At 34.4% G+C, this 72,089-nt stretch overlaps 2 protein-coding genes, 2 long non-coding RNA genes and 1 other non-coding gene across 5 annotated transcripts; 3 read left to right on the top strand and 2 right to left on the bottom strand.

Moving 5' to 3' along the window:
- Window positions 1-8,343: 8,343 nt before the first annotated feature.
- On the bottom strand, window positions 8,344-9,782 carry LOC148211495 (uncharacterized). Its single transcript, XM_088124433.1, has 3 exons — window positions 9,639-9,782; window positions 9,051-9,302; window positions 8,344-8,883 (listed from the first exon to the last, which is right to left on the bottom strand). Exons 1-3 carry the CDS (start codon window positions 9,780-9,782, stop codon window positions 8,344-8,346), a joined length of 936 nt encoding a protein of 311 aa, XP_087980559.1.
- A 21,792-nt stretch (window positions 9,783-31,574) lies between these two features.
- On the bottom strand, window positions 31,575-32,565 carry LOC148211494 (uncharacterized). The gene is made up of 2 exons (XR_015790921.1): window positions 32,302-32,565; window positions 31,575-32,200 (listed from the first exon to the last, which is right to left on the bottom strand). It is a non-coding gene; the product is annotated as an uncharacterized LOC148211494 (long non-coding RNA).
- LOC148211493 (uncharacterized) lies at window positions 32,354-32,961 on the top strand. The gene is made up of 2 exons (XR_015790922.1): window positions 32,354-32,487; window positions 32,558-32,961. It is a non-coding gene; the product is annotated as an uncharacterized LOC148211493 (long non-coding RNA).
- A 7,872-nt stretch (window positions 32,962-40,833) lies between these two features.
- Window positions 40,834-42,487, top strand: LOC111025244 (two-component response regulator ORR3). Its single transcript, XM_022303085.2, has 5 exons — window positions 40,834-41,182; window positions 41,275-41,363; window positions 41,439-41,516; window positions 41,941-42,011; window positions 42,102-42,487. The coding sequence occupies exons 1-5, from the start codon at window positions 41,095-41,097 to the stop codon at window positions 42,364-42,366; spliced, it is 591 nt and encodes a 196-aa protein (XP_022158777.1). The 5' UTR covers window positions 40,834-41,094; the 3' UTR covers window positions 42,367-42,487.
- A 26,417-nt stretch (window positions 42,488-68,904) lies between these two features.
- LOC148211492 (small nucleolar RNA R71) lies at window positions 68,905-69,011 on the top strand. The gene has a single exon (XR_015791179.1). It is a non-coding gene; the product is annotated as a small nucleolar RNA R71 (small nucleolar RNA).
- The last annotated feature ends 3,078 nt before the right edge of the window (window positions 69,012-72,089 follow it).

Raw genomic sequence — 72,089 nt, 5'->3', positions numbered from 1 at the left:
TGTTATTTTTTTCGTTACTATATATTTTCTTTAGTACGATATATAGGGATAGGGGTTCGAACTCAGGACATTTTGATAGCAGATAGCTATCTTAAAACGTCGAGCTATATGCTCATTTTTCTGGTACCATATTGGTAGGTGGTTTTGTAAATATTTTATTTTATGTTTCAAATTTGTATAAAAATTCATTCTAGTCCATGTTAGTAAACTTTGTTATATCAGATCGTTTGAATCCTGAGTTTTATTTTATGGGTATAGATATTAAATGTGTAGGAGTTACCTCAGATTTATGAATGTTTGATGAAAATAAATTTGAAGGTTTTGTTTTTAGAATTTAAATAATATGCTTATGAATTAATCATAATTAGAAAAATGGCTAGAAAATTGGTCAAAAATCTTTATTTGAGTGGAACTAACCAATTAAACTAAAAACGACTACTGAGTACATTTTAGTCTTTTTAACTTTCAAAATATTCATTTTAGTCTTTAAAATTTATAAAAAAGTAACTACTTAGTTCTCATTGTTATTATGTCGTTTTAATTGTTTAAGAGATATATAAATGACTTTAAATGTGTTTTTTTTAAGCAGATTTTAAATGTGCTGTTAACTTGTTAACGTGGATATGTACTAAAATGTACTGTCTTATGTTCAGGATTCACCGACATGGTTGTGCTACCATTTCTATTTGAACTACTTAGAAGAGTGAAGACTGTTCTTATAGACCAACACAAGTCATTCTAGCATGTTTTGTCCTCACTCACATACTTTAAATCAACCATAAGATCACCCAATCAAGTTCTTATGATTGAGCCACCAAAAAGAGGTGCACCTTGTTATTATAGTAGTAATCATTAATTTTTTTAGGATCTCTCTCATTCAGATGTGGTACCGATTCATCCACGCGTATCCTTCTTCTCTACTCAGGTACCATATGAAGTCTCATAGGTTGACTGTGTCGGTATTGAATAGGTGAAATTTAGGTGGTAAAATAACAGTAAAAATCAAAATGATTATTATTTAAATTTAGCAATTAAAATAGACATTTTGAAACTTAACGACGAAAATGATTGCTTTATTTAAACTTAAAAACTAAAAAATATATTTTGGAAGTATGGGAAAGAAAATAGAACAATAAACTTGAATGTGTTTAAGAAAAATCAATAATAATCTATAAATTCTACAGACTGAACAATGATATTTGAAAGTCTAGAATTAAAATAGCATTTAAACTAAAAAAATATAAATAAAAGTATTATTTTCTTTCCGGAAAGATTCTCTTTATTTTTCTTAACTACCTTTAAAATATAAATAAAAGTATTACTTTCTCTCTTCGGATTCTCTTTATTTTTATTAACAAACAGGAGAAAGAAATAAAGAAAAATAAAAACTTTCTTTTTTGTTTTTCAAAACCTCAATAACTATAAAATTTTTATTTATGGTTGGTACAAAGATGAGTGTTGGTCAATAAACGCCTCATCTCCTACTATGATTCCATGTCGAGTCCTACTATGGTCCTCCAATTCTTATGATGTCGAGTCCTCCAATTCTTATGATCCCCTACTAGATTGGGAAAAGAAAATAGAGTGAAGTGTGATGAAGAAATTTGACAAAGGTATTCCATCATTATTCTTAAAAATGGCTCCCTTCGGCTCACAAATTTTGAAACAAATTCTATATATAATATAAGCTCTTTAATATAAAATCATGGTTACATTTTAATAAATATATTGAGTATGGTGTTGTGTTGAAATTGTCATAGCAAAAACGATATTAAAAATAAAATTAAGGAACCAAAATGACCACTTTTAAAAAATTAAAACTACATGGACCAAAACGAATATATAGAGAGTACATGATCTAAAATGAACCAAAATTGAAAGTACTAATACCAAAATGATATTTTGAAGGTACAAGGACCAAAATGAACCAAAACTTAAAATACATGGACAAAAATAGTATTTTAACATTATTAACATTATTAATATTATCTTCATATTAGTGATATTGTATTAATTTGTTATATATATATTTTGGCAATTGTTTTGCTAAACTATAGAATGCTAATTATTCTTACCAAAAATTAACCGGTAATCACAATAGAATCTTGAGAACACTCGTGGATTTGAACCTGCAAAAACAAGTAAGCACTCCGACGATCTAGTTAATCTCTGTGCCAAATAAATTAATTAAAGAGTATAATAACAAGTTTTCACATACCGTCTTCATTTAACCGTGTGATATTTATAGATGGGTAGTGGCCAAATGACCATTGAGGAGTTTGGCTCCCTTTTTGAATTATGCAGTTAGTTTTCCATGAAAATAGGAAACTGCATATTGAGTGGGAGAGTGGTTTGGCTGTCGTGGCGTAAAAAGAGGAGTAAGCTGTTTATCTCGACGTCTTATTCGGTTACGTGTTCAGTTCAACCATTACTCGACCTCGCGCTACATGGGTCAAAACCGGATGACGTATCCCTTAGGATTTTATGGTTAAACAATAGCCCTCTACTTTGAGAAAATTCTAACAGCCCATTCGAACTTTCTCGAAGTAGCGTTTATCATCAGACTACAAAGTGCAGTGCCGAACTCATTTTTCCCCTCTCTTCCGAGTTGATACCATCTCCCATCAAGTATTTAAAAAGGCTCAATACAAATTTCGCTTGAATTGTTTTGAAATCCCTGTTGCTGGAGACTTCAACTGCCGCAAACTCACAAGGTTAGACGTTTCTTCCACCCTTACTTTGCGTTTGTTCTGGTTGACCTCGCGTTTGTTTCAATTTTGCCCTAGCTCTTTAAGCCTCATAAATGACTAGGACTAAATCATTCGATCCTAGCTCCCATAGGGTCTCAACTTCTCGAGTCCTTTTAGAGGGTTCTCCAGTCAAAAGCAGAAAACCTCGCGGGAATAAACGTGTTGAATCGCCGGAGAATAGCGGCGATTGCTCTGACTTTTCATATTCCAACTGTCCCGAAGAACTATTGAGGATTCTTAGGTATAATTACTCGATCCCGACCGATATTGAGTTGAGAATCCCTGCGACGAGCGAAACAATCGACAAACCTTCTCTAGGGTGTGTCAGCTTCTACCCCCAAATGTTTGAGTACGGAGTTAGGTTGCCCTTACATCCTTTTGCCCAGCTTTTCCTCAATGCCATCAACCTAGCCCCTGCCCAATTAACCCCGAATGGATGAGGTACCTTAATGGGCTTCTGGTATCTGTGGTGGAGATTTTGCAAAGACAGGACTTGCATTCTATCTGTTGAATAGATGTTAGCCATCCATACCCTCAAAAAGTCGTCAAAAGCCCCAGGTCAGTACTATCTGAGTTGCTTTCCCGGTATTGCAAAACTAGTCAATGGGCATGTGATGGAAAAAGTTTTTTTCTCAATAGTGAACGACCCAACTTCCATAAAGAACTGGAAACCAAGATGGTTTTATGTCTCAGGAAACTGGTTGATGACCACTAGCGAAGGGGCCCCTTATTGTGAGATCCCTATGGAATTCGATAGATTGGGTAAGTTCAATTTTGTACTTGCTCACATTCTCGCTTTACTTTAGCTAGAGTTTTTTCCTTTAAACTGTCTCATTCATTGTTCTGCAGTTTTGATCGACCCCCTACCAGAATTGACAAAAGAGTCTCGGTCGGTTCTGGCTGGCTGTGCAACCCTTTCTGCTTGGGATCGCTATAGCCCCAATCTTCTGTCCAACAAGAACTTGAGGAACTGTGGACTCGTAGCCGAACTTTCTGAGGGTTGGTTTTCCCTACCCCTTTCTTTTGCTTTATTGAAATTTCTCTGATCTTGCTTAAGCCTTGCGCAGAGGAAATGAATCCTCGTTCAACGAAGTTTAAAAGTAGCCGCCGCTGGGAGATCCTGCTGGGAGTTGGTACCTCAGGTTTTGCAACAGAAGAAGAAGTGGCTACGAGCTCTCCCTCCAAGAGGGTACAACAAATAAGAGGCCGTGTAACACAGGTGCAATTTGTGCCTGAAGATAGGTCTGAGGAACAGTTCAAGCATCCCCAACCTCCTACGACCAAGTCACAGACTCTGAGAGATGTGTCTGGGTAGGGGCCTACCTCTCCTCTCATTGGTGCGTTAACGAATGATACCTCCTGCGAGCACTCTCCATGGGAAAGCGATGACTGGTGGTTATGCTGAACGCACGCACTAAGCGTGCTAACAATTCTATAGATGCAAGCGCACACCTGTCAGAGTAATATAAAATGGATGGAGTATCCAAGTATCGATCCTCAAGGACTTCTAAATAATTTCCAAACTCTAAAGTTTTAATGAATAGTGAACGTTGAAATGAGTGATTTTTGTAAAATGGGAAGTGGTCACAAATAATGGTTTTGGATTTGGGATTTGGTCTTATAATGGTAAAACCTAGCCCGAATTACTTCAAGTTAGCCAATAAAGAATCAAGGACACGCTAAGGACAATATGCATTTTACTTTAGGAACCAACGACTACGCTTTTCACTTGACTTATGTCTAAGCAAGTTCAAAGTCCTAAGACATTCCCTAATATGTCTATTATGAGAGATATCTTAGTTTTAGGATGGAAATAGTCGCAACCTCGGGTTAAGGTCCTATGTCTAGGCTACTTAAGTGGAACCCTTATGTCTAAGACGCTCCTCTCCTCGGTTTAACCACTCAACAATGCAAATAAGCAACCTTTTCAGTATTGACTTGTTAAGACTTACAGTGGCCTTCTCTAAATCCTAACTTTTTGGGAAAACATGTTGAGCAATGAATGGAAAGCAAAAACACTACTTCTTAGCAACCCTTTTTAGAAATAAAAGGCTAACTATCCATAACCGGGCTAGAGACGGGAATTTAGAAAGACATATTGAAGAAAATACAGCAAGTAAAATGGTTGAATGTGAATTGCATGTGTGAAAAACAAAAGTTAACTAACAGAGAGTTTTTCTCGGGATTGAGAGCTTCGCCCTTCTCTTTCAAGCAAGGGGGAGTGTCACGTGCTCTTTCCTCCAAAAACACAATTCTCTTAACTAAAAATAAAGTAAAGGAAAATGGAAGATAAGCAAAGTGCTGGATTTTTATATATTTGAATAAGTAGAAAATAACTAAGTAACAACGGAAACAAAACAAAGCTCAATAAAGGAATGTAAAGTGCTCGGGATTTAAAAACTAAAAGCAACTAATGAAAGCAACTCAAAAGTACTTAGAAAGCAACAAAGAAACACTAAAATTGATCAAGAGAAGGAAGCAAGACTTGATGATTTTGGTAGAGAAGCTGCTGGAATTTATAGCTGTGCAGAATTGGTTAGGTAGGTCCTAAAACGATGGTGGATCACCCATTTCCAACTCCTTTGACTGACTAAATCGTGCTCAAACTGATAGTGGAACACTTCTTCTACACGTATGCATCGGTTGGAACCACCAAAACGCATTGGAAGACGCGTTTCATTAAGGGCAAAGTTGGAAGAAAACCACGTTTTCTGCAGCAGCCCAGGCGCCTGGCGCCTCCTGAGGTATTTTTCCGTCTTTTTGCTTCTTTTGATTAATTTCCACTCCCAAATGGTCCTAAAATGTCATAAATATAATATAAGCCAACCACAAACCATAATATATGAATTTTTCATGAATTGGAACTCAAATGACCGAGAAAAGTCCGAAACAAAGTTAAAACATAGTAAAAACAGTATCTAAAACCTTCTTTTTACGCATGTAAACAAGCGTAATCAAGCGACACTGAGGGCTCGCCTTTGAGAAGAAAAAGGCTTCGACGTGATGAAGAATTAGCCGACCTGGTCAGCACACAGATAACTGATCCTCAGACAGAGGCTCCGCCCTCTGTTCTTCCTGAGGTCAGTATCCCTTCGTCCGGAGGTCGAAAAGAGACCGCCTCTGCACTTGAAGCCCTTGGAACTGGACCTGGGATATCCCTCCAGGAGCTCGACGAGGCTCAATCGCGCTCCCCTTTAACTGGCAATGCGGGTTTCACCACTGGGCCTTCCGATGCTAGGGAAGGCTTTTTTGAGGTTTCTGGAACTCCACTCGTCTCTGCGGATTTGGTGCCCCATTTCTTGACTTATCTATGTGCGGGTGAGACTTTATCTCTCACAGACAGGCTTTACCCTGTTTTTTCGGATGAATCGGAGAAGCATATCCGAAGTATCAACCCTTCATCATCCCATGAACTCTTCCACGAGACCACTACGTGCATTGCAAGGGTAAACCCTGACTTTCCCTCTTTTTCTTCTACTAGCTTTGCTATTTTTGACTTGTTCTCAACTTCAATTTTTTAGGCCTTAGCTCTTTCTTGTAGCGGAGTGGCTTCCATCGAAATGGAACTCTCTCACCGTGACACGGCCGGTCATAAAAATGAAATCAAGCTCACAGAGGCCACCAGAAGAGCCAATGTCTGTTCGGCTCAGCTCGCCAATTACAATATTTTGATGAAGGAGCTTCGTAAAGAACAAAAGTTTTTGGCCAAAGAGAAGGAAGAGTTTAAAACCTTGAAGTGTGAGACTCTCAATGTTGTTGCTGCCTCTGAAAAATGCATCCTTGAAAACAATAAGTTTAAAGTTGATAAGATCAAATTGGAAGAAGAAGTGTCTCGTCTACAAGTCGAAAATTCCGAGCTGAAGGCCGAGGCTGATCAAGTCGGACCTCTTGTCGCTCAACTGCGGGAGGAACTCGCTGAGCTAAAGACCTCTACAGGAAACGTTCTGAGAGCAGAGGTCGAGAAAAGGAAAACAATCGAGACCGAGCTCACCCGAACCTTGGATGCGAAGGTTGTCAGGAGAGAATCGATTGAAGCAGAATTGGTGAATACCAAATTGAAACTCAGCCAAACTGAGTCGCATCTAGCCACAATTGAGTCTAAATTTCGTGAATTTGAAAAAGTGGTTGAAGATTCTGTGTCAAAGCTTGCGGACACAGAATCCAGACTTGCGAACACTGAGGCGAAAATCAGCAATTTTGACCTTCTATACGAAATAATGTCTAACTTCCCTGAATTCAGGCAACTCGAGAAAGATCTGGAGTACTTCGATCTCGAATATGCGGTCGACTGGTTAAAAAGATTTGCTAAAGAAGTCGACCTGATCAACTCGTCTCCATGTTTGACTGCGACTAGGAACTAGCCATGAAGAGATGGCACTTTGACCCCTTTAGGAGAAGTCGAACTGGTACACCTAAATAGGACTGATAACGAGATTGGAATTAACAATGTAATAGGAATAAACAATGAAACCGTACTCGATCCCCCATCTATCGATTAGAGAGGAATCAATGGGCAATTCCAGCTACTGTACGTTCCGAACTTGAACGGTATTTTGAATCGCAACGTAATTTCCTTTTTTAATATTATTATTCTTTAAACGTAATCGCCCTTGAATCTTGGGCACGGTTTTCTGTATCAAATCTTATCTTCTCATTTATTCTTCTGCGATCTTTAATTAATTTGACTGCATGGTCGCCTTTAATTTCTTTAGACGTCGTTTAGGTTCTCCACTAACGCTTAGATTTCTTCCCTCTTCTTTATATATTCATGTCGATGGTAGTTCATTATCATCTCATTTCATTTCCCTTTTTCAAGCCTTATTACGCCATGTCTGAAGAAGTGACGGTCCTCTCATATCTTGTATAGAGATTTCCTCCGATCATTCTGGAGATTTTTCATCTTCTTCCTCCTATTCGTCTTCTGTTCCGACCTCTCCAGTTGCCCCCAATCCTTCACTGGTCAATGAAAGAGAGCCTTTGTCCACTCGCCTTCCCCGCTAAAAGGGGAAGTTATGCGACACGTAAATGAACTACAAGAGTCAACAATCACGTTTCTGAGGTACGAGTTTGAATGTCAGGCCCTGAAGCAGGAGAAGGAGAGTTGGGAGAAAGAAAAGCTGGTCCTCGAGGAGGAGAGTCGTGCCATGGAACGCCGTATTACCTTCTTGGAGCGGCAGCTGTCCATGGAGAGGAAGCACAAACGGAGCTAGTGGCCTCTTCGTTCTCCTATTTTATTTTTTAACTATTTGTTTCTATTTCCCCCCCTTTGCTGATTGTAATACGAGTATATCGATTTAATTAAAAATAGCTTGCTGCAAATGAGTGAATCTTCTTTTGTTTTTGTTTACAAAGTTCACTTGACTCAGACTCATTTACTTACAACTGTTTATTTGTAGATCGAATCACTCGTACAATGGAATCAAGATAAGAATTGATACGTACGTGCAACATCAATATAACATTAGACTAATATATAATTGATCCGTACAACACCAACATTAGATTAATCCTACTAATCTAAAAGCAATGTTACACACCTGACAGCCCCTAATTTCAAGTTAGGGTGATAAGACGCTGACTTAAATTACAGACATCACTGATAATATAATTTGAGATGTTCTGTATTCCATGGATGTGCTAGTTGTCTTTCGTTTAAATCTATCAAATGATATGTGCCGGGTCGAACGATACTTTTAATCTTAAACGGATCGGCCCAGTTTGGCTCTAAATCCCCAGCTTTCTGAAGGACTTTCTTCAACACAAGGTCTCTGGGTTTAAAGCTTCTTTGCTTAACTCCGGAGTTATAATACCTCACCATCCTATTTTGATACTCAGCATTTCTCAGTTGTGCATCTCTTCTCTTTTCCTCGAGAAGGTCCAGGCTTAAACACAATGCCTCAGAATTCTGATCTTCATCAAAGGACCACGTGGTCCGTTTTGTCGATAATCCGATCTCAACTGGAATGACCGCTTCTGTGCCGAAAGCTAGCGAATATGGTGTTTGATTCGTTGAGCCCCTCGATGTTGTTCGATAAGACCATAATACTCCTGAGAGTTCTTCGGCCCATTGACTCTTTAATTCTTCCAACCTCACTTTTAATCCTCGCTTTAAAATTTTATTGACTGCTTTCACCTGACCATTAGCTTGCGGATGGGCTGATGAAGATGTAAAGTGTTTATTTCTAGGTTCGCACAGAAGAGATTAAATTTGTCGTTATCGAATTGTTTCCCATTATCGGTTATTATAGCATTCGAAATTCTGAACCGACAAATTATGCTTCGCTAGACAAAATTTCTCACCTTAGCTTCTGTTATAGTGGCCGAAGGTTCAGCCTCAGCCCACTTAGTGAAGTAATCGACAGCAACGATGGCGAATCTCACCTGGCCTTTCCCAGTTGGTAGCAGTCCAATAAGGTCAATTCCCCATTGGGCAAAAGGCCATGGGCTTGAGATCTGTGTCAAATTTTCAGGTGGCTGCTTTATCAGATCGGCATACCGTTGACATCGGTCACACTTGCGCACGAAGGTTTTCACATCTTTATTCATACTCGGCTAGTAATATCAATGCCGGATGATTTTCGACATTAGAGTTAGAGCCCCAGCATGATCTCCACAATTTCCTTCATGCGTCTCTCGGATCATATAATCTGCTTCGCCCGGTGCAAGACACTTAGGTAGGGGTAAGGAATACCCGTGCTTGTACAACGTTTCCCCTTGAAGGATATAGTGAGTAGCCTGGAGTCGCAACTTTCTTGCCTCGCTTTGATGGTCTGGTTGAATTTCTTTATGAAATTTAATGATTGGATCCATTCAACATCGAGGTTGGACTTCTACTACACAATGTATTTCTTGCTCAATAGATGGTGAACTCAACACCTCAACCAGTACCGTGCGGGCCAGATCGGTCTCAAACGCCGCCGCCAATTTCGCGAGAGCATCCGCGTTGGAATTCTCAAACGTGAGAACTTGGTGAATCACAATGTCTCTAAATTTAGCCAAATTTTCTTTCGCTTTCCTTAGATATTTGGCCATTTTCTCATCTTTGGCTTGTAATTCTTCAATTATTTGGTTGACTATAAGCTAGGAGTCAATTAGTAAACAGTCTGCTCCCATGCTTTGAGCCAAGCGAAGGCCAGCCAGTAGTGCCTCGTATTCAGCTTCATTATTCGACGTTCTGAATTTAAATCGTAATGCGTATTCAAATCGAGTCCCCTCTAGAGACTGAAGGAGGATTCCAACTCCACATCCTTTTTCATTAGAGGATCCATCTACATAGAGTGTCCATTGTGTTGGGTGTGTTGCCCTAAACTCGTAGTTTGTATTTTGTGTAAAAACAAATGTATATTCAATAAATTTGTTGTTGAATTCATAGCATTGCATTGCCCAAAATCCAATAAACTAAACATCCGAGGTTATTTTAGTGTAACCGGGACAGTATATGTACTGGGTATATATTTGATATACTGGGTATATAATTGATATACCCCTGATATACAAGTGGATAATGTCCCGTAAATAACCTAAAGGGTCTATAGTATATGGATAAGGCTGAGTATCTTATCCTGGCAACACTATGGATACGACCCACTCTGTAAAGGTTACAGACGACTCGATCCAGGTCGTTCGTGTGGAGACATGCGAGTGAGGGTATCCTATACAATGAGTTTGTATAAGATCAGACCACGAAATAGACAATCTTTAGATGTTACACCGTTAACTAATAGATTGCTGTTTCTTAGGATGAACAGGCAACTCATTCTCAATCCTGAGTGAGTTATGGACTCCTGCCCGTGAGGGCTCGTCCTTTGATTTGTATGGGTGAGAGTGGCCCGAGTCGCCGACTCAACATTCCTACCATTTTGGGGACTAGCCGAGTGGGGAGCTGGGAACATAACTTCACAAGATGGAATTCATTTCTCCCCGACTTTAGGGGAGTAGATGAGTGTTCTCTTAAATGCTGACTCCGGGACTTGAACAAGGGGCCCCACCCTCTCATTGGCCCTAGAGGAACTTCCGGTTATTGGTCGGACCATAACCGAGTTATTCATTAGAGGAGCAGTGGTATTTAAGGAGTAAGATGTAACTCAGGGGTAAAACGGTAATTTGACCCAACTTGAGTTACGAGCACTCGTGAAGGATTGACTTGTCATTAATGGTTGTATATCCATGGACACGAAAACATTCTGCAGTGAGAAGAGTGCAACTGCGGGTCTTTAGTGGAGTGACTCGTAGTTAACGAATGTTGATTAACTCGATCAATGAGTTTGACAGATTAATCTCGCATCGTTGGAGCTTTTGATCTGTAGGTCCATTAGGTCCCCTTGCTAGCTCATAACGGGTAAAACGAGGATCAAGTTTTTTGGAAGAATTTTAACTGTTCAAATTACTTAAGGGTTTATATGTATATTGATACATTATAATATATAGTTAATTCTAAATTAAAACTATATATTATGAGAGCACTTGTTTGAATGAGATTCAAATAAAATTAATATGAATAAGATTCATATTAAAACTATAGGTTAAAAATAATGTGCATAAGATGTACATTAGAACTATCGGTTATACGAGAGAAATGCTATAGAATATGATTCTATTTATGAGATAAATAATTAAGTGTTAATTATTTAATATATATATATATATATAAATTAATTATTAATTAGATTATTAATTAATTAATATTTATTAATTAATATGATTAATTAATTATTATATATATATATTATTAATATTAATAATATTATTATTATTAATATTTAACCCTCTGCAAAATTGCAGGGGAGTGAGCAGTTAAGTGACATGGGGTAACTCCCTACGTCACTGCTTTTGTTTGTTCTTCTTTTTGCAGCTCCTAATCTCTCTCAAGCCCTCTCTGAATACTCCCTTTCGTTCCAAACGGTGCTCTTACAAGCACGATCCCGAGACCCAAGAGGATAGCAAGGAAGATTCGGTGGTGGTGTTTAAGGGGAAATTGTTGAAGAACAGTTCTTCAAAGGTAACGACTTTCCCCTGTATTTTCTTCTCAACACTTTTGATTTTGTTTCCCAAAAGTCACGAACGACGGTCCGCTTTCGCTCCGGGATTCACATCTCTTCACATTGTTGTTTTGAATCTTTCACCGGATGGTTTGGTGTCATCTCAGCTACAAAATCAGCTACATCTTATCCCTTCAAGGACATTCGTGGTTCAAAACTTATGTCATACTCACTCAACTCTAGAGCCCACTTCATCAACCTTCCCGACGTCTCTGGTTTTCGAAAAACTTATCGCAAGGGGAAATTCGTTAGAACAACAACCTGATGCGTCTGGAAATAGGGTTGTAACCGCCAAGCCGAAGTTACTAGAGCCAAAGCTAGCTTTTCGATATTCGGATATCTTGTCTCTGCATTAGTCAGTGACTTACTCGTGTAATACACTGGGGTTTGTATTCCTCCATTATTTCTTATTAAGACCGAACTGACTGCAGAATTCGAAACTGCCAAGTATAGATATAGACAATCTCCATTCTCTGGTTTTGACAATAATGGTGCCGAACTTAAATATTCTTTCAGTTTGAGAAAAGCTTGTTCACATTCACCGGTTTATTCAAGCTTCCTTTTTGTTCGTAGGATTTTAAATAATGGAAGGCACTTATCGGTTGAGCGAGATACAAACCGATTTAGTGCGGCTATTCGGCCGTTCAAGCATTGCAATTGTTTCATGCTCTTTCAAGATTGCATCTCTAGCACGACCTTAATTTTATCTGGGTTTGCTTCTATTCCTCTGCGATTGAACATAAATCCTAGGAATTTCTCTGAAGAAACCCCAAACACACACTTTGTTGGGTTTAATTTCATTTAATAGCGGTTCAATACACCAAAAGCTTCAGTCAGGTCAGCCACATGTTGGTCAGCTGTAAGGCTTTTAACCAACATATCGTCTACATTGACCTCCATATTACGAACTATCTGCTTATTGAACATCATGTTAACCAATCGTTGATATGTCGCCCCAGCATTTTTTAAACCAAAAGGGCATTACTTTATAACAGTAGGCCCTGATCTGTTACAAAGGCCGTATGTTCTTGGTCGGGTACATGCATTTTTATTTGGTTGTATCCTGAATACGCATCCATGAAGGTCAATAACTCGTGACTGGTTGTCGCATCGACGAGCTGGTCAATTCAGGGAAGTGGGAAGCTGTCTTTTGGACAAGCCTTATTTAAATTCGTAAAGTCGACGCACATTCTCCACTTTCCATTTGTTTTTTTACCATTACAACATTGGAGAGCCACGCGGGGTAATAAACTTCTTTAATGAATTCAACTTTGAAGAGTTTATTAACCTCCTCAGATATTACAGTGCTACGAGTTGCATCAACAAGTCGACGTTTCTGTTTGATAGGTTTACAATTTGGGTCTACGTTCAACCCATGAGTTATTACGCTGGAATCTATTCCTGACATGTCCTTTGAGACCATGCGAATACATCGGCATTTTTTTTGCAGAAAATTAACTAGTTCTTATCGAAAAGCTCCGATTCGATGCTGACAACCTTCTCATCAGACCCAAGCTTAATTTGCTCGAGCTCCTGCCTCGACGTTCCCCATCCGAGTTCACTGTTGAGCTTTTTGCCTGGTGTCACTTCGGATGAAGTAGTCCCAATGACGACGGCACAAGTCCGAGTACCTTTCAGTGCTGTCGCATAACATTCTCGTGAGGTCTTCTGCTCGCCTTTGATGATCCCCACGCCACAAGAAGTTGGATACTTCATCGCCTGATGGTACGTGGAAGGGATAGCATGCAGTTCGTGTATATATGGTCGTCCTAATATAGCGTTATATGCCGACGCACCATCAACCATGACGAACTCTGCAACCTTTCGAACTTTACTGTCATTTTCTCAATGACTGGGAGATCAGTACAACCCTCTGCTGCGACCATTTCTCTTGAGAAACCGACTAGGGATGTTAGACATCGTTTCAATTGCGATTTCTCCAATCCTAGAGCAAGATATGTTGAGAGTGAGAGTATGTTGGTGGATGCCCCTCCATCGATGAGTACCCGTCGGACCTGCACATTATCAATTATATGTGAGATCACCAAAACGTCATTATGTGGTACATGAACTCCCTCCAAGTCGTCTGCAGAAAAAAATATTGCCACCGTTGATCGAACATATGATGTATTGACTTCATGGCTAGTTTCTCGGATGAGGGCTTTCCTCTTATTGCCTGACTGTCCTCCACTTGGACCACAAAAAATAGTGTTTATCACCATGAGCCTTTTTCCAGCCACTTCCCTTTTTTTGGGTGAGGGAGATTTGTCTTGATCGTTATGATCTATTTGGTCGAATTTTCTTTTCCCTTGAGAAGAACAGGAATCTTTCTTCCCAACATACTTTTTTCAGATGGCCTCGCCTGATCAGGTTTTCTATCTGGTCTCTCAAGTTGAAGAACTGCGAAGTACCATGCTCATAGTCTCTATGAATCCTGCAATATTTGCTCTTACTCCGCTTATCTGGACTCGACTTCATTTTACTCGATTTTTCCAACATCGTATGCAAATCGCTACTCTCGATGTTGGCCAGGATCTCTGATAGGGGGACGTTGAGTGGGGTGTAATGGTCGAACTCTCTTAATCGATGATCGTGAACTATTACTGTTCGCTCTGGCCGAGATCGATTGTCGTGGATAGGCTTCTTTGTCTCATAGTCACGATTTGTGTGACCTTTTTTCGGCTGTGAGCTCTGCCCTCGAGCTTTTGCATGTCTGGATATTACAGTTTGATGTTGGAGATGTTTTGCCCGGAATACATCTTCAACATGCATATACTGGCCCGCTCGCTAGATCGCTTCGGCATAAGTCCGAGCTGGTTGGATGTCAAAAGAATGCACCAGGTCGGGATTATTTATTGCCGAAGTGAAATTCATTCTGGCTGCATCATCCGAGCAGTCTGCGACTTTAATTTTCTCCGCCATAAATCTCCAGACAAAGTCACGCAGCGACTCGTCCTCTGACTGATAAATGGTGAGAAGATGTGTGTCGGGCGTTTTTCTGTCATGCTGCGTCGAAAATTGGCTTATGAAGATTTTCCTCAACTGTTTCTAGAACCCAACGGTTTTAGGCTTCAATTGCGTGTACCAGGATCTAGCTTGGCCCTTAAAAGTGATAGAGAACACCCGACATTTCATTTCGTCTCCTGCAGTATTTAACTCCATCAAGCCCTCGTATAAGTCGATATGATCAATCGGGTCGGTTGATCGATCGTACGGTCTCATATCAGATTTCTTCATCTTTGGTGGAAGTGGATATGCCATTATGGGAGCCGTGAAAGGAGGATCCTCCCGCTCACCCTGCTCTACCCAATTGGCGTCATCAGTCTTACAGCTTTGCTTTAAAGCCTCAAAATCGTTCTGAAGTTTACTGATTATTTCTTTCATAGAATCATTAACCTCCCGTACGTCGACCGTGGCTTGATATGTAGAAGTAGTGGCGGTCAGCGCGGCTGGTGGTCGCTGAATTGTGTTCGAATTGACCCCACCTGTTGCAGGAATAGATCCCCAATTCGGTGTAGCCGGAGTTTGTTGACCCGCTTGCTGAGGTGCATTACGCTCATTTGACGTCTGGCAGAGGCCTGGTGCCTCCGTTGTAATATCACCCGCAATCATTCCTTTAGGTCCATCGTTGTGTTTCGCCTTGCCCCTAAATTTAGTCGCTCATGGACCAACATGTGCGGGAGTGCATCTTCCTCCTTTGACACCGCCGGGGCTTTTCCGCGAGCTGGATCCCTTGGAATCAAAGACTCAGCAGTATGCTCCTGCACATCAACCTCTCGGACCCTGACTAATGGCCCCGGTGTATTCGTGTCTCCTGATATTGCCTCCGGAATTTGGTTGCGGCGTAGAGTTGTAGTCAAATTGACAATCTCTGCCCTTAACTAAGCAACTCTGCCTAACTCAGATCGAACCTCGTTGAACTCTGCATGTAGCCTCATCAACTCCTAACCCATCTGCCAGGCGGTGCTTGAGGAACTTGGTCGTGCCACGTTCCTTCTTCCTCCACCGCCTTGCATCAATAGCGGTCTTCCTCGCCCACGGTTCGGAGTGCGCACTGTGTTTTGAGTGCGGCTGCTGGTGTACGACCGTTGTGACATTCCTTCATCAGCCATCGCTTTGCTGGTTGATCACAAAGGCTGCTTTGTCGATTTTAGATTCGAAGAGAACTCTCGTTTCCAACAGATGGCGCCAATTGTTCTTACCAAAAATTAACCGGTAATCACAATAGAATCCTGAGAACACTCGTGGATTTGAACTTGCAAAAACAAGTAAGCACTCCAACGATCTAATTAGTCTCTGTGCCAAATAAATTAATTACAGAGTATAATAACCAGTTTTTGCATACCGTGTTCATTTAACCATGTGGTATTTATAGATGGGTAGTGGCCAAATAGTCGTTGAGGAGTTTGGCTCCATTTTTGAATTATGCAGTTAGTTTTCTATGAAAATAGGAAAACTGCATGTTGAGTGGGAGAGTGGTTTGGCTATCGTGGTGTAAAAAGAGAAGTAAGTTGTTTATCTCGACATCTTATTCGGTTACGTGTTCAGTTCGGCCATTACCCGACCTCGCGCTACATGGGTCGAAACCGGATGACGTGTCCCTTAGGATTTTATGGTTAAACACTAATGAATCTATTATCTCATATCGAATCTGAAAGATCTAACTAGCTTGCTAAAATATTGTTCTATTTTTAAAGTTTCAAAATTTTGGATCTTAGAAATTAAAACAATTAAGCGAGATGACACAAAGACGTTTCTAACGTGGTTCGGATTCCCAACCTAATCCACGAGGCCACACCCAGAGAATAAGATTAATAATCAAAAGTTAGTATAATTTACAATCAATGTTGACTTATGCATAAAATAACTCCCTTCTTAAATCATGCCGCAATACTTGATCGACTCCTACTTCGATTGAATCTTTTCAAACACAAGCTTCCCTTGTATTGTAGTCCACCGCTTGAACTCCCTTCAATGGTGGATGTGTCTTCTCCAATAGTTGATAGAAATCTCACGAAAGAAAAACAACTCACAGAATTTCACTTATTGAATTACATAAAAAATTCTCTCTCACAATTTTACACCATAAACAATGCTTGAACAATTTGAGAGAATAAAACAAACTTTGCTCCACACTTCTCCCTTGATATATTCCAAGACTACACAATAAATAGACAAGAAAAATTGACATGAAAAGGAAAGTGAATTTTCACAATTCCAATTCAACCACAAATCTCTCAATACAATTAAAACACAATTTTCATATAATCAATTAGTAAAACATTTCAAACTAGCCGAAACATACAAATAAATTAAATTATACACCTAAAATAAATAGAGAAAATGATTAAATAAAACTTAATGTTTTTGCAAAAAAAAAATGTCAATAAATAAAATTCCATTCAGAATCTATGGACACATTGTGTGGATGAAAATTTAATAGGCCACAATTTTTTTTTTATTATTATATATGAAATTGGTTTTAGCTAATATAAAAATATATATCAACAAAAATTTCAAACTAGTTATATAGGGTCTATTTAATAATATTTTTGTTTTTTAATTATGCTTATTTACTAATAACATTTTCTAAATCCCAGCTATACCTTGAAAACTTATATATAAATAAATAAAAATAAATAAATATATAGTTTTCAAAATTTAAAATTTGGCTAGGATTTCAAAAATGTTTTTTAAAAAGTGAAAATAGGTGCATACATAAGTAATTTTAATAAGCTTAATTATAATGTGCACAAAATAATTTGTTCTCTTAATTTTTAAATAAAAAAAGCCTTCACATTTTCCTTGTGACAGAGAGATAATATTAGCGCATAAGGTTGAAATGAAGAGGTAATTTTGCTTTTATCCACAAATTTTTAAAATGGCACTTCAAATTTTTAGTTAATATCAACATAAAAAAAAGATATATAGGGACAAAATTGTAATTAAAAGTTGAATTGTGAGACTTAAAATTCTAATTTAACTTATAAATAATAATCTCTTAAAACATAAGGTCAAGATATTGTCTGATGATATGGACTTGAAAACATACTAGCTAACTTTCCATGTGAAAGCATGATACTTTTTTTTTCCCTTCAATATGTGACAATTAAAATATAAAAACAAATGAATACAAAAGCTTCTCCATTAGTTTAATATTACATATTATATAGTTGTATATTTGAAAACAATGGGATTGGGAATTGACCTGGTTTTATTCATGGGTTATTAAAAAAATTGATACTCCTTGATTTCATGATGTCAGCTACAATATAAGAGATTAGAACTATATATTAAATATGTTAGGCATAACTAGTTTTCGAACCTTTTCGTATACTTTTTAAAAGTTAGGTTAAATTATATATATATATATATATTAGTCTTTTGTAGCTTTAATTTTAAGTTAAAACACACTTCGGTTATTAAGTTTGAGGATAGATTTATTGTTGGGTAAATACACGTTGTATATGTAAACTAATAACACTAGCAACAATTTACAATGTAACTGGCTACAAACAATTATAGATCTTGACAGCTTGATGAACACAAAAACTTTACGAAATATAGTCAAGGCACGTTACAATAACGCTGACCTGAAGACAATTATACGCTCTGCACAAGTTGCTAGCAGACTATATCGATCGTCTCAGCAGGATACAATGACTAACTCCGGTAGAACTGCAACCTCGAACTACTCGGATCTGGCAGAACTCTTAGACACTTGCTCTCAACACAAACAAGAACAATAAATCAAAAGAAGAGAGAACTCTTGTAAGAGAAAGAGAATATTCAATTGTAGTATGCTTAGATATCTCAAAATGAAGAAAATCACAACTATATATAGTTGTGTAAACTGTAAACATGTCCTCATACACGAATTAAGTTCAACTTTAAGAACATGAAGAAAAACTTCTCATTTGGAGTATAACTTCAACTTTAACAAAATAAAGTTACATAAAACAAAATTGAAACAACAAACAACTTATGGAATAAATAATGAATTTGTTACAAATATAAAACAAGTTTCAGATTCTTAATACACAAATATAATTTTCAGATGTTAAATTTGTATACTCAACGGTTTTCTCACTTTTTTTCACATATTAAACATCCAACATTTATATATGATGCCTAACTTTAAAAAATTGACAGTTTAATCATCGAATTTTAAGATCAAATAGTTTTAAAAAATCTCTTGAGTCAAATACAATTAGTGTCACTATGAAATCGTGCCATAATAATTTGAGAGACTATTGAAAAGTTTGTTGAGGTAGCATTTGGGTTAAAAGGAAAGAAATAAGATAAAAAAAAATGAAAATGATGAAAACTCCAAACAAAGCCTATGGTGGTTGACAATTCGATCTAGAGAAAATTTGTCAATCCCCAGCGAACCACGTTGGTAGGGATGCTCAATCTCTATTTTTTAAAGTTTAAAGACTAAAATACTATCCTTTTTTAAAACTCGGAGGTTATTTAAAAACATATCGTCAGGTATTAAAATTGTATTTTATCCTATTTAATTTTTTTTATTAATGTCCTTGTCTTGTGATGTCTACTAAAATTCATGTTTTTTAAACTAAATTTAACTTGTCAAACTTGCCTATCATTAAAATAAAAGTTACACTATAAGAAAAAGCTCATTTGGTAGCTATTAAGTAACTTATTACTTGGATTTTTAGTACTCCTTGCTCAATAGAAATGTCGAATAAGTTTAAGCAATGTGTAAGGATAATATTAAAACCTTATTGTAATACTTGAACAAATCGTGTTTCATGAGTTCAAAATATTTCATTCAAAGTTGTTGCTCGGATTCGAAGAGTGTCCAATAAGCCAAAAAAAAAAAAAAATCTTATCGAAAAAGGTTTGTTTGATAGAGAATTTGGATCTTGATTCCATGAATATTAATTTGGGCAGGTTTGTTTTCGAAAATTATTTTTGGATTATGTGACTCAAATAGTGAGAATTCTGATTCTAAATTTCAAATTTTAAAATACAGAATTACATCCAAAAAATACAAACCTTGATAAATACATTATTTCATGTTATAAATTCATTCCATTTTTTGTTAAAATTAAAATAGGTTAACCAACCAAACGCACCCCACTCGTACTTAGATTAGTGAATTAATTTTAACTTTAAACTTTCAATCTCATCTATTTTAATTTCTACTTTGAATAAGTAGTGTAATTAATATAATCAATCAGTTATTTCTCTTTTTTTTAGTACATGTGGTAGTAGAGGATAGAACTAACAACCTCTTGGTTGAAGATATATACCAATTACTGCTGAGTTATGCTCGCTTTAGTGCTAGTTTGAAGTATTTTTATAGCTGGGTGAGACTATTTTTTCAAGTATATATTGATTTTTTTTTAACTATTTGGCGGTCATGTTATAATGTAATTATAATATAAATATATATTAACTTTTTGTTAAAAGAAATATGTATAACGCTGGCTCTTTATTTTTGGTTTTGTGAATAAGAGTACTATAAATATGACATTCTATTTATTCTTGTATTTCGCTTCCAAGTTTTATGTTGGTAATTTCTTGCCTTTCCCTTTTAGAGTTGATTAATCTTATTAGCTTACTTTTTCATTATTTTTTAAGTTCAACCATTTACAGATGAGGATAGATCATTGACTCTAAGGATAATAATATATCATGAATAACCTTTGCAAAAAAAAAAAAATCATGAATAATATCCTACTCGAGTCATACTCAACAACTTATTTTCCATTCTGTTTTATGTTAGAATAAAGGTGTTCAACGTGTCTTTAACCACAAGATTCAACGAAGGCTAAAATCGAAATCTTGTGTCGACATCAAGATTTTAATTATTTTATTTCAAAAAAAGTTAAAAACACAGCTTGATTCATATAATATCTGTGATAGAGAGAAGAAAAGACATGAAATTATGAGAAGCGAAATGAAATAAAGAGATGAAAAAAAGTAGAATAAACACACAAGTGAATATCGACATCATGATTTAACTAATTAATGTATTAGTAATTTTTTCTTAGTCAAAAAATTCGAATATATATCTACCCTACCATTTTTCATATATATAACATAACTAATTAAGGTATTATATGTTAGATAATATTATTTGAATTATAATGAGAGATTTAGTTTATATTATATTATTTGAATTAGATTTTGTATTCTTATTCTAATCAGAAATCATAATATTACAAATAGGTCATTAGGTCATCCAAGTTGAAATATAATAAATAATAAAACACTGTGGTTCATGTCATGCCTTATGCATGGTACCTCTCGTGCTTTTTGGGGTGAAGATCAATTTTAGGATACGCGGTTTTGTCATGCCTTCTCTCACTCTCACTTTTTTCATTCTTCTTTGTCATGTATGACCACATCACCTAACTTTTAAAAAGGGGAAAAAGAAAAGATTGTGACAAACTAATAACGGTTTGTTTTAGGCTTCTTTAGCTTATAAGTTTAGGACTTTCCTCTTTAATGAAAATTTGTTTTCCTCCATTTAATTTTGAGGACTCTTTTTCCCATAAAATTTTTTTAGATACTTCTGCTTCTCTATATTATATTTCTTGACCTTTTTTTTTTAATTATTATTAATACATTGATATATCATATACTCTTTTCATCTCTAGATTTGTTAAATTGTTAATTGAGGGACATAAATATGACATGAATGTTAAATTAGTGATTGTATTTTGCTCACTTTGGTAAATGATAATAATAACTTTTAAGATTATTTGTTGATGACTGGACTATGAGTTGGCCATCTCCTCCTCCCGGCCTCCTTTGGCAAACTCTCCCTACCATGCACCTCTCTTGTTGTTGGTCGTTGTCACTGTGACCCTCCTCCTCCTATCTCGTCGTTGTATTTCATTGTCGTGAGATAGAGGAAGGTGATGACGATAACAATGGAGGTGGCAAGGAGTTTGGTAGGGGAGGGGAGAAAGAGAAGATGTACCTCTCATAGTCCAGTTATCAACAAATAGCACTAAAAACTAATGTATTTTACCAAGTCGGCTAAATACAATTATCAATTTAATCGCCACTTCATTGTTTCATTAGTCCAAATTAATGGCCAAAAGTAACCATTTAAACTATTTTTTCCAAACTTCAAGAACTAAGTGTTATTTTTTATACTTTTCTAGGACAAAATAGATACAAAACTCAAATTTCATGGATCCAAACTATATCTTACCTTAAAATATAAAATATTTGTATAAAATTGATGTACTTTTCTTTTATCAAGTATAAAATTAATATTAAATTAATCAATAATCTAAAAAAATTATTTTATCTAAATTTTAGCTTTACGTTTTATACATTATTTTTTTTTTCCCAAAAGGAATGGGGCTAGAGTCCTAAAAATTAAGAAGAAATAATAAGACGAACTATAGAGACTCGATTACATCTGCAATCAACAAATGATAAAGGTGATATGGCAAGAAGCGCATCAAGCAAAGTCAATCCACTCAAGTGCTGTCTTCTCGATAAATATGCTTGATATTAGCATTCCAATCACATGAAATGAACTGCTCAATACTAGACACCAGCAGACGAAGAAAAGAAGAATGACTTGAGCGTTTAGCCAAAATATCACAGTCACTTGAGGGTCAACCTCAACCACTAAATTTTGACAAAACTCGAGTTCCAAGCTACTTTCAGCCCCGAAAAAAATCCCATATAGTTCTGTTACGATCGATGTCGTACGGTCAAAATTATGCCATAAAACCTTTGATCCAATTACCTTCCTAGTTTGAACCTTAAGCTTGGGTCATTCAACTCAATTCTATCTTAATATAGCAAGATGCAAGATGTCGTCATTATCAACCTAATTTAAGAATTGAAAAATGTTGTTGAATGTTGATTTTGGATGATTTCTTGAGAAGATCAGTTTTTTCACATAATTAAAAAATTACAAGATTCTTGCAAATAACAGAAAATAATAAATGCATAGATAAGAATAAAACACCATCTTTTTTTCTGTCAAACACTAAGTTAGATAACAGCTAAACTGACAAAATTTAGTAGAGTAATTATATTACTCTATGACTATATACTTAGATATTCTAAGTAATATGGGATATCATTGATGAATTTAAGATTCGATAAGAACTTCAAATTTTAATCAATTAATACACACATATATCATGTCTTCTCAAAGAGCCCAACAATGTCCTCACTTAGGCATGAGAAAAGCACCAAACCTATTCTTGTCTACCATATTCTTAATTAGTACCCGTTAAGAATCTCACATCGAAAAGAAAAATGACCTAACAAGAGTTTATAATAGACATAGACTCCTCTTATCATTGTCAAACTCAAATGAATATCCGGTCAAAAAATAGGATTCGATGCCAAAATAGGATAATTAGTTATACGACTACCTTATCTTGTAGTGTAGTTTCGTCTTAACAGTTGTTCGTCCATTGTATGTTTGAAATTGGTCAAGCCCTAATTACCTTTTTCATACAATTTTGAAATTTCCCCACACTAATTTAATGCTTAATTACTTTAACATTTCATATGGATATATTTAGTTTTTTTTCCCTTAAGAATACGGTTTGATAGAATTTATATTAGTTCTAATTAGAAAAATAAAAAATAATAAAGCATGCTTTTCTTCTTGACATTAGCCTTCAGAAAACTAATGAAATGTAAAACTAAATAGTCCTTCCGTAAAAAACTAAAAAAAAAAAAACTAAATAGTCTAATTTAACAATAGAAAAATCTCATACTAAATACATGCAATATTATGTTTTATAAAAAATATTATAAGTATGGCTATCCATCAAAGTAAAACACTATATTTAGGCACTAAATATTCCTCAACATGTTCAACGATAAAATATAAAAATATTAACAAAGGCATAATATTATCTTTAATTATTATTAAGGTTATAATAATGTTTATTTGTTAATTTAAATATTTTTTACTATTTTTTATAATATTTTCAAAAATATCCATTAACATTAATATTTTATCTATATTTCCATAAAATTGAGATATCGACATTTCCTCGAGCTCAACCCACAGAATTTATATCATGCAATCTTTAGAAATTTTAAATGAATATAAATTATAAGTGAAAATATTTTGTTCTAAACATTTAAAAGCACCATAGAGGTGACACGCAGGGGATCAACGATGAGGGTGACCGCTTGGGCATTGCGTATCTGAGTGGGGCCCGCGGGAGAAGGTGCGGATCGTGTGTGACAGGTTGTATGATATGAATTATACGTATGTCGGGGTGGGCCCCACGAGGAGACAGAATCTTTTTCGTGTGAGGAATAGAATAATAATAATAATATTAATAATAAGACTTAAGTATTCCACTAAATCACTGTATATGCCGTGTCACGTGGCTACCATTCGACCGTTAAGTTTCACTTCTGTTCCCTCTCTCTCTTCAAATTTTCAAATTTGTTTTTAATTATATTTCCCTTTTCTAGACAAAAGTAAGTTAATAACGGACAATTTAGCCCCTCAAATTTGAAATATAGTTTTGAATAGTCTTTTACATTGTTAGTTTACCTAAGGGAATGGTAATATGGCAGTTAATGCGTTGATTAGACTGTGATGATGTGGTATTTTTAATCGAAGGTTTAAGTGGTTATCTCATTCTCCCTTCTTCTGAAACGTATTTTATTGTCACTGCTTACTGCTACGTTGTTATCTCAATGAAACAAGTGCTTATTCCAAATCTATGAGTTCTAGATTTGGAACAATCGCGATTCGTTTCCACAAATATTGGAATGAGCATGTTCATTTGTTTTATAGATCTGGATGAATAAACAATTCATTCAATCAAGGCAGTGACGAGCAACAAATGACAAGAATAAGCAACATACAACAATAACACGAATATGCAGGAGAAAGATTGGATAAAGCAAGAAATAGAAGGAAAAAAAAAAGGGAACGAAGATAATTAGGAAAATGACATATCATCGAAATCTAATATTAGCATATTAATCGCAACACTAACGGTCAAATTAGGTTATAGACCATTTAGAACCATTTTCCAAACTTGAGGACTAGATTATCCCTTTTGAAATATGAAGGATCAAAATGATATCAATCTCAAATCTTAGGACTAAAAATATATTTTACCCAAATAAATTTAATTATATATAGTTTATGTCAAATTATAAGTTTGATTTTTAAATTTTTAAAATTAGTGTGTCTATTAAATCTTGATATATACTTTAAAAAGTTTATAATAGATTCCTCTCAATTATTTAAATAGGATGTCTTTCTAGTCTTTGGACTTAAAAATTGGTCAAACTACAAATTTAGTGTCTCTAAATTTTAAAAGTGTCTAATAAGCATGAGCGGATCTTGTTGTGATAGGGCACAATTATGTAAAGTATAATTCACTTATTTTATCACTGGTTAGGGTTCAGTTTGTTGGCAATATGTGACTCCATTTATATAGGTCTTCCGTTTGGCTCGCTGTTTGATAGTGACTTCTTTCATTTGGTAGAATAACGAAAGGCTACTTCAATCTAGAGTTCCGTGTTTGAATCTGCTTCCCATGCTGGTGCGCCTTTTATATTTTATTTTTTAAGATTTGTTCAATCTCCAATTGCCATGTGAGTCCTTTTTCACTAGTTTAGAGTTCATTTGGTTGATGATTTGAAAATAGAAATCTGAAAACAAAGAGATTAAATGAAAATGGAATTGTATCCCATGAAACTTTTAAGATACTTGTAAATCATGATTACCTACTAAATAATTAATTTAATCTAAAATATTATTAATTTATTTATTAACATAAATATTATAAATTTGGATAGAATTAGTATTTTACAATATTATATTTTAAATACTTTAATTTTAACAAAAATGAAATAAATTTATAATATAAAGTAGTGTTTTACGAAAATTTTTATCTTCTATGCATTTTAAAATTTTGAGTTATTTTCAGAATCTCTACATTACAAAATTCGAAAATTATTTTAAAAAACAACCTTACCAAATAGATATTCACTAAATCCATTCGATTCAATGAATTTAAAAAGATATGAGTTCTACCAAGGAGACTCTAAATTTCCAGTGATTTTTAAACATTTGTTCCCGAATTATTTTTAAATTTTAATTTCATATTTTCTCAGCCTATTAAAACATAACAGTTTTAAGTTTATTGTGTATAAATTAGCGATAAAAAAAATGTTACAATTTAGTCGTCATTTTCTTCTCTCACTTTTAAATAATGAATGAAGTTTTCACTCTAAACAAAAGAAAGGATATATTGAATATTCCGCATTCCCTGAAGAGTATCATTTATTTTTATTTGCATACTATGAATAAATAAAATTAATTTTTTTGCTTTCTATTCACATTTTTATTTTTTTTCATCGATTTTAAACTCAAAGGACTGAGTATTGAGTCAGAATATACCATTGACAAAGTAAGGTTTCAGTTCTTTTTAGACTTTTAATTTTAGTTAATTAAATATATGTTTTAGGTATGAAATATTTTTAAATTCAGTTTTTTTTTTTCAGATTTAACTTGAAATCAATATCGAGAAGTATTATGAAAAAAACAACAAATAAGTCATCATCTCCAAAGAAGAAGTGTCATAATACTAATTATGATAGGTCTAATATAAAAGTCATTGATTTTAATTACCTATTGCAATAGCTATTGTAGAAATAATATTATTATGCCATGAATATTATGACAACTCGATTACGTGTAATTGAATAATATATTGTGCCCTTAATGAAAATCTTGGATCCACCGCTACTAATAGATCTCTGAATTTTAAATTTTGTATCTAATAAATCCTTAAACTTTTAAAAGTAAATAGAGTGATGTAGAATATGTGTAAACTATCATCTCGATTCTATCAACTATTGACTACATGTGAATGTTAATTTTATTGTATTCTATCAACAATACAATAAATCATTTCATTTTTCTCCATTAATTTTATTAAAATTAAGAGGCCTATATATATATATATTTCTTTTAAAGGGTAGCTAGGGCCAAACAGAAAAGGTTAAAAGTATATTTTAGCCTCTGATATTTTTGTTTTTATTCAATTTAATTCATATTATTTTAAAAAAAATTAATTCCTTATATTTTAACATTTTTCGATTATAACATTTTCGTTGCTATGATGATAATGTTGGAAAAAAGACCTCACACCCCGCAGAATAAACAAAAAATCAACAGAAAAGTTAGAAGAAAATAACAACAATAAAGAAATACAAAAATATTTACTTGAAAAATATTACAATCACACTACGTACGAAAGACTGTCAAAGATTTGTTACTTGCACAACTAGAGTTAGGGATATCATGCTTAAATGTAGCACTTGGAGCACACACTTCACAGTATTGAGATTTTTATTCTTATAAGACATTGATAATTAGTGAGTTAGCAAAAATTTAGATGAGAAATTAAAAACCGCTAAAGTTGTTAGGAACTTTTTGATGAGGAATCGACAACGTTGAAGGAAGCAAATGCTAAAAATACATACAAATTAAACTCAACTGATGCAACGTTCAATGTTAATTCTCTTATTGTAAGTTTGGATATTATCATCAGATATTCAAGAAGGCAAAATAAATGGGAGATGAATCAAAAATTGGTGCCCTAAACATGTCTCTCAACTACCTTCAACTTCAAGAACTTATGATTCCCTAAACATCTCTCTCAACTACCTTCAACTTCAAGAACTTAATCCATTACTAAGGAATGACTTGCACAAGGGAGACAAACACTCCGACGCTCAAGTTAGTAACCAGTTCGAATTCAATGTCAAATTCGAGATAGAATGCGATACCTGTATGTGAAAGTGGAATCTCTCTTTCGGCTCGAGAGAGAGAATCCGAAGATAGACTTGTTCTTATGCCTCTCGAAGCGATCTTGAATGAGAAAAGAATGAAAAGCAAAAAGAAAGAAAACCCTACCCGTTCTAATGAATTGAAGAATGAAAAGTGCCAGCCCACGATCTTTGTTGGCCGTTGTTCCGGTCGAGCACTCTCTTTTCTTTGTCAAATTCCGTCTTACCAAACAAGACTGACTTCAGACCTTGCCCTCTATTTATAGGTTGGGGATCCGACAGGCCTCCCGACAGGTGGTTATTGGTGTCGGAGGTCAGGTCAGACATGTTCCAACATGTGTGTTGGACTTGGGGGTAGGTCATGTCATATAGGATGGTCTGCATAATAAATATTTGGCTCAGTATGTCACCTCGAACTGGTCCGAGGTGACATGGATTTACATGGGTCCAGGTGGACATCCTCCTATCCTCCACATGGCGATTGGAATTTTCCCCAAACATAAGGGATGAATTATATTGGCATTTCTATCCATCGCAAGTGAATCGACAAAATATCAATAACGTGGACATAATAATAATAATCAAAATTTGTAACTTTTTAAAAAGGGTGAAATGATTAGTTACTGTAAATATTTTTTTATATAATTTTTTAGAAATATCTATCGATATCAATATTTTATAGATATTTCTATCGATACTTCCCTAAAATAAAAATCTTGATATATTCTTATCGACATAGACATTTAAAACCTTATTGACAAAAATATAGTTAAAAACGAAACAGGAGTGGAGTTCTTTCAAGATGAATGTTTAGTTTTTTCTGTCTTAATTTGTATTTTTATTTGTACTAAAAATAATTGTCTTTTATTTTTACTCTATTATCTCAAAGGAAAAGAAACACATGTAATCTTATGTTTTCAACTTTCATATTTTGAATCTTAAAATAATAAAAACTTGTTGTTTTCAACAAAATCAAAATATTGTTTTATAATAATATATTGAGTTCATTAACTCACGTAACCTTTTACATAGAGATTTATATTTTAACCAATTGATTTATATTTAAATTAGTAAAATAGATAGAATTAAAATTACAAAAGTTGTAAAATAAAAATAGGATACTCATTCAATACCTTTGGGCTCGAATTTTCTCCTTCATACGATTGGTTGATATATTTAAATATATATTATTTTATCATATTAGAACCAAATTTGGCCAATTACAAGTAAAAGCTCATATGTACTAAAAAAAAATAAGAGAGAGAGAAGAAAAGAAAAAAAAATTAAAAGCTCATATTGACTTTCTAATCATGTACGAAAGAAAGAGCGAGTAGAAATTCTTATCAACGGGTGTGTAGGCAAAATTTTCAAAAGTTTAAATACTATTATTTTGGTCGATCTGGTTTTCGATTCATTTTAGTCCCTTTACATTTGAAATGACCATTTGTAGTCCCTATTTAATTTTTTTAACACAAATTATACATACAACGAGAATCTTTTCATAAAAATTTGTAGTTATATTTCAATAAAATTAATCTGATGTAGTATCGTCAGTCGTGTTACAATTGTAATTTAAAAAATGAGATAAAAAATAAAATGAATGGATCTAGATATACCATTTGAAAGTAGAATGACTCGAAATAAAAAAAAACTAAAAAAATAAACGTTAAAAAATATTTTCAAAGTACTCCGATCAAATTTAATCAAGTACGGTAACTAAAATGACATTTAAACATTTTTTTTAAATAAAAATATAAGTAGATGGTTAGTTAATGGGGAAAAGACATTTGAAATCAAGTTAGGAAGGCATTGACCAAAAAAATGATAATAAATTTTGAATACATTCAAAGAAATGGATTATATTGCGAAAGAAATTATATCACAAATTGCCATCAAATCAAAGCGAAAAATAGGGAAACGTATAAATCACAAGATTTTAAGCCACTTGTTTTTTTTTTTCCCAACTTTCAATAGTCTACCAAGTGGGGTTTTATATAATATCATTAAAAGATTCTTGTGAAATTAAGATTCCACTTAATTTTAATGTATGATGATTTATGATTCTTTATATGTACTTGTTAACATAGCATGAAAAACGTTGGAAAATGGTTCACCTTTCTCGACGTTTTTATAAAACGTCAGAAAAAGTTGACTTTTCCCGAAATTTTTAGATTCGTAAAGAGAAGTGGTTTTCTAGTGAGAAAAGCCTAAAATTCTACCAATTTTGTGACAACTAAATTTTATAATGCAGTAAGACTTAAAAACAAAACATCTTTCCAATCTCCTTTTACAAAATATAAATGCTAGTAATATCCCATTTTTAAAATCACGCCATCATCATTATATATAATTTTTATGGGAAAATAGAATGTTTATCCAGTTTTTTATATTGTTTGATTACAAAAATAATCAAGTTCGGACGGAATAGGTCGATGTATGAAGGATCTGCAAAATAAAGTTAGCAATTCGAATTTCAAGTCAGTACACTTATCCGATTAATACTTGAGAGAGAATATCATCATTATATATAATTTTTATAGGTGGAGTTTCCGGTAGGACTTTTGACAAGGCTCTAATAGCTCTCTGACAGCTTGAGAAACGCAGCATGTTGTCGTGGATAGTGTTGGAAATATATGCCTGTAAAATTACATTTTGATCGGCTCAACCGATAACTCAGGCGTCTAATGTATAAGTTTTGGAGTTTCCGGTAGGACTTTTGACAAGGCTCTAATAGCTCTCTGACAGCTTGAGAAACGCAGCATGTTGTCGTGGATAGTGTTGGAAATATATGCCTGTAAAATTACATTTTGATCGGCTCAACCGATAACTCAGGCGTCTAATGTATAAGTTTTGGAGTTTCCGGTAGGACTTTTGACAAGGCTCTAATAGCTCTCTGACAGCTTGAGAAACGCAGCATGTTGTCGTGGATAGTGTTGGAAATATATGCCTGTAAAATTACATTTTGATCGGCTCAACCGATAACTCAGGCGTCTAATGTATAAGTTTGGACTCGGCTCAACTGATAGCTCAGGCGAGCAAGGTACAAGCTCTTGATCCTCGTTTTACCCATTATGAGCTGGCAATGAGACCTAATGAACATACAGATTATAAGATTCAATGACTCAAGATCAATTAATTAAACTCATTAATTAAATTAATAAGTTTAATTAATTAATCAGCATTCATTAACTATGGGGCACTCCATAAAAGACCCATAGTTGCACTCTTATGCACTGTAGAACATGTTGTGTCCATGAATATAACAATTTCAAGTAAGTCAATCCTTCACGAGTCGTTCGTAATTATAGCTGGGTCAAATTACTGTTTTACCCCTGTAATTACTTCTCACTCCTCAAGTACCACTTTTCCTATAATGAACAATCTATTTATTGTCAAACTATAAACTAAGTCTTTTTCGGGTCAGTGAGAGGGTGGGGCCCCATTGTTCAAGACTCAAATTCAGCACTTAAGGGAACAACTCGTCTACTTACCCTAAATACGGCAAATAGTGAATTTCATTTTGCATGGCCATGTTCCCAGCTCCCTACTTGGTCTCGTCCTCAAAATGGTAGGATTATTGAGTCGGCAACCCAAACCATTCTCACTCATACAAATCAAAGGATGATCCCCCATAGGCAGGAGTTCATAACTCGTTCAGGATTGAGATCGAGTTACATACGGTTACCTTATGAAATATTAATCTCGTCAATCAACAGTGTTACAAAGTGAGATTAATTATTTCGCGGTCCAGTCTTATGCAAACTCATTGTATAGGATACCCCCACTCACATGTCTCTACATGAACGATTTGGATTAAATTTTTGTAATTATTACAAAGTGGGTCGTATCCATAATGTCACCAGGATCAGGTACCCAATCTTATCTATATACTATAGACCATTTAGGTTATTACTGGAACATGATCCACTCGTATATCGACCACATACTGTTCAAGTTACATCAAATAATCTTGGATGTTCGTTTATTAGATTTTGAGTTATGCAAATAAAATACCATTATTTTATTGAATAAATAATTTATTCACAATACAAGCCACAAGTTTAGGACACAAAACCCAACACTCCGTTGCTAAGCAAGTTTGACGTTTCCTTCACAACCCAAACCTGCTCGCTGCACAAGTATTAAAGGCCTTATATTTCCTTGATTCTTCTATCCTAGATGCCAATTCATCAATTCATTCCTCCTACTTTTGGAAGAGCCTTATATGGGGTCAAGATCTCCTCCTCCAAGGGCTTCAAAAGAGAACTGGGAATGGGGCTACTACTCGGGTATTCCAGCTCTAATACTAACAGGAAATTATGACACTTTACTTGGCATCTCAACATTCCAACCAAAATCAAGGTCTTTCTTTGGAGAGTTATGCATGACATCCTCCTTACTCTGTATAATTTGAAGAATAAAGGTTTATAGTTACACCTTTGTGTCGTTGCTACAAATCTAAGCTTGAGACATTAACCCATGCCCTCCTTCTTTGCCCATGATCTCTCAGCATCTAGCAGCATATTCTCCCTTGTGTTCAGATCCCTCAAAACCCTTGCTTCAAGTTTTCAGACATTTGGTACCATCACCTTGAGCACCTGTGCCATTCAGAAAAAGAGTTGCCTGCAATCACATACTGGTCAATATGGAATGATAACAATCAATCTCATCCGAACAAGCAAATCCTAAACATTTTGTTTAAGAGCAGTTGGATTAATTCTTACGCTGAATCGGTTCGCAAGACCAAGGACACCTCCAGCCCTAATGTGCAAGCCCGCACCAGCTCTAATCTTCTATGGCATCCCCCGCCTCTGGGCTAGTTTCTCTTAAATATGGATGATGCTTGTCGGGCGCAGCACAAAGCTACAGGGCTTGGGATGCTTATTCGAGATTCTGATGGGGGACTTAAGGTCACCTACTCTGTTTCTCTGCAAATCTCTCTTTGCTCGCTGCTTGCTGAAATCTTGGTTGTTCTTGAAGGTCTCTGGTTTGCTCGCTCTCTTGGAATTAATTGCATCCTGGTTCAATCTGACACTCGGGGTGGTTTCTCTCATCACCGATCTACTAAATCTTTCCGAACCGAAGGGGTATGGATCCATGACATTCAAACCATGGCCAAAGAGTTCTCTTCCTCCTTTATGTTCACTGCTGGGAGAGAAATTAGGGCTCGTTTGGTAAAGTTTCGTTTCTTGTCTCTCATTTCCAATTTTCTTAAGAAATCTAACTATTTTACAACTAACTTTGTTTCTTGTTTCTCATTTTTTGGGAACATTATCACAATTGTATAGAAATTTTGGGAACAATCAAAATAAGTTTCTTTTTTTTGTTCTCATTTCCAATTTGATCCAAAACATAAATAAAAACAATGTTTTATCATACTTGAATTATTGGAGGTTGAAACCATGCAACACATTTTTTCCATTAAAAATAAAGAAACAGAAACAAGAAATAGGAACGTTACCAAACGAGCCCTTAGCCAACGAACCTGCTCACTAAGCACGAGATTCGCTCTAATTTTTCCTGTTATTGGCTAGATAGCTTTCCTATTTGGCTTTTCCAACATTGTCTAAAAATAAGTTTGTCTTTTTTTTTTTTTTGTAGTCCATGTGTAATTTCTTCACAAGTTCTCTTTCCTTCCAAAAAAAAAAAAGGATTTGTTCAATTAATAGTTTACACGCTTCATTCACAAGATAAGATATTTAATGGCATATTTATTAATTTCCACATCTTGAAAATAATACCCAACAATTATGGAGTGTTATATTTGTTGAGAAAACTAAAATTGTTATTGTTTTCATAATTATAATATTAATTGTTGTATCTGTAATACTGTTTCTTCAGTTAAATGTCACAATTTTCAAATCTTTGATCTTTATTGGGTGGATCTTGTGTGGTCCCTCTTATATGTGAATGAGATGACTTTAAACTCCAAAGGAAGTTAATTTGGAAATTTGATTTGGGGCAAAATCATTGTCAAATTGATTTTGATTTTTTTTCCTCCATTTTGTTATGACTTTATATTAAGGTTTTTTTCCCCACAAAGGTAAAAGTGTAGAAGTGGCCAGAAATGAAATATCATATGTCAATTTGTCGCTTTGTCGCGTATCGAAAGATTTCACATAGATACTAAGGATTAATCAACCTGTCAATTTTAGCATAACTCGTGATTAATTAAATCATATATTTCGGATCATAAGATGAGAAGTTTTTACCCAAAAAAATAGAAAAAAAATTTGGAAGATCGAATCTCCAACCACCTGTTGTTGAATTAAAAAAATGATGTTATTTAAAATTATTATGTTATTTTTTAATATTTGTTATTCATTATATAAGTAAAAAAAATAGAATTAAGCTTTTATTTATATCAAAAAAAAAACAAAAAAAAAAGAAAAAGAATAGAAAAATGAGAAATCAGAATTTTCTATAACAAAAGTTGTACATGATTTGGGAAACTTTTTGGGTATGATTTTTAGGCCATACGCAAAAGTTGTTTATTATTATTATTATTATTATTATTATTATTTCATATATAAATATATATATATATATATTATTCTTTAACTTATGTCTTTTTTTAATTTCTATACCGTCACAATATAATCATTTTAAACCAAAATGAAATAATATATTGGCACATGGGTTAAAATGACTAAATTATACTTAATTTTTCAATGCATCTTGTTAATTTTTTTTATTAGTATTAACAAGAAAGTTTACATAAAGGAGAAGGTGTGCAATTTTTTTTTCAAGTAAAAATATTTGAGTTTTTAAAAAGAATAATGCAAAAGATGTTCATGTACTAGCCTTGAAGTTCGAATGTTATTTTTTAAAAATATTTCACGAATAAGTTTCTTTAAAAAAAATACAAAATATTTACCTACTTAAATATGTTACTTTTCAATTTCTAAAAATTAATCCTATGTCTAATTAGTTCTTGTAGTTAATTTTTTTTTTTATTGTAGTCTTTTAGGTTATAATATAGTTTTTTTTTGGTTAATTTTCTAATTTTATAGGTGAATTGTATTTCTATTTCTAGAATTAAATGTATAGAATATAAGTTTACAAATTATGAGAGTGAGATTGAAACTTTCAATTTATGACGAAGTTTATTAGTGTCTAAATTGTTCGACTATGCTCTTGTTAACATTTTAACTCAATTAATAATATATATTGTAATTTTACATCCATCATTTTATGGTTAACTTCAACATTTTGTAATAGTACAGATTTAATTGAAATAAATTTAGAATGTAAGGAAAGGAAGTAATTAAATCTTTTAAAAGATTAGGGACTAAAATAAAATGAAAATATTACTATTTTGGTTATTATACTTTCAGCTTTTGTTCAATTTGGTCAGTATACTTTCAAAATATTTATTTCGATCACTGTAATTTAAACTTTAGTTCATTTTAGTCCATCTACTTCGTTTCGATCTCTATACTTTTAAAAAGTGACAATTTTAGTCCTTATTTGTAAAATTTTTACACAAATCTACACATAACGGAAACTTTAATATAAAATCGTGGTTACGTTTCAAGAAACATATTGAGTGTAGTGTCATGTTGAAATTGTGATAGCAAAAATGAAATTAAAAAATAAAATTAAGGGAAAAAATGGTCATTTTTTAAAACTACAGGACCAAAACGAATATTTTGAAAGTATAAGGAACAAAAATGAACCAAAATTAAGAGTTCGGAGATTAAAATTAATATTTTAAGAATAGAAAAACTAAAATATTAAAGAATTCAAAACACTAAATACATATTTAGCTAAGTTTTCATTATGTGATTGGATTCTTTTTGAGAAATAAAATCTGTCATTTATAATAAATTCAAAACGACAGAAATTTGACACGTCTGCTGCCACTGAATTAAAGGCCAAAGATATTTTAACATGTGTCCACAACATAGGACTGGCCACGGGCTCTCTTGCCATAAAGAAGCCACAACCTTCAGCCACCAAAATGCTGACGTCAAATCTTACGAAAAAACCTAGACAATAAAATTTTGAAATATCGACATTTTCATGTGTAAATGAATTTAAAGTGGATATGAGAGGTGAATTAATATTTGTATAGTATTACAAACCGCAAAAAGTATAAAAATGAAATAAAATTAAAATAAAAAAGTGCGAGATGCTTATTTGTTGATTTAAAAAGTTATTTTTTATGAATTTTTTTTATTTTTATAATTTTTTTTGAAATATTCATTGACGTTGACATTTTACTGGTATTTAAATTATTGCTTTCGATGTGCTAAAATATATCAATTTCTAAATTAAATTTTTAAAATTTTATCAAATGAGACTGTAAACTTGGTTGGATGTTGCAAATTTTTTTCTCCAAATAGATTTTGTTTGGATAATTATTAAAGGAAAACATTTCCATAGGCATTCGATGACCTTTAAAATATATGAATAATAGAAAAATTGATGGGACTTCAGAGAAAAACAAGATTTGAGCTAGATTTCCATTAAAATTTGTGATATGGGAGATTGATTAAAATGGTCAATTTTGTATGGTGGGTTGCACTTAATTTTGACAAAACTTCAATTTTGTTGAAATTGGTGAGTTGGATGAGAATATTTGCTTTGCTATTTGTTAAAATTAGAGGGTGAAAATAGTGAAAATTGGGTAAATGGCAAAAATGGTACGAAGTTTTCTAAGTTTAGAGTTCAATTTATGAAATTGAAAGTTTTTGGTTAAAACTGAGCCGCCTCGGTAAGGTTCAGCAATTTGTAGTGTTTATTTTAATATTTTAAAAGTTATAATTACAAGAAAAATTACCACTATAAAGTTAACTGAGCCTAAATAATTTGTTAAGACATTTATCATCGACTAAAAGATCCATGTATCGTTGAACTAAAAAAAGGAGAAAAACTGCAAAACCACTCCAAGAAATTTTACACAATTGTACCTTAAACTAATCTAAATCCTAAATTTCTCCTATAATGGTTGTTGCAAAATTATACTCTCAAACTTATGAAACTGTTACAATTAAACCTCAATCACTAATGAATTATAATGGTAGTTACCATTTGTAACTCAAGGGGTGATTGCTGAATTTGAAAATTTGAAGATGTGATTTGTACGATTCTTATAATTTAAAGATAATTTTGTCATTACGAGTTTAGTTCAATAGTAATTGGTATCTGTCTTTAACCAGAAGTCATGAATTTAAATCCTCTATCACACTTATTGTACTAGAAAGAGAGAAAAAGAAAAAAAAGGGATGATTTTGGCATTTAAACTATTTTAGCTCTTATTAATAATTTTTCATAAATTGTTTAGGAAAAAGACCTAATGAGGCATAGATTTTTTGTTCATTTATCTCATGAGTAGATGTATGTTTGGATGAGTGTTTAAAACTGTTCAAGTTTTAAAACATATCTAAAGTTTATGTTAAAATTATTAATAAAGAATTATCTGAAGGGTAGTGACTAGAAATAGAACATTTCAAACCTCAGAAATTGAAATTTGGACAAATATAAAAATTTAGGGGATAATATCATTGTTAATGATAAAGTTGGTAAGATGTACCAATTTTTACCCTAAGTTTCATCGATTTGCATCTTAAACTTGGATAAGTATCACAATTTTCTCCTTATATTTTAAAAAAGTGTTATCATTTTTATGATGTTAGCCTTTGATAGGTTCATAGCCTTTGATAGGTTTATGTTTGAAGATATGTTGAATTGAAAAATATACTCTCATATGATAAGAAACCCTTGAGAGTTGGATCTAAAAACCTTGCTAACGAACAAGATCCATAAAACTCAATCCCAAAAACCCCGAAAACAAGTATGGAATCAACCCAAGGAAAAGTTTAAGAACGGATTTACCTTGATGATCAAGATCAAGAGTAGAGAAAACTTGTTTCAAAACTCAAGATTCGAATCACTCCACAAGTTCGCTTGATCAAGGCTACTTGAATGATTCTAACATGCAATTCTAAAACATAAGAAATGCAAAGGAAAACAAGCTCTAGGCTTTTTGAAGCAAAATAGCAACTTTCATTCAATCATCAAAATCTGTCTTTCAAAGGAAACAAACTAGGCTATTTATAGCCTCCAAAACAACCCTAAAATAACCTAAAGACATTTGAAAGGCTGTAACTCCCAATTACATGATGACCATAACATCCACTAGCTAAAATGTAACTTAAAACACATAAATGAAATGTTTAAAACTGAAAATATAATAAAAAGAGGTTTAAATCCGAGAATTGAAGTCTTGGTCACCCTTCAAAGTCTTTATAACCTCCCAATTATAAATGAAGCTTCACTTGAAATAGTTTGAAGTGTAGTTCCATTAATTGATGAATGACTTACAATAAATGAAGCTTGAGATGCACTTAAGTTCATTTAATGCAACTTGAGTTCCTTGAATTGAACTTGGCTTTATTGAATGCAACTTGAGTTAAACTCCACTTCAACTTCAGCTCCTTTAAATGAACTCTAAGTTCATTTAATGCAACGCCTCCCTTAAGCTCTACTTGGAAGATATTCACTTGAAAAGTTCAATCTCTCTTTTGATCATCCCTAGCCGAGCTCACCAAGTATTGAACATGAGAAAGTAAAGCTTGTTGTAGCTTCTTGGTTTTTGATCTCGTTATGGGTCCTTGAGGCATGACAATGGTGCTCCCTTGATTCACATCATCATATGTGTCAAATAATTATAAAACATATATTTGATATGAAATTGATGATAAATTAAGACAATCATGACATTAAAGCGGGTTTTATTTTTGTTGAAATTTTAAATTTTGATGGAGTTATTTAATTGTTGACTTGTTCATTAATCAAACTTAATTGGGTGCAAAATTTGATTTTCACTAAATTTTTTTTAGTTTTTTACATTATTCTTTTGTAAAATTGAGTGAGTGAATTAGCGGAAATTGAATAGATGGTAAATTTTTAACATTTATATAAGTTTAAAGTTCAAATTGACGAAATTGAAAGTTTAAGGTGAAAATTGAGACATCTTATCCAGTTTATAAGCAAGAAACAAATAAAAAATTTAAGCGCTAAATTTTAGAACTCATCTAAAAAAAGGTTAGAACTATTTTTTTCTTAGTATCTACATTCTAATAATGATTTTTATACTTTCGTAATAGACATTTTGTTTTTTAGTTTTGTGAATAATAGTAAAAATTCGAATTTATTTATTGCCTCTTAGAGATATGTTTTGTGCATTAAATTCAAGAAAACTTATAGTTCATAAAAAGATGCACCAATCCCTTGTGACTTGAGTTGTTGTGACAAGTTAGTTCACTTAAAAATCATCAAAACTTATAAATTGAGAAGTCAAATGTACTAACAACTTTGATCTTCAAATCATTGAACCATTAGAAAAGATCTTAGTAACTTTTTTTTTAAAGATGAAATGCAATGATAAATAGTAAAATTTAAGTTTAGATAATATTTTGATCCATACTTCTCTTCTGTACTTTCAAAATACTCAAGTACTCTTCAAACATTTGTTTTGTTTCAGATACTTTTTAAAAAGTGACTAATTAGATTCCTACTTGCATAATTTTAACATAGTGGAAACTATTTAATATAAATTTATAATTACATTTCAAAGAATTAATGGAGCAAGGTGTCATGTTAAAATTATGATATAAAGAAATGAGGTAGAAATGATCACTACAAGAATCAAAATCAACATTTCAAAAGTTGAACTCAAATGAAGAAAAATTGAAAGTTCAAAGATCAAAATAGACATTTTAAAACTATGGTCACTAAAATAAACCAAACTCCTCGACAGTAACCTAACCAAAATAGTATTGAAATCTAAAATTTAAAAAGAAAACAAAAAAAATGGAAGTTTAAGGATCAAAATAAAGGTTTTAAAACTACAGAGACAAACTCGAGAATACCAACACTAAAATAATATTTAAACCTAAAATTTAAAAAGAAAATAAGGACAAAGTTTTAAAATAATCTAGTTTTAAAAATAAATTACAAAAATAATGTTAGTTTAAAAAAAACTATAAAATAAATGTAATTTAAATAAATAAATTCAAAGGTAAGTTATGTTTTCAAAACTATTGACAAAAATAGGTTAGGTTAAAATAAAAGTCAAAACTCGCGTACAATGCCTGCGATTTTCGTACAAACGTGGCAGGTGATTAGGTGGAAGTCCGGTACATTGTACGCGACTTTTACCTTTTTATGTTTTCCACATTTTTATTTATTTTTTGTTTTATTTTATTTATATATTGTTATTTTATTAATATTGCGAAATTTAATTAAGATGTGATTAAATTTTTTATTTTTTATTTTTTTATTTTTAAATTTGATTAAAATGTCATTTAAAGTCTAAAAGTTTAAACTTATATTAAAACCAATTCGATGATTAAAATGTCATTTAGCTTCTTGTATTTCATCTTCGTATGTTCTATAAAATAACATTTAAATTTAATATAAACTAAATCGATAAAAAATTATTAAATTAATAAAACCATAAAAGTAAAGGTATAAATTACATGAAACTCACATGTTTTGTCATTTGCATCGCGAAATACATGGCTTTAAAAAACAACCAAAATTTGGGATATGTATAATTAGGGTTTTGTTTGTTTTACAATTATTTTGTTGTAAATTATTACATTATAGGAATATGTCCATGTGGTAGGTAATTAAGAACTACTTTCTAAATATGGAGAAAATTAAGATGATAGTATTTTTCTTAAATTATGATCTTTTAAAATAAAATTAAGAAAAACAAAGGGATATTGGTGGGAAGTTGCAGGGTTATAATTTTTAAATTCAAAAGATAAAATAAAAATAAAAAATAAAAAAATAAAAGAGGAAGTGGGGAAGGGCTGCCCCTCCCAAATTTAACAAAAAAAAAACAAAGGGAAGTCGCAGCCGAAATTCAAAATAAAAAAATAATTAAAAAAAATAAATGGCCCGTCAGCAAAGACGTGGCTCCATTTGCGCCACGTCAGGCAGAAGTCGGCTGCGACTTTAATGAAATCGCGGTCCGCGATTTCGACATAAATCGCAGCCATCGCCTACGATTTTGGGCAAATCGCAGTCTATCCCTGCGATTTATCTACCCTAATTTTGTAATTAGTTTGAAACCTATGTTAGATTTGTCCTTTGTTTTTAAAAAATAATTATTTAAAAAAAAATCCAGAAAATAATGGAAACAAATCCGAATTCTTATGTGGACTATTATAAAAATAATTGAAGAAAGACGGCCCCAGTCCCACTTCCCGATCACTTGGGAAGATATTGGGCACGATTCGTCTGATATATAATAATACCAATACGCATTTCCATTTCCCATTTTCTATTTTCTATTTTCTATTTTTTCTTTTTTATTTTATTTTTCTCATCGTTTGCCTTTCAATTCAAAAGAAAGAAAGAAAAAAAAAATAAAAAGATTTGCAACAAAATCCGGTCGGATCTTGCTTCGTGTGATGTTCATCGTGGTGGGTCTTCTTGCTTGCTCTTAAAACCAACGCCAAACCCACCATTTTCCCCCTAATTTCTCCACTCCAAAAAAAATGTCCAAATTCCATGTTCTTGCCGTCGATGATAGCCTCATTGATCGGAAGCTCATCGAGCGCCTCCTCAAAACCTCCTCCTATCAAGGTAATTTTCCTTTTCTCCTTCAATTTCTCTAATTTCTTCGAATCCAAATTGGTGTTGGTGGATCATCTTTTCCTTTTTTCTGGTTTCTTCAGTCACTGCGGTTGATTCTGGTAGCAAGGCTTTGGAGTTTCTTGGCTTGGTTCATCAAGATCAACCTACGATTACAGACTTCGATCATCAGGTTCACATTCTGATTTCGATTTCTCTTCTCCATTTCCAATCTCTCTGTTTCTGAAATTTTTGTTTTCTTTTGCAGGAAGTGGAGGTGAATCTTATCATTACTGATTACTGCATGCCGGGAATGACTGGCTTCGATTTGCTCAAGAAGGTTAAGGTAATAATTCTTGGTTGAATTTCTTCTACTTTTTGAATATTTTTTTTTTGAATTTTCCTGAAGGATGCGTCCGTCCGTCCACCACCTGCTTGATGAAAAATCTGAGAGAATATTTTCTTACCTACCTTTTCTGTTTGCTTTCCAATCGATTAGATCTGTTCTTCTGTACAATATTCCGCGGATTTTCCTTATAATTTGGGAATTTGTGTTGTGCCAATTCTCCTCAATGTGAACCTGTCAGAAACTTTCCTGCAAATTTTGTTTTTCTTTTCAAACAAACAAACGAACAGACAGACTAGATAGGAATTGGCGCAACCGGTACCGCTGGAACTTTCCGGGAAAATCTGTTTTTCTCGAGAAAGAATTAAACATACAGAGGAAAGCAGGAATAGAATTGACATGAAAATTTCGTGTAAATTTGCAGGAATCGTCGTCTCTAAGAAACATACCGGTCGTGATAATGTCATCGGAAAACGTACCTTCGAGAATCAGCAGGTAAAACCGGAGAATCGATCTGCAAATTTTCCGAAATCTGACGATCTGTTGATTGGATTGGATTTGATTCGATTGTTATGCGAAGCACAGATGCTTGGAAGAAGGCGCGGAAGAGTTCTTCCTGAAGCCAGTTCAATTGTGCGATGTGAACAAACTGAAACCGCACATGATGAAGGCGAAGGCGAAGGATGAAAATCAAGAAGAAACAACCGAGTCGGAGACTGAATTGGAATCGTTAGAACAACAGCCGCAGCCGCAGACGAACGGTAGCAAGAGGAAGGCGGCCATGGAAGACGATGTGGCGGCGGAGAGAAGAAGACGAAGGTACGACAATGGCGTCGCGACTGTGATGTGATGATTAATTAGACATAAATCCGCCATGAGAGAAATTGTACATAGAGTACAGAAGTTGTAATTGGTAATTCGATTACCGTATGAAGATTCTTCTAGTAATTCAATTTTGTTTTGCATTTCAATTAGGGAAACTCAAACTGAAACCTTCAATTCTCTCTCTCTCCTTTTTTTTCTCTCTCTCTCTTTGAAAATCTCTCTTTTATTTCACATTAGTAATTTTTTTTCATCGTCTTCAAAGTGATTTTACGTGTCTTCCTATAGTTCTAAAAGGTTAAAACAGTGATCATAAATAATTAATTAAAAAAGAGCAGAGTTAATATTGAGAATCTAGTTGTTCTCCCCCTTTCAACGTAACATCCTCTGATCCCATTAATTTTATTTTTTTTTAATCTCATTATACTCTTACAAGCGCATCAATTTTATTTTCATTTTTATTATGTGGATCCCATACATGTATTATAATTAATTTACAACTTTTACCTTTTTTTCTCTCTCATCTATTAAGTTGATATAATTTTTAATTAAATTTTTCTATACTTTTATAATTTCTTCTCCATTTATACTTCAATTTTTATTAGTTGATATGAATTTATTATATAATAATATCAATTTATATTAATTAATATCAATAGATTTTTTAAAATAGAAATGATGATTTTTAAATGTTAGAATAATAAAATTTATAATATGTTATATTAAATTATGGTTGTTCAACTAAAATAATATTTTATTTAATGTAATTTTATTTTAATTATTCATTAATATTAAATAAATTGTTCCAATAAAAGTTATTTACTATCAAAATATAAGTGATAAATTAAATTAAAATTTATTATTATTCTAATTAAAAAGGATTAGCACACCAATGTATTTGTAATTAGTTAAGAAGGAGAAATGGATATATTTTTTGGTAAACAAAGAAATTTTGATTACGGTTCCAAAAAATTTATATAAACAACATCAAAGAATAACATTATCATTCTAATTGATTTTCATTCAGAATCATTCCTATTATGATTGCGAGTAAGTAGACGGAACCTATTATGTAAAGCGAAAGTGAGCATAACTCGATGGCAATTGATATATTCTATGTAAATTTGAAAAAAAAAATTAAAATAGAATTTTATTTTTAAATCTTATTTTTTTTCCAATACTCAACTTTTTTTGACATATTTATTTCTAACAAATTTCTCTTTCCCTCTGCAATTTTTTTTTTCTTTTAAAATATCTCTATCTACAATTTTAATATCTTAAATATTTGTCATTATTTCTCTCTCTCCAAATTTTTTACCTCTACATTTTTTTTTTCTTTTTTTCTTACAACTTTCATTTCTCTCTCTAAAAATTTAATATTTTTCAGAACCTTTCTCTTCCTAAATTTTGTCATTTGTAACTTTACTTTCCCTTCCATGTCTATTTTCCTCTGAAAATTATATATTATATTCTCGTTTAGTTTTCATTCATTGTAACTTTTATTTCGCATTGTATTTATTTATTTTTCTCTAACGAATATATTTAGAATCTTGTTTTTATCTCTAAATTTTTTCTCGTTATAATTTTTTTGTTTATTTCTAATTTATTTATTTTTCTTTAATGTATCTTTTCCTCTAAACTTTACTATTTTTCTCTAAAACTTTTTCTCATTCTGTCTTTAACTTTTCTTTCACTGATTATTTTTCTAAATTCCTTTTTTATCTCTCTAAAAGTTATCTTTTAAAAGTTTATTTCCATTCTTCTAAACATGTATTTTCATGTCTCTACAGGGATGACAAAAACTATCGTATGGTTGATTCTCTGCTCCAAGAATAAGAAATGCATGTTCTGACCTAATTCTCGATTCCATTTTTTAAACAATCAATATATATTTTATTGACATATTTACTAAATCGTGAATAAAATATTAAATATTTTTTAAAACTAATTATTTATACTAGTAAATAATAATTCTAAAAGTAATTAATATATAGGGACAATTTGAGATATGGCAAAAAAAAGTTAGGAAAATAAGCAAAATACTATAAGGTTTGAGTTTTTCAACTATATCATTTTTTTTTTGCAAAAAAACGGAGGCCCACTATCTAAATTACAAAGATACCCTGCAGCCTAAACAAACCATAAACACAAGCCCAAAACATTGGTGGAAGCCCAGAAAACCCTTAAGTTTCTATTTACCTCTGATTTCTAATTGATTGTCGAAAATCATCATTGACATTCACATTTACGTTCCTTTCAAGTTTTATTTCTCATTTTTAGTAAGTATCAAATTTCTTTCTCATTTTCCATGCATGTCAATTCTAATTGATTACACATTCATCTCCTTCCCCATTCCCTTCGATTTCTCCTTCACAATAAGTTCGGAATTAGTTCACGTTCCTTTCAAGTTTTCTTTCTCATTTTCCATGCATGCCATTTTGTGGTAACTTCTATTTCAACCATTTCAACCAGGTCGAAATTCTATTTCGATTTCCTGCCCTTTTATTACAGTTTTCGTTGTAACTTCCCTTTGATATACTATTATACAACTGATAATAGTATGGAAAATATGGGAAGAAACAAAAAATATGGAACGAAGATAAAAAAAATACAAGACAAAGGGTCAAAGCAAGTAAAATAGTGATTTACTATTATACAACTGATATATAATTGATATAGAACTGATTGACTTCTGATATACTGTTGATTTACTTTTGATATACTAATGTTGACAGATAGACTCCTGATATATGTGATATATGTTTGATATATATATGATATTAAATTGATTTACTTCTGATATAACTATGATATCTCTACTATAGGTGATATAGAACTGATTGAATTCTGATATACTATTGATTTACTTCTGATATACTAATGTTGACAGATATACTCCTGATATATATGAAATTGATTTACTTCTTATATAACTATGATATCTTCTACTATAGGTGATATAGAACTTATTAACTTCTAATATATTATTGATTGACTTCTGATATACTAATGTTGACAGATATACTCCTGATATATATGTGATATATGTTTGATATATATATGATATGAAATTGATTTACTTCTGATATATTAATGTTGACAGATATACTCTTAACATATATGTGATATATGCTTGATATATATATGATATGAAATTGATTTACTTCTGATATAACTATGATATCTACCAATTATTTCGAACATATTACCTCTAATATGTTTTTTGATATACTACTAATATATGAAATAAATTTTTTTAGATAAAAGCAATGGTACAAACACGAAAAATAAAATAAAAAAACATCGTCGAAAATGTTGATGTCGTTTGTCCCAAAAGACAATATAAACCAACGCCAAAAGTGTTGTCTATGGAAAAATAAAAAGCTTCAAAGATATTATCTTCGAAGACACGACAATCACCAAGAACGAACATTGATGGTCCAAGTTTTTACCTAAAGATTACACAAGAATGAAACTCATGTGTTTTATAGACTGTTGGAACTTATGCTTCTTCTTTTATAGATTTTTAAGAATGACATTGTTAGTCTACTTTTGGTTTATGCTACTGGTTAGTTATGATGTTTAAACATTTAAGTTTTTGGTTGAAGAACTTTGCTGCTTATTTGATGTTGATGTTGATACCGAAGAATGATGTTTAAACCTTTTAAAAATGGCATTGCTGCTGATTTCGTTTTGATCTTTAAAACTTTAAATCAAACTTAATTGTACTAGTGATATATGTACGATATATACTTGATATATCACTGATATATTACTGATATATAGATGTACTATTGATATAAATATGATATATAGACTCATGTAATGATCTAAATTATGTCATCAACCTTGACTTACGAGAGCAAAATCATATAAGCAAACTTCATTGGATTAACACATTGGGTTGTAATAAAAAACCTACTTCATTGTAAAATTCAAATCATAAAAACAATGTTTTGATATACATCTTTGATATACTACAAATGTTTAATTATAAGTATCTACTTATACATCATTGTTGAACAAGTCCAAATTTACAAGTTCTACGATTGTGTCCAACACATTGACAACGTCTGCATCTTGTGTGCTTTCTCACCTCGCCAATTGAAGGAATCCTTTGTTTTCGAGGCCTTCCTAGTAGACGTTTAAACATAGAAGGTAATACAGTAACATCGATCACTATAGATCCCCAGTCAGAATGGTTACCAACAAGACTAATTGAACCATTATAAGTATGTGACAATTTCATAGAAAAATAATACTCCGACACAAATGAGTAAAGGTACCACTCAAAATAATTTAAACAATTAATATCTCACTCAAATTTTAAAAAATAATCAATATACTACTAAAATTAAAAAACATGATGTAAGCAGCTGATACATTATATATTGATTATATCATTTACAGATATATCCTATATTGAGTATATCAGTTATAGATATACCAAATATAGAATATATATAAATGTGATATACCTCACTGATATACTTCATTCAATATATCAGTAATTAATATCACTGATATCAATTCATAGCAAAATCCCAAAAACTAATCGATAACTCAAAAATCGAAACAATTACCAATTCATGGATCATTGAATATTACAATTCATCTCTTAAATCTCTATCAATTCCTCTGTTAAATATCTAACAGTTTCATCACGTAAAAAATATAGTAAAAATTCAACAGAAATTGGTTCAAAATCAAATAAAATGTTGAACTATGAAAACTTGAAATGTGAATAAAATCATAGGTAAAATTTGAAATTGACCAACATGCAATTTGAAGCTAAGAATAATAAATCTGAAACTGAAGCTAAAATCAAAGATGAAGAAAATCAAATATTTGCGAGTGAAGATGAAAGCTTCAGTGATCGGCGATGAAAGCTGTCAAGCGAAGAACGAAGAATAAAAATCAAATGAAATAAAAAATCAGAACTCGAACTGGAATGAAATTGAGCTACCTACGAGCGAAGATGAAAGCCTCACCGATCGAAGATGAAATTTGCGAGCGAAGATGGAAGAACAAAGATCGAAGATGGAAAATCAAAATGAAATTGAAAATCAGAACTCGAACTTGAATGAAATTGAACGAAGATTGATCAACATGCCATGATTTTCACCTTCAATGGGTTTTTGTGCTTGAGAGAGGGTAGCAAATCAAAACGAACGAAGAACGAAAAGAAATTGGGAAAGTTTACGCATATAACTGATAAAGGTAACTTGGGAATATTGAAAATTTTAAAATCAGGATTTAAAAAAATGATATATTTAAAAATATCAAAAAGGCATGCTATTTTGTTAAATATAGAAAACTTATATACTACCCATTACAAATCCCCTAATATATATTTATGAGGCAACTTGAGATATGGCAAAAAAGTTTAGGAAAATAAGCAAAATAGCAACAAGATTTGAGTTTTTTAAATATAGCAGTTTTTTTGGCAAAAAACGGAGGCCCACTATGTAAATTCCAAATATACCCAGCAGCCCAAAAATCCATAAACACAAAAGAACCCTTGGTTTCTATTTACCTATGATATCTTACTGATTTCTAATTGATTACATATTCATGTCCTTCCTCTTTCCTTCGATTTCTCCTTCACAGTAAGTTACCCTTTTCTTTCTCAATTTCCATGCATGTCATTTCATGGTAACTTCCCTTTCAACTATTTTCAACCGTTTTGAAATTCTATTTCCCTCCGATTTCCACCGATATATACTTGACATACTTTTAATTTACCATTGATATACAACTAATATAGGATTGAAATAACTATGATATATACTGATATAACTTATTATATGATTCTATGATTTACCATGTATTGATTTACCACTGATATAACACTGATATATTTATGATATATACTTCATATGTATCTGATTTACCACTGGTATAACTCTAATATAATCATGATATCTACTGATATAACTTCTTATATGATTATATTATTTACTATTGTTTGATTTACCACTGATATAACTCTGATATATATCTAATATATATTTGAAATACATCTAATATATAGTTGATTTACTTTTGATATAACTTATTATGTGGTTCTATGATTTACCATTGATTGATCCACTAATATAATTTCTGATATAATGCTGGTATAATACTGATATATGATTTATCATTGATTTACCACTTATATATATTTGATATGTACTTGATATACTTCCAATTTATTAGTGATATACTTCCGATATAACTATGATATATGTGTATTGATATATAAACTTTTGATATGATTATATGATGTTCTACAAAAAAAGTTGTCTTTGAGATCGAAGTTTTGGTTCAAAATGAACAACTGATGTGATTACATGTTGTTGGTATATATAACGTGTAACTCCATGCTCAAATTGTTGGTATATACAACTGATATACCACTTATATAACTTCTTATATGATTATATGATTTACCATTTATTGATTTATCACTGATATAGTCATGATATATGTCAGATATAACATTGATGTACCTATAATATATTTTATATGTAGTATATCAATTTGATGTACACATCTAATATGCTTCCTATTATAATAGAATGATGAACATAAACACTTCATTGTGATATACCTCACTGATATACTTCATTTAATATATCAACAATTAATATCACTGATGTAGAAGAAGTGAATATTTCAACACTGAATAATATTGATATGAGTATATGAGTTAACTGATAGCAAAATTCATGTTGATCATGTCAAAAGAAGAAAAAGTAATTATAACTTTAGACAAAAGAAATACAACCGATTACATTACAAAACTGGCGAGTACTGCTATGTACAAAACACACTACTACTGAACCAAATGAAGCAATAGAACTTAGAGATGATTAACAATCTTCATCTCAATTAGAACACAGAACATTTTAACTACAATATTTCTAGAAAACAACCTCCAGCATCCCCCATAGAATGTTAGAGATGATAACTGCCTTCATCTCAACCATAATAATCAACATTTCACCATTACCAATCTTTCAACCAAAACCTTGAATGCGCTTATGGTGTCTTTATCAATGAACAACGAAGTGATTTAGGGGATTTGCATGGGTGGGTTGGTTTGCCCGAGTGACTGATCCTGCCATAATGTACTCCTACCTATAGCACCGGCAACCGAAGTCGAGCATACATATGACGTGATGAATCATCAAGCCTTCCCCTCCCAAACAGACACGACTTTTTCGGATACTCATTAGCAATTCCTCTATTAAATCTCTATAAATTCCTTTGTTAGATCTCTATCAATTTCATCACATAAAAAATCTGGTAAAAAACTCCAATAGAAATTGGTTCAAATTGGAACATGCAGAAAATCGAATAAGAAGTAAACAAACCCTAAAACTGAAGCTAAAATTGAATGAATCTGAAGCTAAAATTGAATGAATTTGAAGCTAAAATCAGATAAAGAAGAAGAAGTAATTATCTGAAGACCTAAAGGAGATTAACGAATGAACAAGGAGACCGATGAAGAATTGATAAAGTTGTGAAAGAAAATCTGTGAAAAAAAAAACAAAAGAAGTATAAACGAATTTGCGCGTGAGATATGGGAGGGCAATTTAGGAATACTGAAAAATTCAAAATAAAAAATCTCAAAAATCTGCTATATTTGAAAATGTAAAAAACAGGTGCTATATTTTTATATATATAAAACTTATATGCTACCCAATTCAATTCCCCTATATTTATTACACTTTTTTATTTTTTAAATTTTAAAATAATTAAAATTAATTATAAAATCAGTAACTTTCTCGTGAATATCCTCGTCCCGAAATAAGGATTCTTTCATCTAAATCTCGATTTCCGGATCGAAAAACAAGGTGGGGATGGGGGGACTAAAAATTTTCACGAGCACAATAATGGGAAAAGACATTCTCGCTCCTGTCCTACACCATTGTCATCTCTACTTTATACATAATTTTCTATTTCTAATATATATTTTCAATTTTCTAACTTTTTAAAAAATAAAACTAAAAATGTTAAAAACATGTTTTGTTTGCTGTTTTTTTTAAATAAAAAATAATTATCAAATATATATGGTTTTGGTTTTTTAAAAACTAAAAACTAAAAAGACAAAACAGAAAAACCAAAAACAAAAAATAGAAACCATTATAAAGAAGACTATGAGAGGAGGAAAACGGGGATAGACGGTTAAAATAGTTTTTTTATAGACTTAATTTTTAAAATAAAAAGTTTAGGTGTGAATTTTTTCAATTATCAAAGTTTAGGGGTTCAATTTTTATAATTAAAAGTTTACGAAGACAATTTTTCTACTGATAAAAGTTTAAAGTAATTTCTAAACTTAAATAAGTTTAAGGGTGAAATTTCAATAATTAAAAGTTTAAGGGTGAAATTGCAACAATTAAAAGTTTAAGGGTGAAATTGCAACAATCATCGTACTTTAAGTATGACTTTTGCAATTTTCCCGTGTTTTTTTATTCACCTTATTTTCACCTTAAATTCTTAAATTTTGGGAAAATATTTTTGCTTTAATAAATTTTTTGTCCCTCCCTAACTTTGTTTATCTTTAATTTGGTAATCACTCTCTTCTAAAAATTTCTTTCTCTAAACATTTTTTTTTTCGAATAAGTCAAATTCTATTTTAAACTTTAAATACATTTATTGAAAATAATTTTTAACTATATAAAAATCACTTAAGAATAGTATAACCAAATATTAAAATAATTATATAAAAATCACTTTCATATTTTTCAAAATAATTATATAACCTTCACTTTCTTTTTTTATTTAGCTTTCGAATTCTGTTATTAATTCCAATTTATTTCTAACCATTTATGATTTTATATTAATTAGAATTAATAATAGAATTCAAAAGTTATTGGAACACCAAAAAATTTTCAACTATCCATTCCCGACATGTAGTTTTTTTCATCTCTTGATCTTCTTCCTAATATTATATATTTAATAGTCGCACAATGACCTAGCACATTGAGTATCTCAATTAATTTAAATTGTCGATAATTTTTTTTTTGACGTGTGTTGTCTACAATTGACGTCATTGAATCTTACAAAGTGATTGTCCCTGTGCAAACTCACTTGACTTTAAGTCAGCACACTTAATTTTAAAGTTCTTATGATTGAGCCATCGAAAAGAAAAGTGCATCTATATGTTTAGTAACTATCAAATTTGTAAGTATTTCTTGACCATGCTTCCATGATCTCAGGATTCTTCTTATTCAGATGTGGTATTGGTTGATTCATGTACCATTTCTGTCTATTAGGCGTCACATAAGTTGAAAAAAGATATGAAATTTAAAAAGATTGAAGGTGAAAAGTTGTCTTTTCACTTTTTCTAAATTAAAATTTTTAAAAATATTTATTATAATTAATTAGAGAACTTTAATTAGGTTTGAATTTTAAAAGTTTTGTTTTTTTCACATGATTTATAAAGTGGAGTTTTCTTCCAACATCATTTCACAAACAAAATTGAGTTACTGACTATCCATACAGATACTTAAACAAGTTTTTTACTATTATTTTTTTAATAAATAGTGGTACTTTTTAATTTTTTTATTGATATTAGTAAAGAATTAAATAAAAAACATATTACACTGTGGTAATAGACTAGTAATTTTTAAAATTATGTATATAAAGTTAAATTGTTAGATATTAAACATGAATCATTAATCACATCTCATCCGAAATCATTAATTAATAACAAAGTTGAATATAAGTAAAAATTGTATGGTGGGACCAAGGAGCCATAAAGACTTATCACTTAATAATTACATTCATCAGGGACTTTATGAATTAATAATTTACATTCATTAGGGCGTTGAAATTTAAATGACAAACTTCTACGTGTCCAAGTAATTAAATCATCAATATTTCATAATACTCATTTTCAAATTATTAGTTAGGTCAAATCACAAGTTTGGTTGTTGAATTTTGTTATAGGAAGAAAAATATATAACGGACAAAGCAACAGTAGGGGAGTCACCGAAGACCGTCGGCTCGGGCCAACCCGGATTGACCCATGGTCGACGCTGAGTAGACCAGACCTCAACGTCGAGGTGTTCTCGACCAAAAGACCGAGAACCCTAATTCGATTCCCTTCGATCCTTGTGCAGCCCAAACCGAAATCCTGCCTAATCTCAACCCTAGATCCGACATTAGGTCCACGACGAAACACTTGGACCCAGAAGTTCTGATCTCCTAAAGATACTAGGGTTCAACTTCTGTAAACCCTAGAGAGATTATGATTCAACTTCTATAAATAGAGAAGTAAGCAAACCCTAAAGGTATGCTCACAATACCCTACACCTTATACTCAACTACTCTGATCCTAACTTAAGCATTGGAGCCTGTGTGACAAGAGTCACACTTGTGTTAGTGCTATTCTGCTTTGCAGGTCTCGTCGATCCCTTTGTTCTAGAAGATTGATGCGAATTTGGTAAAATCGTAAGAGGCCAAAATTTCTGCATCAACAATTGGCGTCGTTTGTGGGAAACGACTAATATCAAGCCAAGATGATCAAATTGGCCGAGCACAGCTCGGATTTGAGGAGGTCTAGGGGAAAAGCAAATCAACAGGGCGTGAGATAAAATCGAAAGGAGAAACAAATCAACATGAATTCTGGAGATAAGCTACAACATTTCGACGACGAATACCATACGGCTCAGAGGCTGTCTTTGCCCGAGATGGTCGAAGGTGAGACATATCGACAACTTCCTGAGCAGGTCCTAGGCGACACAAGATGACATATTTCAAGAAAGGAGGAGCGACTGACGGAAATTCTTGAACAAAACGGATTGACTACTTTAGCAGAGAAGGTCGCAGGGATGGACTAGAGCATATCCCTCCTTCTCAAAAGGTTTCAGCAACCAAGAAATAGGTAACCTACACTTATCCGAGATTTACGGAAAGACGAAGCTCTTCACCTACATGATTTGGAAACTATACGTCTGCTGAAGTTAACGACACAGAAAACTCGACCAGGCTTCGGGAACACCATGGTCGACAGAGAAGAACCACTTAACCAACATGTAGGAGAATCGCAGAAGCATAATGGATAACGAAAGAATAGAGAATGTTGTCTTGAAGAAACTATAGATCATGCAGATTTGTCATTCGGGGAGGAGATAATGAGAGGAAAGATCCCTCCAAAATTCAGACTCCCTACTATAAAGCAATACGACGGTTCAACAGATCCTGTCGACCATCTGTGCACATACAGGGAATGGATGGATCTCTACGGAATAGCAAAGGTAATCAGGTGCAGAGTATTCTCTTTCACGTTAACCGGCACAACTCGCATATGGTTCCGACAATTGAGAAGAAAATCAATCTTCTTCTTTAAAGAGCTGGCTAGGGCATTTATCATGCAATTCATTAGAGGGTAGGATAGGAGTCGACCTGTAAACTACCTTCTTACTATAGAACAAAGATCGACAGAGAGTCTTAGAGAATATGTGGCTCGCTTCAACGAGGAAAGATTACTAGTTGGAGATCTTATTGATGGAATATCACTACTTGCTTTCATATCTAGGGTAAGAGAAAAAGAGTTATTGTTCTCTTTTGGAAAAATGGCCCCAACAACTTTGTCAAAAGCATTGACTCGAACCTAAAAGTATATAGGTGCAAAAGAGCTACTCCATTCAAAATGGGACCTCGACAGAACTCAAGACCAATCAGATCAACGAGAACCTAAGAAAAGATATACCCCAACGACAGTCCCGCTAGAACAAGAGTCAAGGGAGAGTAACGAGTATTGTGGGGGATATTACTACGTCATCTTGAGAAACCGCAAGATAATGTCCTGTTGAATGATTGAATATGTTCTTATTGCTTACATATTATGTAGTATATGTCGTTTCTTTCAAATTACGTATGATTTTATGTTTCCAAAAACGATTACTTATTTCTGATCAGTTCTAGCATCTGAGATTTAATTAGCTTTTACTACTTGAACATTTATTTTTGTTATAAACAAAAAACTCCTCAAGTGGGGGCATGGATAAGCTAATCAACAGCTGGTCAGGGAACTCGAATTGGGATAAACCTAGAAAGGTCGATAAGCTAAAAAGCCAATTAGTGAAACCGTGGAAGAAAATCCCAAAGGTGCTGAAAGACATGCGTACAAGCCTAGCGAGGTTAAAACAGAAAGCAACCATGCCAAACCAATCAGCGAAACCCAGGGTATAAAAACCGTTTGGCAAAAGCCAAAATAGATTAGAAACCCAAGGGTATTGATTAAACTCAGGGTAAAAAACCGGCAGAAGCCAAATTGGTTAGAAACTCAAGAGTAAACCCTTGAGTATAAAACCATAGGCAAAAGTCAGAACTGTTAGAAACCTAAGGGTGTTACTGCTGGCCTAGCTAAAAGTTATATCCTAAGGCCAACAAGAAAACCTAAACAGTTAAAATTAACTGTATGGCAGAGTCCAAGAGACTTGACCACAACCGACTATGACAAAAAGGTATAGAGGCTAAGAAGGCCAACCCATGAAACGACAGCCGACAACAACAAAAGGATATCGACTGGACTCAACGTATAAAACCATTGGCAAAAGCCAAATAGGTTGGAAACCCAAGAGTAAATCCTTGAGTATAAAACCATGGGCAAAATCCAAACAGGTTAGAAACCCAATGGTGGTACAACAAGCGAAACTAAAAGTTAGATCCCAAAACAAAAATCTAAACAGTTAAAATTAACTAGTAATCTTTCTTCTACAGTGATGTGCAGTTTATCCACAAAGACTGTAAGGCTCTGTTCTTGATTGAGGGCACAAGATGCTGGAGCATCTACCATCTCTCCACTTTGTTGGCCCTCACTAGCTTCTGCATGCTGTGTTGGGGCATCGACGGCTCAGCATTTTTATACTCTTATCCTGGTGCTGGGGTCTCTATCTCAACGGTAGCATCCTTCTTTACCATCATCTCTTTATTCCCATCACCAAAACCTTCTTGAGCTCCAGCATCCCTACTTACACAATGCTCCAGCATTGCTTCTGCACTTAATTCCTCCATTAATGCTTCATCTAAAATCTTCAACACTGAGCATTCTTCTGATTGAGCAGGAATCTTCATGGAATCATAGACTGAAAACTTCACTTCCCGATCTTGTTCTCGTATAGTCACCTCACCTTTTTGGACATCCACAAGAGCTCTTCCAATTGAAAGGAATTATCTTCCCAGAATAATAGGAACCTCTTTACCTGCATCATAGTCCAAAATAATAAAGTCAGCAGGGAAAATAAATTTATCTACTTGCACTAAAACATCATCGATTTTTCCTTCAGGATATGTGATTGATCTGTATGCTAACTGCAATGTGACTGTTGTCGGTCGTGTTTCTCCCATCCCCAATTTCTTGTTGATCGACAAGGGCATGAGATTGATACTTACCCCCGGATCACAGAATGCTTGGCCTATCTTTTGTCCTCCTATAGACACTGGTATGGTGAAACTTCCAAGATCCTTCATTTTTTCTAGAATGTTGCTTGTAATGATGGTGCTGCATTCCTTAGTCAATGCCACCGTTTAGTATTCTCCTAGATTTCTTTTCTTTCTAAGAATGTCCTTAAGGAAGCGCACATAAGTCGGCATTTGCTCCAATACTTCCACCAAAGGTATGTTGACATGCAGCTACTTCAGCACATCCAAGAACTTTCTAAATTACACATTTCACTCTTTCTTTTGCAGCCGCTTTGGGTATGGTGGTGCGGGTCAATACTCAGCTAGAGCATTTTCATGCTCTGTCTACTTCTGTTTTCTAGTCATGTGCAATTGTGATGCTTTTGCATTGGTTGCCCTAACTTCTACTAGGTTGACCTCTTTGTTTGTGTTGCTTTGTAGTTCCACTATCTGCTTGCTACTGTTCACTAACTACTTGAGGTTTGCCCTTTTTTTTACTGGCATGATTATAGATGTTTCGGTTGACTAGTATTCTTCTGTTCGTAGCCCACTTCCTTCATCTTGATTTAATTCATTATGGATTTCTTAAGCATTTGGATAGGCAGTAGGTAATGTCTTGCCACTCCACAATGTCAGAGCATTACATTGCTCCTTCCCATCCCTCTTGGTCACCTCAATATCACTGGGCAGCGCTCCATAGTCTACTCTTCAAATCTGTTGCTAATTGACCCACTTGCATTTCTAGATTCCTCAGCGATTCTGCCTGACTTTGCATCGTGGTATCATTCTTTTCGATATACTGTTTCATCAAATTCTCCAAAGATGCAAATGATCCTTCAAATTGCCTTCACTGCTACCTGACCTTGGTTAGAAAAACTTGAGGGATAGTTTCCTTTTTGCTGGTATGCTGGAGCATTGGATGTTCTAGCATTATTTCCTCTCTGATTTCCACTCCAACTAAAGTTAGGATGGTTCCTCCAGCCCGGGTTGTACATATTAGAATACGGGTTGTTTCCATTATTCTGAGCATTTTCCAAATTGCCAGGGAAATTGTTGTAATGATGCTCTCCTCGCAAAAAGAGCAAAAAATCCTTTGAATGTGGCTAACATTTGCCTTACTGGTAGATGCTCCAGCTACGTTTTGCTGCGTCATACTCCTCATAACCAAATCTGTCAAATTCTCAATATTTGAATTTAAGGTGGTGAAAGACTCTGATTCATTCAATCCCTTACCTCCTTTCTCGTGAATGGCTCTAGGGTTAGACCATAAGTGATTGTTCGATGATATCCCCTCCAAGATGTTAAATGCTTCAGCATAAAGTTTTGCTAGCAATATGCCATTTGCTGAGGCATCAATGACCAGACTTGTGGCATCATCCAAACCATTATATTATGTTTCAATTTGGATGTATCTTGAGATTCTGTGGTAAGGGCATTTTTTCAGAAGCCATTTAAACCGCTCCCACGACTCACTAATCGAATCCTCAACAAATTGCTGAAAATTGTTGATTTCACTTATGTACTTAGCATTTTTGCTTGGTGGGAAGTACTTCATCAAAAACTTTCCCGCCTAGTCGTCCTAGCTTGTAATCGATTATGAAGGGAGTGACTCCAACCAAGTCCTCAATTCAACCCTGAGTGGGTAACGGAACAACTTAAGTCGCTGCAGTTCTTTGCTGCATCCTTCATCCTTAAATGAATTGCAAACTCATATGAAAAACATCAGATACAAATGTGGGTCCTCAGTAGGATGTTCGTGGAATTGACCCACTGTGTGGAGCATCTGAAACATCACTGACTTCAACTCAATTTAGGGGTTGAAATTTCTGGGTCCATGATTACTAGGCTAGAATTATAAAATGTCGGAGCTGCATACGCCCTGATCTCTCTGTCGATGTCATCTGCTAGTAATACAGCATTGAGAGGGGGCACTACTACCTCAGGGTCAGCAGCAATAGGAACCCCGTCTACTATTTCCTCAATCCTCACACTCAATGGAATAGGCTGGTGCGGAGGTGGGTTAGGCGGATTCATATTTGCTTCAGCTTGGATTCTCCTTTGCTCTCTTCGATTTCTGTGAAAAGTACACTCTATTTCGTGATCTATGATATATTCCAAGCTCTCAAAATCGTTCATGCACCTACAACCATGCAAAAATGTGGAAAAATAAAACTCAATTAAGCTTTGTATCCTCAAACACTATTGTTTAAAATAAAATCACTAAGTCCCCGGCAACGGTGCCAAAAACTTATTGCGTCCACACAACTGTGGTGGGTACACGTGCAAGTATACACTATATCCGTCGATTGTAGTACGAAACGAGGTCGAATCCACAGGGACTTAGGAAGATATTCTAAACTATGTTTGAGGATACCAAAAGTACAAAAACAATAAAATATAGATGATTGTGTCGAAAGTAAGGAAAAATATGATAAACAAACAATAAATGATCCCAGCAATGAACATACTTTAAAATGTTGTAAATGACTGGGTGTTTATGCTGAACGCACGCACTAAGCGTGGTAACAATTTTATAGATGCAAGCGCACACCTGTCAGAGTAATATAAAATGGATGGAGTATCCAAGTATCGATCCTCAAGGACTTCTAAATAATTTTCAAACTCTGAAGTTTTAAAGAATAGTGAATGTTGAAATGATTGATTCTTGTAAAATGGGAAGTGGTCACAAATAATGGTTTTGGATTTGGGATTTGGACTTATAATAATAAAACCTAGCCCGATTTACTTCAAGTTAGCCAACAAAGAATCAAGGACATGCTAAGGATAATATGCATTTTACTTTAGAAACTAACGACTACGCTTCTCACTTTACTTATGTCTAAGCAAGTTCAAAGTCCTAAGACATTCCCTAATATGTCTATTATGAGATATATCTTAGTTTTAGGATGGAAATAGTCGCAACCTCGGGTTAAGGTCCTATGTCTAGGCTACTTAAGCGGAACCCTTATGTCTAAGGCGCTCCTCTCCTCGGTTTAACCACTCAACAATGCAAATAAGCAACCTTTTCAGTATTGACTTGTTAAGACTTACAGTGGCCTTCTCTAAATCCTAACTTTTTGGGAAAACATGTTGAGCAATGAATGGAAAGTAAAAACACTACTTCTTAGCAACCCTTTTTAGACATAAAAGGCTAACTATCCATAACCGGGCTAGAGACGGGAATTTAGAAAGACATATTGAAGAAAATACAGCAAGTAAAATGGTTGAATGTGGAATGCATGTGTGAAAAACAAAAGTTAACTAACGGAGAGTTTTTATCGGGATTGAGAGCTTCGCCCTTCTCTTTCAAGCAAGGGAGAGTGTCACGTGCTCTTTCCTCCAAAAACACAACTCTCTTAACTAAAAATAAAGTAAAGGCAAAGAGAAGATAAGCAAAGTGCTAGATTTTTATATATTTGAATAAGTAGAAAATAACTAAGTACAAATGGAAACAAAACAAAGCTCAATAAAAGAATGTAAAGTACTCGGGATTTAAAAACCAAAAGCAACTAATGAAAGCAACTCAAAAGTACTTAGAAAGCAACAAAGAAACACTAAAAATGATCAAGAGAAGGAAGCAAGGCTTGATGATTTTGGTGGAGAAGTTGCTAGAATTTATAACTGTGCAGAATTGGTTAGGTAGGTCCTAAAACGATGGTGAATCACCCATTTCCAACTCTTTTGACTGACCAAATCGTGCTCAAACTGATAGTGGAACACTTCTTCTACACGTATGCATCGGTTGGAACCACCAAAACGCATTGGAAGACGCGTTTCATTAAGGGCAAAGTTGGAAGAAAACCTGTTTTTCTGCAGGCTTCCCAGGCGCCTGGCGCCTCCCATGTAAGTTTTTCATTCTTTTTGCTTCTTTTGATTAATTTGCACTCCCAAATGGTCCTAAAATGTCATAAATACAATATAAGCCAACCACAAACCATAATATATGAATTTTGCATGAATTGGAACTCAAACGATCGAGAAAAATCCGAAACAAAGCTGAAACATTGTAAAAACAGCATCTAAAACCTTCTTTTTACGCATGTAAACAAGCGTAATCACACCCCCAAACTTAACTTTTTGCTTGTCCTCAAGCAAAACTTAGCAACTTTAATCAGCTTTCTAACACATGGACAAGGAAAAGCAAAAGCAACCGAGATGTTCAATCATAAATTGTCTCAGGGAAAAGATGTCAAAGCCTACCATTCTATTGCCTTTGTAAACTTAGTCACTATAAACCAAGTTTGAAATGATAAAAACTTTTTCTTTCAAAATCTTTTTTCTCTTTAAAAAACAGAAAACGTTTTCAAATACCCCTAAGGAATCTGCACACTCCCTCCTTACACTAAGACTTTTACATCTGACAGACCGGCTACTAGCCCCTGAGGTTTCCACACACTAACATCGGTTTCAACCACAGCTACTCGTAGAAAGACTTTGAACTAACAGCTAGGTCATAAAACAACGACAATGAGAAACACGAAGTCACTTATCACCATCTTTACTGCTATTTTCAAAGTCAACACCCAACCTAAAACTAAATGGGTGTCTACAGTAGGACTCGGGAATCATAAATACATTTTCTTTAACTCTCATTGTTTTTACCGCTCTTTTCTTTCTAACACAAGTCTTTTCCCCACTCTTATTTTCTCTCAACAAGACTCTTTTTACTCTTTTGCAATTTTTTTTATTGTTTGTTGTGTTTTTTTTTTTCAACACTTTCTTTTTTTAATAGCATTTGTTTTTCCAACTGACTCTTTTTCAAAAGAAAATAGCATGATTTTTCAAATATAAATAACACCTTATCTTTCTGAAACAACGACTGACACAACGACTGTCCCCCCCAAACTTAAGAGAGACAGTGTCCTCACTGGGAAAAGACTTTTGCATCAGATGAAAAAAAGCTTAATAGTAAAAAGGACAAGGACTTCCTATATAGGGGCAAAGAAAAAGCTTAAAGTCTGTAAAGATCAAAAAGACATAAAAGAAAATGAGTTTATCACATAAACAAAGGAAATAGCTCAAAGCTTAGTCAGGCATAGAACAGAAAACTCAACAATCTCTTATAATCATCATCGACATGAAATCACATGCACAGCACAGATGCTTCAAAATAGGCATGTGAAAAGCTAAACTAAGGTTAATTGAAGGCATACTTTAAGTGATCAGAAGATAAACAATACTAATTTATTCATGCTTCAACTGAGCTCGAAACATAATCAATACAAAAAAAAACATGCGTAGTAATGCTAGAATATGCAAACTACGTCATTAACAAAAAGAAGAAAACACAAAAAATAGCAAAGAAGAAACCTCCCCTTCATGAAGTCGGAGGTTGTGGACTAGGATCAGTGTCAATACTGGGAGATGGATGACCAAGGATAGCAGCTAGCGCTGGAGGCCATGAAGGTAAAACCGCAAAATCCAATGAAGCCCTTAAGTTGTAGATATGTTGCACGACTTCTCGAACCTGATCTCGCAGCTGTTGGTTCTCCTCTCGAAGACGACGGATCTCCGATGTAGGAGACATCCCAGTACCTTCCCTTCTTTGTAACGCATGGGCGGTAATACGCCGAATATTCTTCTCTTCCACAATTGGGGCATCTCTCTTAATTTGATCCTCAGGGAGCTGTACACCTTGTCGCAAGCATAAAGAAGTGACCAAACGTGGGTGATAAAGCTTACCACGTGTTCGGTGGGCACACTCATGGATACTAGTATTGATCAATTCTCCATAATTCACATCTATGCCCTTTAGCATGGCATAAACCAGCAGTGTCCTATCCTGAGTGACATGCTCATCATGCTCCGTTGGCAGAATTCTGTTTTTGACTATGTATAACCATCCTGCAGCAGTTAGGGAAACATCCTCGGGTTTTAGTCGTACCTTGCCATGAGTAGTCAAATCCCAAGTGGCAGAGGGCTTCCCAACACATTCTAAAGCCTCATCAAGCTGTGCTAGAGTCGGAGTCACTAACATCTTATTGCCCACAGCATCTCTGATATTCTTAATGTTAAAGGTGTAGTTGATCTGAGTGGCATCAAACCGTATTTCCTTCCCGCGCACTATGGCTATATGTGACTGGGGATGGACAGCAGCATAGAACTCTCTGACTAACTCCAAAGCCTCACATTGTATGGGCTGAATGAGTGGTCTCCACTCTTTGTCTCTAGCGGTCTCCCTCCAATCATCAGGAACATCTCCTAGAGTGAGATCGAATCCCAATTCTGTCATAATCTTACGGGATTTCATTAATGAAGTTCGAGTGGCTAAATTTGCCGCGTTCCATTTCGTCTCGACCTCCTCTCCCTCAGACAAGTCTAGTTCAATTGTATCAACTGGCCCAGGTGCCACTACCTTCTCCTTAGCTTCAGCTGCTTTAGCTTTCGCAGCTCTCGTTTTAGGTTCATTCGCGGGCACTGTTTGCTTCTTAGCCTGAACTGCACGACGTTTTAAACTCTTTCTCTCCCGCCTCTTGTATTGGAACATTTCCCTTATCGTCTGCGTGTCCTCAAGATCTTCTTCGCTGGTAGGTTCTTGAGTACTATTCTCCCCAACCTTGGATCTACCTGTATCACACCCAAGCGAGTTAACTGTATTAGAAGGAATAGTGTGAGCATCCCTTACCCCTGGTAGAGTGGCCATCGGTGTGACATACTCATCCGTTGCCAACGGAGTAGATCCAGTTGCCCCAGTAGGCAACTCTTGGTGACTACAAAACGCTCCTTCTGTAGGTGTATCCAATGGGGAAGGTTCCTGAGTATCTGTTCTCACCACTTCGTTCTCGGTATCCTCTGTTTCCGGCATATTTGAACAATGTCCTCGTGAAACCAGTAGAAAATCATCATTACCATCTTCCGGTGTAATAATCAATGGAGATGAATAAAACTGCTCCTCGTCCCTGTTCTCCATAGATGAATCCTTAGGCGTCAGACGCCTACTACTCCCATCTTCCTCAATTTCTGGGTCTATCATCACCTCCTTGCCCTTCCTCTTTTGCCCTATCGAAACCCCGGGCTCTAGCCTATGGCTATGGCTCTTCTCTTGCTCTCCTTCATGCTCATCTCCTGCATCCATTGGCATATTGGTTGGGGTTGGCAACCTAGGAGGCTCTAAGGGTTTTAGTTGTCCCATGTTGAAGGTACTCGATATGTTAGGGTTCAATTGGGGTGCTTGAGGTCCTCTTTCTAGGAATGGAAGTTGAGGTGGTGGGGAAACTCTAGGTGAAATCATACCATAATTATGTGGAGGTACCCAATGACCCATTCCATAATAAGGTGGAAGGCTAGGAAATAGAGTAGATGGGTTTGGCATTCCATAAGGATGAACACTAGCTGGAATTTGCATTTGAGACAAGGGAAAATGATATGAAGGAACCGGGTTAAACATAAACGGTTGGTACATACCCGGATTGATCATTGGAGGAAGTTGTTGAGGATTTTCAGCCCTAAACTCACTGTTTTGAGGTATATTAAAGGTGGGTAGTTGCTGAAAATTAACATAACCATGTGGGCTCATTATAGGATGTTGTGTAGGAGCTTGGGATGGAGGACATTCAAATGTTTGAAGCGGGTTTCCTCCCCTAACAGCAGCTAGCCTAGAATCTGAACCCATGTGGTGTTGGAAGTTCTCCAATGGAGGAAAAGGAATGCTTGTGGCATTTGGAGCTTGAGTAGAAGAGGTAGGAAGTGAAGTATGTTGAGAAGAAGAAGCCATAGATGTAAGCAAATGCTGGAAATTCCTTCTTCTTTTTGGTAGCTGAAAATCGAAAACAAGGGTGATGAAGGGAGTGGGTTTTGCCGAAAAAACAAGGGGAAGAAGAGAGTTGTGTGGGTTTTGGTGGAGTTGTAAAGCTTAGGCAATGAGTCTATTTAAAGCTTTCCCCAAACTAAATCCTAAATGGAAAGGGATTGACATTTAAGTTCAACTAAGTTTCCTAAACCTAAAAGGAAAAGAAAACAAATTTGAATACAAAATAGGATTAGGGAAACAAAATTTGAGTTTGAAGAGAAGTTTTTAAAGCTAAATCATAGAGGATTAATGTTTGACCCAAAATAAAGCCCATGCTATCGAAAATTAAAACCCAAACCGTGAAGGAAAACGAAATTCGAACTGCTGGAAAACAGGGCAGGCGCCAGGCGCCTGCGTGATTTATTTTCGCAAAGGGCAGGCGCCAGGCGCCTGCGTAATTATATTTTTTTTTTCAACGTTTTTTTTTCTTTCTTTTTTTTCTTTTTTTCTTTTTTTTCAACGTTTTCAAAAACATTCTCTTAATAAGAAAAACTTTATAATGAAACAAAGAGAAAATACAAGATACAAAGACTTCCTTCCTTTACTTTTGTTCTTTCAAAAACGGATAAGAAGGAAAAAACATTTTTCGCAAAAATTTATTGACCTGAAAGTTGAATAGAGGTTTTTCCTCTATCCACTGGTTCTCCAAAATACGGCTTAAGTCTCTGCCCATTTACTTTAAAAACATTTCCCTTAGAGTCAACTAGATCCACTGCCCCATATGGGTAGACTTTAAAAATTTGAAAGGGACCAGACCATCTAGACTTAAGTTTTCCAGGGAAAAGTTTCAACCTAGAGTTGAATAACAGAACCAGATCACCTTCTTGAAGATTGTTCGGCCGAAGACGCCTATCATGCCACTGTTTAGTTTTTTCCTTAAACAACTTAGCATTCTCATAAGAAAAGTGCCTGTGTTCTTCTAATTCCAACAATTGTAACTTCCTCGCTTCACCTGCAGCCAACAAATCAAAATTTAATTTCTTAGTAGCCCAAAATGCTTTATATTCTAGCTCAAGAGGCAAATGACATGCTTTTCCAAAAACTAGCCTATAGGGGGACATGCCGAGGGGAGTCTTAAATGCTGTCTTATATGCCCAAAGTGAATCATCAAGCTTAAAAGACCAATCCCTACGGTTAAGATTTACAGTTTTTTCTAAAATGTTTTTTATCTCCCTATTAGATATTTCGGCTAACCCATTCGACTGAGGATGATATGCTGTTGCAACCCTATGACGCACATTGTATTTAGTCAGCAACTTTTGCATAGACCTATTCACAAAATGAGCCCCTCCATCGCTTATCAGACAACGCGGGGTTCCATAACGCGTAAAAATGTGCTTTTACAGAAAACGAATGACAACTTTGGAATCATTGGTAGCAGTTGCAATGGCTTCTATCCATTTCGAAACATAATCTACTGCTAACAATATATAAAGCTTACCATTAGAAGATGGAAATGGACCCATAAAATCTATACCCCACACATCAAATATTTCAATCTCCAGGATCGGGGTTTGAGGCATTTCGTGGCGTTTAGATATATTACCTGTCCGTTGGCATTTGTCACAAACCTGGGCAAACTTATGTGCATCTTTGAACAGAGTGGGCCAAAAGAACCCACTTTGCAAAACTTTGGCTGCGGTTTTGTGTCCTGCAAAATGTCCTCCATATGGAGACATATGACAAGCGTCTAATATCGCCTCGTCCTCTTCTTCTGCGACACACCTGCGTAAGATATTGTCAGGTCCTAGCTTATATAAAAAAGGCTCATCCCAACGATAACATCGAACTTCATTTAGAAATTTCTTTACCTGTTGCTTGTTGAACTCATAAGGAACTATTCGACTTACCAAATAATTTGCTATATCGGCATACCACGGAACTGAATCAACTCGCAAGAGTTGCTCGTCAATAAACTGTTCACGTATAACAGTTCCATCATCACAGAGCGGGGATTCCAATCTAGACAGGTGATCAGCAACTTGGTTTTCAGTACCCTTCCTGTCCCTAACTTCAATATCAAACTCTTGAAGTAACAAAATCCACCGTATCAAACGTGGTTTAGCATCTTTTTTAGCAAATAAATATTTTAAAGCAGAATGGTCAGTAAAAACAATGACTTTTGTGCCTATCAAGTAAGACCTAAACTTATCAAAGGCGAACACAACTGCTAACAGTTCCTTTTCAGTAGTAGTGTAATTGAGTTGTGCACCGGTCAGAGTCTTACTAGCATAATACACAGGATGCAAGATCTTGTTTTTACGTTGTCCTAACATAGCTCCTATTGCATAATCACTAGCATCACACATGAGCTCAAAAGGTAAATCCCAATTAGGTTCGATAATTATAGGAGCTGAACTTAGAGCAACTTTCAACATTTCAAATGATTTTAAACAGTCATCATCAAAAACAAATGGTCTATCATGTTCTAACAATTGACACAAGGGTTTAGAAATTTTAGCAAAGTCTTTTATAAAGCGGCGGTAAAATCCCCCATGCCCTAAAAAACTTCTAATCCCTTTGACATTTGTAGGAGGAGGTAGCTTTGAAATGATGTCTATCTTAGCGTGGTCTACCTCTATTCCTTGCTTGGAAATTTTGTGACCCAAAACAATACCCTCTTGTACCATGAAATGACACTTCTCCCAATTTAGGACTAGGTTTGTTTGTTCACATCTCTCCAATACTCTCTCCAAATTAACTAAACAAGCGTCGAAAGAATTTCCAAAAACAGAAAAGTCATCCATAAAAACTTCTAGAATATTTTCTACCATGTCAGAGAAGATGGCCATCATACACCTCTGAAAAGTCGCGGGTGCATTGCATAGTCCAAAGGGCATTCGCCTAAAAGCGAACGTACCATACGGACACGTAAATGTTGTCTTCTCTTGGTCTTCTGGAGCAATAGTAATTTGATTATAACCCGAATATCCATCTAAAAAACAATAGAAATCCTTACCTGCCAGACGGTCGAGCATCTGGTCAATAAACGGGAGAGGAAAATGGTCTTTCTTTGTTACCTTGTTGAGTTTGCGATAGTCAATGCAAACTCTCCACCCACTCACAGTTCGGGTTGAGATGAGCTCATTCTCCTCGTTGGCCACCACGGTTATACCCCCTTTCTTTGGTACACACTGTACTGGGCTTACCCAGCTGCTGTCAGATATTGGGTATATAACACCGGCGTCAAGCCATTTAAGAATTTCTTTCCTTACAACCTCTTTCATCTTCGGGTTCAACCGCCTTTGACTCTCAATAGAGTTCTTAGCATCTTCTTCCAATAGAATTTTGTGCATGCAAAAGGCTGGGCTTATCCCTCGGATATCTGCTATCGTCCATCCAATGGCCTTTTTGTGCTTCTCCAAAATCTGCAATAAAGAATATTCATTAGTAGGTGATAAATTGGAAGCTATAATAACTGGTAAAGTGTCGTTATCCTCTAGATACGCATATTTCAAATGCGACGGCAATGGCTTCTGCTCCAACGTGGGTGGTTCCACTATGGACGGAAGTAACGACTTGCATTCTTCTTTTTGTATTTTTTCAATAGGATTAGCCACATCTTCTGGTCCTTCTGCTATCTTATCAAGCTCTTCTTCAATCTCTGTAACTAACGAGTCATAAAACTCATCAAACATAATAGAATTCAAGCTATTTATAGCAGAGCACTCTTCAAAGTCTCCTGGTAATTTCATGGCGTCTAGAACGTTAAATTTAACTTCTTCATTATTTACCCTCATTGTAATTTCTCCCTTCCTCACATTAAAAACTGTATCCCCAGTGGCTAGAAATGGTTTTCCCAAAATAATGGGAACGTCTAAGTCTGCCTCGCAATCTAGAATGATAAAGTCCGCAGGGAAAATGAATTTGTCCACCTGGACTAAAACATCTTCTATCTTTCCCTCAGGTCTTATAATAGATCTATCTGCTAGTTGGAGGATAACCGTAGTAGGTCTAGCTTCTCCTATGCCTAAAGATTTGAAAACTGGTAATGGCATAAGATTAATGCTAGCGCCTAGATCACATAATGCCCTACCTAAGTTTTTTCCTCCTATGGAACATGGAATGGTAAAACTGCCAGGATCATTACATTTCATGGGTAGCGGGCTGCCTACAGCTTCACTACTACATTTTGTCATGGCTACCAGTTCATGCTCTCCTATTTTTTTCTTCCTAGAAACTATATCTTTCAAAAACTTAGCATAATTTGGCATCTGTTCTAGAGCATCTACTAATGGTATATTTATATGCAGTTGTTTTAAAATATCTAAAAATTTTCTAAACTTGGAATCATTATTTTTCTTTACTAATCTTTGTGGAAACGGGGGAGTAGGGGTAAAAGAAGGCTGTACCTGTGGAGGAACACTCGGGGTGTCCTCATTACCTTTTCTAATATTTTCTTTTTCTGGTGTTGTTGGATTTTCTGGTATCTTTACAATTGGTTCAGTGGACGGAATCTGTACATCTGTTGTTGGCATTGTTGGTCCATCATATGCCAGTCCACTCCTGAGGGTGACAACTTTGCACTGTTCTTTCCCTTCTCGTTTTGGTAATTCAGTATGGCCTGGAAAAGAACCTTGTGGTCTATTCTTCAATTCATTGGCGAGCTGTCCCAATTGGGTCTCGAAATTCCTCATTGATGCCGCTTGGGATTGTATCACTGCGTCGGTTCGGGCCATGTACTCCTTCATCATATTCTCAAGATTTGAGTTGTTATTTTGAACTGGTGGAGTCTGTGTTCTCTGATTGTACTGCTGTTGCGGTGGTGGGATGTATTGCTGTGTAGGTGGAACATAGGGCTGCTTGTTCTGTTGGCTCTGCTCTTGATTAAAACCGCTTGAACCTCCTTGTCCTCCCCATGAGAAATTAGGGTGGTGCCTCCAACCTGGGTTGTAGGTGTTCGAATATGGGTTAAAGTTCCTATTGTTCCCATGTCCTACATAAAAAACAGAAGCAGGGTTATGTGGACAATTATCATAAATATGGTTTTCACTGCAAAATGAACAAATGAGATCGTTGACTTGGCAAACAGGGGCAGGAGTGCAATAATCCGACTGCACAGGTTGTATCGGCGTGACTAATGGATTTTTTATTCCCAATGCCATCTCTTTTAGCCTCTGGTTCATTGTAACCATCTCTTTTTGCATCGAGGTCGCAATGTCCAGAGCCAAAACTCCAGCTGGATCTTGCTTCTTTGGTGCTGCCCTAGATCTTTGCGAACACCATAGTTCGTTGTGTGAAGCTAAGTCATTTAGGATGTCAACTATCTCGTTGAATGTCTTCTTTGTAAAGGCTCCGTTGGCAGCATTGTTTAGCATCATCTTAGTAGGATGATCTAAGCTTCTAAAGAAATGTTCTATCTGGATGCATGCCGGCAAGCCATGGTTCGGACATTTCCTGATTAGTTCTTTAAATCTCTCCCACGCCTCGTGAACAGGTTCACGATCATACTGTCTAAAGGAGATGATCTCCTCTCTGATATCAGCGTGGCGAGTAGGTGGGAAGAATTTTGTTAAGAACTTCTCCACTAACGACCCCCATGTGGTGATGGATCCCGGTGGAAATGCATTGAGCCATGCTCTAGCTTGGTCCTTCAAAGAAAATGGAAAAAGTGTTAGTCTCAGAGCATCGTCTGTTATACCAGGTAATCGAAATGCATTTGCAATTTGAATGAATGATTTCAGATGATCATGTGGATCCTCATGTTCCTGCCCTCCAAAATGTCCAATTGTCTGCAACATTTGGAACATCATTGGTTTAAGCTCAAAGTTTGCGTGGGCTGGAATAGGGTTGACTATCCCTGAATCAAAGTTCTGAAAAGCCGTGGCGGCATATTCTCGCATTGCCACGTCTCTGTTGTCCGCCATCTGGATATGGTTGAATTCATCATTTCTTGCATGATCCCTCATATTACCGTTAACAGCAGGTGGATCAACCGGATCACGAGGTGGAATATCTGCCATTGATGTGCTCGTACTCTCTACCTCACTTTCAGGACTGATTTCACCTTCTCTCTCTTTTTGCTTTTCTAGTTGTTTTCGAAGTCTTTGCTCCTTTCGAGTTTTTCGAAGGGTCCGCTCAATCTCAGGGTCAAGGGGTAGAAGAAAAGATCTTGTGCTCATGCACTTTAACTTACCCTTGTGAGATAAACGACCAAAAATATAGAACAAAAACGGTGGATGGAAATTACACCCAACAACAATTCACAAAAATAAAAACTAAAAGAATTTGAAAATAATTTTAAAACTAAAGTCCCCGGCAACGGCGCCAAAAACTTGACTGGGTGTTTATGCTGAACGCACGCACTAAGCATGGTAACAATTATATAGATGCAAGCGCACACCTGTCAGAGTAATATAAAATGGATGGAATATCCAAGTATCGATCCTCAAGGACTTCTAAATAATTTCCAAACTCTGAAGTTTTAAAGAATAGTGAATGTTGAAATGAGTGATTCTTGTAAAATGGGAAGTGGTCACAAATAATGGTTTTGGATTTGGGATTTGGACTTATAATAATAAAACCTAGCCCGATTTACTTCAAGTTAGCCAACAAAGAATCAAGGACATGCTAAGGATAATATGCATTTTACTTTAGAAACTAACGACTACGCTTCTCACTTTACTTATGTCTAAGCAAGTTCAAAGTTCTAAGACATTTCCTAATATGTCTATTATGAGATATATCTTAGTTTTAGGATGGAAATAGTCGCAACCTCGGGTTAAGGTCCTATGTCTAGGCTACTTAAGCGGAACCCTTATGTCTAAGGCGCTCCTCTCCTCGGTTTAACCACTCAACAATGCAAATAAGCAACCTTTTCAGTATTGACTTGTTAAGACTTACAGTGACCTTCTCTAAATCCTAACTTTTTGGGAAAACATATTGAGCAATGAATGGAAAGTAAAAACACTACTTCTTAGCAACCCTTTTTAGACATAAAAGGCTAACTATCCATAACCGGGCTAGAGACGGGAATTTAGAAAGACATATTGAAGAAAATACAACAAGTAAAATGGTTGAATGTGGAATGCATGTGTGAAAAACAAAAGTTAACTAACGGAGAGTTTTTATCGGGATTGAGAGCTTCACCCTTCTCTTTCAAGCAAGGGAGAGTGTCACGTGCTCTTTCCTCCAAAAACACAACTCTCTTAACTAAAAATAAAGTAAAGGCAAAGAGAAGATAAGCAAAGTGCTAGATTTTTATATATTTGAATAAGTAGAAAATAACTAAGTACAAATGGAAACAAAACAAAGCTCAATAAAAGAATGTAAAGTACTCGGGATTTAAAAACCAAAAGCAACTAATGAAAGCAACTCAAAAGTACTTAGAAAGCAACAAAGAAACACTAAAAATGATTAAGAGAAGGAAGCAAGGCTTGATGATTTTGGTGGAGAAGTTGCTGGAATTTATAACTGTGCAGAATTGGTTAGGTAGGTCCTAAAACGATGGTGAATCACCCATTTCCAACTCTTTTAACTGACCAAATCGTGCTCAAACTGATAGTGGAACACTTCTTCTACACGTATGCATCGGTTGGAATCATCAAAACGCATTGGAAGACGCGTTTCATTAAGGGCAAAGTTGGAAGAAAACCTGTTTTTCTGCAGGCTTCCGAGGCGCCTAGCGCCTCCCATGTAAGTTTTTCCGTCTTTTTGCTTCTTTTGATTAATTTGCACTCCCAAATGGTCCTAAAATGTCATAAATACAATATAAGCCAACCACAAACCATAATATATGAATTTTGCATGAATTGGAACTCAAACGATCGAGAAAAATCCGAAACAAAGCTGAAACATTGTAAAAACAGCATCTAAAACCTTCTTTTTACGCATGTAAACAAGCGTAATCAGTAAACAAGATGAAGCTACAACACACAATAACAAAATAAGGGTAAATAGATATGGGGAAAATGAGAGAGATATAACATGCTTTCACTGAATCCGAACCTAGGCTTTAGAGCAAAAATCATTCATTAATGCTCAACTCGACATGGTTCTCTTCCGAGACACTCAAATATGAATACCTACAACTCCCGTTGCTAAGTATCCAAGCAATAAACACAAGTTCTAAGCATGATTAGCGGATCCCATTCCTCAGTATCCACGACCCTACTAGAAAAAAGTAGCTAATCACAAATAGGGCAAGTCAGCTACCCGTAAGCCCTCCCGGATCATATAGATGCTAGCATACAAAACAAAGTGGCCACCAATGTTTAGTAAGATTCAAGAAATAAACACAACTCTATTTAATAACAAATAGGAACCAGCTAGAGTTTTGGTTGTTCATCAATTACAGCACGTAAATCTCCCCCAAAATGGGGTTTAGCTCATTGGGAAGGGAGAAAATGAAATGGGTAAAGAACTGTCACAACCCATTTAGAAAAAAGAGAAGAAAACCGAAGATCGAGACGACAGCTTGGAGTAGCAGTCGAATATCCTTCCCTGTCATCAACACTCCCCCGAAAATGGTGATAGACCTACCCAAAAATGGTGAGATTCTTCTTCCTTCTCTTATTTAACACCAAAGAATGTTCTCCCCTTGGGATATGTTTGTGTCGGCT

Source organism: Momordica charantia (assembly GCF_013281855.1).
Source record: "Momordica charantia cultivar OHB3-1 chromosome 5 unlocalized genomic scaffold, Mcharantia_2.0 BLBB01000005.1, whole genome shotgun sequence".
NCBI lineage: Eukaryota > Viridiplantae > Streptophyta > Magnoliopsida > Cucurbitales > Cucurbitaceae > Momordica > Momordica charantia.
This window is presented reverse-complemented; position numbering and strand designations above follow the sequence as displayed.

Coding starts and splice junctions, on each gene's coding strand:
- LOC148211495 (XM_088124433.1), bottom strand. CDS start 9,782: ATGGCCAAATATCTAAGGAAAGCGAAAGAAAATTTGGCTAAATTTAGA. Junction 9,303..9,638: donor AGACCGATCTGGCCCGCACG/GTACTGGTTGAG, acceptor TGATATTACTAG/CCGAGTATGAATAAAGATGT. Junction 8,884..9,050: donor CCACTATAACAGAAGCTAAG/GTGAGAAATTTT, acceptor GCTAATGGTCAG/GTGAAAGCAGTCAATAAAAT.
- LOC111025244 (XM_022303085.2), top strand. CDS start 41,095: ATGTCCAAATTCCATGTTCTTGCCGTCGATGATAGCCTCATTGATCGG. Junction 41,183..41,274: donor CAAAACCTCCTCCTATCAAG/GTAATTTTCCTT, acceptor TGGTTTCTTCAG/TCACTGCGGTTGATTCTGGT. Junction 41,517..41,940: donor ATTTGCTCAAGAAGGTTAAG/GTAATAATTCTT, acceptor GTAAATTTGCAG/GAATCGTCGTCTCTAAGAAA.